This window comes from Myotis yumanensis, unplaced genomic scaffold, assembly GCF_028538775.1.
Source record: "Myotis yumanensis isolate MYYU_CA2020_CCGP unplaced genomic scaffold, mMyoYum1.0.hap1 SCAF_2, whole genome shotgun sequence".
Classification (NCBI taxonomy): domain Eukaryota; kingdom Metazoa; phylum Chordata; class Mammalia; order Chiroptera; family Vespertilionidae; genus Myotis; species Myotis yumanensis.
In genome coordinates, this window is record NW_027223753.1 from 39239783 (window position 1) to 39311871 (window position 72089).

Here is a 72089-nt window from a genome sequence, read left to right on the forward strand (position 1 = left end):
GGGTGACTCAGAAACAGAGTCCTGAGATATAAGGAGGGATTTGCCAATAAAGAGGCAGCAGTAACCAGGAAGGGCATCTCAGACCAATAGAAGGCCAAGTTCAAAGATTCAGAAACTCCAAAGCATTTCAAATGGATCTCACTTAGGTTCCTTCATTTGGAGCCCCGATATTTTTGCATCACAGGTGTTATAATCCCTCTTTCAGAGTAAAGGGAATGAAGGCCCAATAAGTAACTCCTCCAGGGGCACATATCTCACTGCATAGGTAGGTAATTATACTAGGTTCCTTGATCAAGAGCCCAGGTTTCTTTCGCCAGACTCACCACCTCCAATGGAGGGGGTGATAACACTCCTTTATTCCAACTTGAGCAGAGAGGTTCTTAATGAATGAAGAACCAACAGAGAAAACATCATATAAAGCTCCACTACCAAGCCAGCATGTAAGCTAATGGTAAAGAAATAGCGAGGATATGAGATCAGAGTTGGCAGGCAGCCTCTGAAATGGGGGAAGCATTTCAGTTCAAACATGTCAACAATTTAATTCATGTTGAATGGTCTTGCTATTGTAAGACCCACAGTAGCCTGCTATGAATGTTAATAGATAATTTCCTTTTTGCTAGTTGAAGCTAGTGCCCCCAAAAAGGATTGAGGCAAATTGGTAAAAACTTCAGCATTGTTTTTCTTTCTTCCTTTCTTTTATACTTTTAACAAAGATGAACTGAGTTTCCCCCCCTTGCACCAGTCACTGCACTAAGCATTGAGGATACAGAGGTGAATCAGGCACTTTCCTTATACTTAAGAGCTCACGATGTGATGTGAAAATAGAAACCAACATGCAGCCCTACAAGAAACATGTGTAAGGAAAGGAGAGTACATAATCTAGTGGCACACAAGGGAGCAAGCTACCGACTCTGCCTGAGTGGACTGGACCAGGCTTCTGAAAGATGAGGTTTTTGAAATGAACTTGAAAAACGACTAGAGGTGACTAGTGATGCAATATAAGCATCAAAAAAAGTAAATGCAATACAGATTATAATGTATTGAATAAAAAAAAGAATACGTACATGAGTCCATATGGATCTAATCAATGGTGGGAAGAGAAAACTCTTATCACAGAAAAAAAGTAGAAAAGCTATTGGATTTAGAAAAGTCACCATTTGGCAACCATAATCTTAATAATGCATTCAAGAAAGAATGATCAATGGGTGCTGAAACTAGTAGGTAAAAGTTTTAGGAGCCCTAGCCAGTTTGGCTCACTGGATAGAGCGTCGGCCTGGGGACTGAAGGGTCCCAGGTTCGATTCCAGTCAAGGGCATGTACCTTGGTTGCAGGCACATCCCCAGTAGGGGGTGTGCGTGATGCAGCTGATCGATGCTTCTCTCTCATCGATGTTTCTAGCTCTCTATCCCTCTCCCTTCCTCTCTGTAAAAAATCAATAAACTATATTTTTTTTTAAAAAGTTTGAGGAGTAACAGGATATTTGCATAGTTTCAAAGTATCTCCCCTAACATAACTTAATTACAAAGAGGAAAATACAAACTTTACAGTAGAAAAATATTAGCAAACACCACTTTAAACCAAGAGAAGAAAGTTAACATCATCAGTAATGGGACAATTTGACACCATGTACCTCTGGACATGAAGCACTGAGAAGAGCACATCATTCTGGGATGTTTTGCCAGAAATACATAATCTAAATAGAATCATGAGGAAACATTGATAAAACCAAATTGGGGAACATTCCACAAAGCAACTGACCTGGAAACTTTAAAAATGTCAATGCCATAAAAGACATAGAGGGTCTGAACAAAATTGCTCCAGATTAAATAATATGGAAGAGACACAACAATTGAATGTAATGTATAAGCCATGATGTTCTTTTGTTATAACGGACATTATTGGGACAGTTGGTGAAATTAAAATAAGTCTGTAGATTAGATAATAGTACTACATCCATGCTGATTTCCTCATTTTGCTAATTGCACTGTGTCTGTGGAAGAATGTCCTTGCTTTTAGAGGAAAAAAACAAACACATGAAGCATTTAGGGATAAAGGAGCATATGCCTGCAACTTATTCCCAAATGTTTCAGAAAATATTGGACAAAGAGAAAAACAAAACAAGACAAAACAAATGTAGTAAGATATTAACATTTGAAGGATGTGCAAAAAAAGGTATAAAGAATATTATGGCCTTGGCTGGTTTGGCTCAGTACATAGAGCATCAGCCTGTGGACTGAAGGGTCCTGGGTTTGATTCCAGTCAAACCGGGTTGCAGGCTTAATCCCAGCGAGGGGCATGCAGGAGGCAGCCAATCAATTGTTCTTTCTCATCATTGATGTTTCTATCTTTCTCTCTGAAATCAATGAAAATATATATATATTTTAAAAAGAATGTTATGGACTGAATTTTATCCCCCCTAAAATTCATATGTTTTTGGAAACCCTACCTTCCAATGGATGGCATTAGGAAGTGGGTTCTTTGAGTGGTAACTATGATTATTAAATGAGGTCTCCAGGGTGGAACCTTCATGAATGGGATTAGTGCCCTTATGGGAGTCATGACATCTCTTGCTTGTTCTCTCTTTCAGGTAGGTGAGGAGAAGTCAGCAGTTTGAAACTCAGAAGAGGGCCCTCACTAGAATGCAGTCATGCTGGTACTGTGACGTCCAACTTCCCAGCATCCAGAAATGCACAAAACATTTTTTATTGTTTATAAGCCCCCAATCTATGGTACTTTGCTATTGCAGTCTCAACTAAAACAAGCATTCTTTACACTATTTTTTGCAACTTTTCTGTAAATCTGAAATCATGTCAAAATACAAAGTTAAAGAAAAAAAAAAAACAACACCTTAATATAATATGATTATAGTTAGGTAAAGTTTGTGAATGTGAATTGTCAAAAACAGCAAGAAAACTTGGGGAAAAGGGAGCAGACAATGTGGGTAATGGGGTTGTAACTTATATCCCCTTATTTGTATTGCTATATAATTCTGTTTGTATAATAAATAGAAAGCATCATGGTAGATTGAACAATGACCAGAATTTCACTAGGTAGAGAAAGCAGAGAAAGATCTTACTAGTAGATAAAAATAAGCAGCACATGTAATAATATTTTTTAAAATCTGGCATTACACAGCATTTACTATGTGCCAGACACTGTGCTAAGTACTTCATTCATATTAGCTCATCGACCATCACAACTGCCCTATGTGGTACGTATTTATATAACCATCTCCATTTCATAGATAAGAAAATTGGGGCACAGAAAAATTAAGGAACTTAAGTCAAATGGTTGATAAGTGACAGAGAGAGGATTTGAACCAAGGCAGTGTGGATGCAGAAGCCCGTGCCCATAATCATTATCCCATCATTAACTTTGGTTGCTTTATGAGAGGGAATGGTCAGATTCTCCTCAGTCACTTCCTGTCCCACTTTTACAATAAAAGGAACCAATCATAAAAAATGTGCAGAGAGATCCAGAGGCTGGACAATATACTCCTGGGGAACAGAGACTACCCAGGCATTTGTGTACCACAGTGTCTAACAAAGTAGCAGTGTCCATGGCTGGAACCATGGGGTAGATTGACCATGAAGTAGAAGGAAAACAACCTTTTCTGAGAACTCACTCTGTTCCATGTGTCCTCTGAGCACTCTGCATGCTTTAACTCACTGAACTCTCTCAACAGCTTCAGGAGGCAAAACGTTATTATTACAAGTAAAAAGTATCTACCATGCAGCAGAGCTGGGCCTTGAACCCTGCAACCTCATCTCAGACACTCCACTAGAAAGCTAGCACGGCAGAAATATGTTGTGGGGAGATGTGAGAACTTATCTTCAGCTAATATTGTGTGACCTGAGACAAACCACTTTCCTCCTATGGCCTATTTCCCCAGGGAACGTGAGGTGTTGAACTGTATGGTCTTTGGGTCTTTCTAGCCCTCTGTGTGTATGCCCCTGACACAGGTAGAGGCCCACTATCACATTAATGTGAAAACTTCAGGATAAAGCAGGTCTGTCTTGAATATCTTACAAGAGAAAATAGTTACTGAATAACCATAAGAATCTCCACAGAAGACAAAGCTGTATAGACCCTGAAGTTTGTTGTAATCGAGACCATACAACCACAGACACTTAGAACTATAGTGATCATGTAATCAAAGTGGTCTCCAAACAGGACTGGTTGTGAATGAAAGGGAGCATTACTCTAATTATCTGAAAGCAGGCAGCAGTACTAGGACCATTCATGGAAAATAAATACGTGGTCATCATACTTAAAGCTGAAAGGTGCCCAACAAACTCAAGGTGTCAACCACACATGTGCCACACACTGCTTAAAGCTCAACAGACATAACATTTTATTTGATCTTCACAAAAACTCTGTGGGGTAGTATTCTTTATTCCAGTTTTATAAGTAAGGAAACTGAGATTCAGGGAGTTCAGAGAACCTATTATCTGCTTCCAAAGAGCATGGCAGGGCCTCAAGGATACATGAATGAAAACAAGAGCTCATGAAGCAGTAACAAGTACCTAAGTCACATACAAGCTTCAGAAGCCTGACAGAAATTATATTCTCAATTATAATAAAACTAGCCCACTGAGACTATTTGCTGTTGAAATGATTACATGGCTTTGGTTTTGGCAGAGATGCTATCAATTTAATGTAATCACACCACTTTGTTCATTCTTGTTAGAGACTCTGAATGGAAGAAGTATGTCTGTGGTTATTAAAAACTAGAGGCCCGGTGCATGGATTTGGCCTATGGGGATCAGGCTGAAACTGGCTCTCCGACATCCCCCAAGGGGTCCCAGATTGTGAGAGGGCAGTTCTCAGGTGACACACCCCGGAACCAGGCTCCCTCCTGTCTGGTTCTGAGTGCATCAACTGAGAACCACAGCTGTCAAGTCACTGCAGCTAGGCAGCTCCTGCATTGGGCATCTGCCCCTGGTGGTCAGTGCGTGTCATAGCTATCAGTCGGATGGCCACTTAGACTTTTATATAGAGAGATGGGAAAGCTAATTGGTTATGATCTAATTTATTGAATCAGTTGGGAAAGGCTAGATGATGCTGTGATAACAAACAACTCCATAATCTCAGTGCTTTAAAATAGCAAAGGTGCATGATTTCAGCTTAGGCTATGTGTCCACTGAGTTAGCCACAGACTCTGCTTTCTTGTCCTCACTTCAGGATTCAGGCTGACCAAGCAGCCTCCATCCAGAACATTGCCTTCTTCCCATAGAGGGAAGTGAGAACTCTTGATCTTGCATTGGAGATGAAATATTTAGCCTTCCTCTCATAGCTTCTTGGCCAGAACAAGTCTGGTGGCCCAGCATAGCCATGGAGGGCTTGGCAATGTGCCTAGAAGGGAGAGCATTTGAAATATTTGATAAACAGCACTAATGATTACCAAGCTTATAAAGTTTTGTAATTTTAATCCCTTCAGCAAATAACTAGAAAACACCAGATTTGTGCCAGGCATTGTATTAGACACTGAAGACAACACATGATCTTTTAGTTTCAAAACACTCAGGGGTGCTTAAGATCAATGATTATACCAAAAGTTGTCTTTGGTAATAAAAAGTTAAAAAATCCAAGTTCTCAACCAGCTTCTTCTTTTGCAGAGGGGGCAACTGAAGCCCAGGGACATGCTCAGGGGGACCCAGCTGGAAGAAGACTGGTTTCCAAACCCCAGAATTTCATGAAAGCAAGTGGGAGAAGGGAGGCTTACAGAGAGCTGTGTTTAGAAAGCCCTCTTGAAAGTTGCATAAGTGGGCTGGGGTGTCCTGTTTATATGAAAAGACCAAGGAATGTAGACAAGATAGCCACTTTGAAGGGTATGACAGAGGCCACAAAGGCCATGAACTCTGAAAAGGGCCAGAAAGCTGTGGTCAGCTGCTCTGACTTGGCACTAGGCCACACGCTAGGCTCTCTTTACAGTCACATTTTAATACTTACCATATAAGATGGATGATCCTCCCATCTATAGAAGTGAGGACTTTGCATGAAATATTCTCAAGTGTATGTGGTTAAAAAAAAAGTCTGTTGCTTGAAGTGTCTGGAAATAAGACTAACGTGCATCAACTTATGTGATGCTTTCTTTGCTTCCACTAAATTCTGTGGAATAGAGCAATCGACTGGCCATCTGTCATGAGCAGCATGGAATTGGGAAAGGAGCTTTGGACTTCATTAGGCCTGCTTTTGAACCTTAGCTCTCTCACTGACTTGCTGTGCAATTCACATCACTTTTCTCTGTTTCAGATCCCTCATCTATCAAGCAGGCATCATAATATTCGGCATCATGAGCTTCCAAGACAAATTATATTGGAGGAATCAAGCAACACACCTGACACTTGCCAAGTATTAGTTCTGGCACTTAGTGAGCACAAAAGGAATGTTGGTTTCCATTACCTCTCACTGTGATCATATTTTTCTGGATTCAGTTTGTTTGTATGTCCATCATTGTGTTAGGCTAGGCTGTGGTAACAAATAGACAAAATTTCAGTGACTCAACAAAATCAAATGTATTTCTTGCTCACCTGACAGTCCTGGGTAGATGTTGGCAAGGCCACTCTCCTTCATACTGGTGGAGGCTTGACATATTTATCTTGTAGCTTCCAAGGTTTTCCTAGGCATCGATATCTCAGTGGTCTAGAAGAGAAAATGAGCAAAGACAAGAAGAAGATGTGTGTGGTTGATGTGGGCCAGGCCTGGAGATGGAGCCCTAGCCCATGATCACACTCTCTGGGAGAGAGATTAGTCACGTGGTTACACTCAACGTGGGGAACACTGGGAAATCTCCCCTAGCTGTATGCTAAAGGGGAGCATGGATTTTTGTGGACAGCCATCAATCTTGATTATTAATCAAGAGCAAACTGTGTTCCTCTTACAGTTTTTATCCCCGTTCAAGTACATAGGGAAAGGTGAGAGAGAATTACCCTGGGAGAATCTAGGAAGGCTTCTAGAAAGCCCAAGGGAGATTTGACCTAAGCCTTGAAGTTAAAAGACAGTACTACACAATGATCCCAATTATTCTTTTAACCAACATTCATTTAACTTTTATTAGGTATCAAATGCTGGGGATACCAAGATGGAATGACAAATAAACAATGTGAGCTGGAAGGATCAGAAAATAACTATAGGTCAGCTAAAAGGGCATGATGAAATGCAATATTTTATTAAATCATGGTTAACAACTAATAAAAACAGATTATCTAATAAATTTTCCATCAACAAATATTATGGGCAAAAAGTGTTGCCCAAGTTGTTTTTCCACACCTCTGCATTTATTACAACTGCCTAAAGGATCGTATATATGATTTTAAATCTAAGTTAGTTTTTTTTTTACTCCTGAAAGGAGTAAGTCTTAGTAGCAGCAGTTCTTAAAGTTTTGTTTTCAGCCAGCTAAAAATGTTTTATATAGTACTCTAAACTGTTGTCCTCCACATTCTATTGTCCTAGTTGTACTGTTTTCTGACTTGTATTTATGACTTGAGACAGTAACATTTTGAATAAAAAAAACACACACAAAAAAAAACCTACAGTTGAAAGGAAGCAAAGAAGGAAGAAAGGAAGCAGGGGAAAGAAGGCACTAGCTATCTGAGCTGGGCTGAGAGCATAAGCAAAGAAAAGGAACTACTTTACCTAAAACAACTCTATGAAATAAGATTATTATCACCTATTTTACAGATTAAAAAATTAATGATTATTATAATGATAGCAGACTCTTACTTAGAATAGTTAGTCATAGTTAATGCTAAGTGCTACATGTGTGTATGTTTACGTACTGGTAAATATAAAAATATCCTGTATAATAAAAGGCTAATATGCAAATTGTCCCCTCGATTGGGAGGTGGACCTGGAGTTTGACCAGGGGGTGGGGCCAGCCAACTGCCCACGGCCCCATCAGCCCCCAGCCAGCCCCACCCCTAATCACCCCACGCCCACCCCAATTGGGGTTGGGGCCGGTTGGCCAACCTCCAATAGGCCCCGCCCTATCAGACTGATCAGGGTAGGCCCACTGGATCCCACCTGTGCACAAATTCATGCACCGGGCCTCTAGTATATAATAAAGTGATAAAAGTAAATATATATGAATGTTTATGTGCATGTATACACTTTTTTAAGTATACATATGTGTATATGTGTATATATGTATATATTTGTACTTATCTATTTAATGTGTTTATGTATATGTATATATATTTACTTACTAGTGGCCTGGTGCACAAATTCATGCACATTGAAAGGAAATTAATTAGAAGAAATATTTTAATATTGCCATTCACCCTTTCTCTATAATAGAAGTGTCAACCAAATTCAGGATGGACAATGATAGATGGAAACACACGCATGTGATTGGTGCCAGGGAGAGCTTTAAGTGTATTGTGCATGCGCCAGTCAACTTAGTCTTTTATATATATAGAATCAACTTGCTTAATTAGACATGCTTTCCGATGTAGCTAAACTTTTTCCAGCCCTGTGAAGCACCCCAATTTCTCTTTCAGGTAATTGTCAGCAATACAGCGATAAATATCAACATGAAGCAGATTAGTATTATAGATCACGCAGGGAGAACAAAAGGTAAAATATTTAACCTGCAGCAGTGTTTGACTATATTCTGTGCAGTGAGAAAACCTGAAGTCATTTTCAAGGCCCACCATTTCTTGCTTCTTTTCAGTCAGGTCAAGTTTCTAAACTTTCTAAATCTCCGTTTTCAGCTAATGAAAAGAAAATAGGATTCTACCAAGTATCCTATCTCCCTACTCCAGGACTTCTGTGAAGATCATATAAGATAAGGCACTGGAAAATGCTTCACATACATTTGGTTAAAGTGTGAAATGTTTCCACCTGGCTATAAAGCAAGTCATGTTCCTGGGCTGAAGAAACCTCAAGGAATGCTAGTCATCACTAGGGAAAGTAATCCAAGCGTTGCTATGTGACGTCATTACCCAGATGGACACTTAGCATATTAGCCTTTTATATAGAGAGATTATAATTTATTTAATCCTTATAACAAGCAATGGAAGAGGTGCTATATTATTTGCATTCTAAATATGAGGAAACTGAAACAGAGTAAAGTCAGTAACATGTTCAAGGTCAAAGTTAATAAGCAGTAGAGTTGGGATTTGGAGCAAGACACTATGGTTCCATCATTCATGCTCTAGCCATCATGCTTACTGTCTCAAAGAAGTCAAAATATTTGAATGCATGCCCAAGGTCACACTATGAGACAGTGGCAGAAACAGGATTGAATCCAAGTGTGTCTGACTCAAACACCTCTTTCTCTTGTGGTCCAAACTGTCTCTCGGTAGGATTACTGTATACAGTGATGAGGGGAAAGGGCATTTTCACAGATGGATTTCATGAGCAAGCCCCAAGAGAATACAGAAAAAGCCCCTAAAACACGCACCCTTGCTTTTCTGACCTCCAGTACCCAAATGCCAGTGGCTAACTTCATGGCTCAGTTGAAATTCTTCTTTGGTTACACAGGCCACAACTCCTGGTCCAGGACACATACATACCACCACCATGTTTATTCACATGAAGAGAGCCTTCCCTCAAGTTGATGCCTGAGTTGTCACAGCAACACAAAGGACAAGGAAAGCCTTGGGAGGCATCCAGAGACCAAGAAAAGCAGGTGGCCATTTTAGGATCCTGGTACTACCATGGGTCCTAAAATCCAGAAACAGTCTCATAGTTCACCTGCAGATGAAGTAACTGAGCTTGAGGAAAGTGCCAGGCACTGTGCTAAATGCCTGATATCATTAATTTCTAACAAGAGCCAAATTTTTAGATGAGGAAACTGAGGCTCAGAGATAGGATGTGACTTGCTCAAGGTGGAACTATGATTCAAACTTAGAACTAATTTCAGGGCTCATGTTCTTAGCTGCAAAGCCATACTCCCTAAGGACTGTGACTTGCCCAACAACCACACAGATATCTGAGTGACCGAGCCAGATCCAGGGTCCTGTCCTCTTGGTTCTCTAAGGACCTCAGATTTCCCTGACTCTCAAATAGGGAAACTATCACCCACATAGAGATAAGCTATGCATTTCACCAGAGTCTCTTAACATTCTGCCCTCCATTGCCCAGGAATAGGTCTTGTTCAAACTTCCCTTCCACAGCTCAGCAAATAAGCAAACAAAAATAAAAAGCTTAGCTTTCCACAAAATAAAAAGCTTAGCTTTCCACAACTGTAAACATCTGGCAGTCTTCCTGGGTCTCAGCTTCCTCTGGCAGGTCTAAGTGCACAACATGAGTGTATTTGGGTTTCAACAGAGGATCTCTTGCTAGAGATTAGTCACCCCCCCCCCCCCACCCTCTGCAAAAGCAAACCAGCCTAAAAACTTAGCCATGGAAATATGTGCTCTTGTTTGTTGACCAAAAACTAAACAAATTGCTTGAGGTTTGGGGTTCAAAAATCTTTCAAAAATGCAATTTCCACATATTCATTTGGGATATGTGTGAGTATGTGTGTATGTTTGCTTAAATCTTGTCTGGAATAAGATGAAGTATAAATATAAATATGTACAAATAACTTAACATAAATAAATTTGAGGAGAAAACAGTCCTTTTCTTCAGTTTTACAAAATGAAATGGGCCAAAATGGATCTCAAAATGGAACCAGCCTTTGATAAAACTATCGAGTGGATCAAGCATCTGAGTAACTCTGGGAGTCACTTAAGCTCCCTGGGCTATAACTCTTCATCTGAAAAGTGGAGATAGTATTAGGATAGTGTAAAATTGGCTGTGGTAAGGACGGATTTAGAAAATAGTGTGAAAGCCTTAAAAACTATAGAGTCCTCCACAAAGGGAAGAGGTTGTGTTCACTGGTATTTTCTCTGGTAGACACAGGTCCCATTTTGGTGCCTTTTCCATGACTCACCACTACACCTGGTCTAATGCTGAACCTTGGCTGCCCAAGTACTCCAGAGAGACCTCCTCTCTCTGAGCCACCCCTCTCCCACAAACACCAGAGATTTTTCAAACTATAGGTGACAGGTGAATTTGGTTGTGGATGGAAGACAAAACTGAGGTTACCAGATTCAAGAAAACATAAGTTAATTAGACATTGAGAGTGCTAACCAGGTTGACTCCTCTCCCTGAGTGAGGAGGCAGGAGAGGACATCCTTTCTAAGTAGCAGAGCAAAAAATTCATCTTTCTGGATGGCCTGGTAAGAGGACAACTGTAGCAGGCAGGTCAGGTATCACAGGGAAGAGGGAGTAGTAGTATTAATAAGACTGAGAGAGGATTGATCAGGGCTGGATTTTCTAATATCAGCATCAAGGAGGAATACCTAATTCCATGAATGAATGAATCAATGATTTTAGATAAAACAATATAAGAAAAGTTTAGCTCTGGTAATCTTTTTTTTTTTTATTGCTTAAAGCATTACAAAGGGTATTACATATGTGTCCTTTTTTTTCCCCCCCGCCCTTGACAATACCCCGGCTTCCCCTACCCCCCAGTGTCTTATGTCCATTGGTTATGCTCATATGCATGCATACAAGCCCTTCAGCTGATCTCTTAACCCCCTCCCTCCTGCCCCCCAACCCTCCCCGACCTTCCCGCTGCAGTTTGACAATCTGTGTGAGGCAGCTCTGCCTCTGTATCTATTATTGTTCAAAAGTTTATAATGGTCTCTATTATCCATGAATGAGTGAGATCATGTGGTATTTTTCCTTCATTGACTGGCTTATTTCACTTAGCATAATGCTCTCCAGCTCCATCCATGCCGTTGCAAATGGTAAGAGTACCTTCTTTCTTACAGCAGCATAGTATTCCATCGTGTAGATGTACCACAGTTTTCTAATCCATTCATCTACTGATGGGCATTTAGGCTGTTTCCAGATCTTAGCTATGGTGAATTGTGCTGCTATGAACATATAGGTGCATATATCCTTTCTGACTGGTGTTTCTGGAGCTCTGGTAATCTTATCCAGGATGTTCTAATCCAAAAATGAAGGAGTGATTTTACATTTCAGTTAACCTATCACTTTTGTGTTGTATGGCTTAGTTTTATTTTATTTTGAATTACATATGAGGAAGAGATGCCATATTATTTCAGTGCTTTGAATATCCAATGATCCAGGAGGAACTTGAGTCCTGAGTGTCAACAAAAGCTCCTAAGAGAAGACCAGATCTTATCTCTACAGTTAAACCATCTGACATGCCAACATCAGAGAGGCATTGAGTGTAAGAAATGGCATGCTTCAATGGGAACATGGGGCAAATAAAAGTGGCAACTCTGTAGAAGAAACCGATGTTCGAATCACAAGTCTAGGCAGGGCTGGCAGACGAAGCACAGTTCTGGGGAAGGCTGAGAATCAAGAGGAACAGGAGCTTGATCTCAAAAGTCCAAGTTCAAGAAGGTAGCAGCTCCAGAAAGAACAGAATAAGCCATAAAATTTGACCAAAACACAGAAAGGTAGCTCAAGGAGATATTCTGGACACTGGACTGGCAAGAAACAGGACAGGCAGTGTCAAGTTTGGCAGGTATTACAGGTGGCATCTCCCCCATGCCACATTATGCCCTGAGTGGATGGAGAAACACTGGCTATCCACATCTTAGATTCCTACAATCAGGGAACCCAGGGCACTGTTCCAACATATAGGCATCTTTATGTCATTGAACTTGAGGGAAAGAGAAAATGGCAGTTAAACAGAGGTCCTGGAATAGGAAAGACCAGGTGACTACAATACCAATTTCAAAACCATTTGCAGAATATGAGAGAGTAGGAAACAAGGCCAAATGATCTAGAACTATAGAGGTGTTGGAATGAGTAGGATAACAAAGCCAAGGGTACAGGCAAAGTAAGAGGTTTTACAATACTTTTTCATGGACATGTGCTAAGTAGTGTGAATCAGACTAGTTTAAATAGCCAGATCAGTATGAATATCAAGCAAAAATGTGGCCTAAACAAGCCCAAACCACTCAAGCTGACCTGCCACCTGACATCACTGCTGAATTCTCCAAGAAGTAGCCAAAAAGCTTCTGCACAGAAACCATCAACAAAACAACAAGAAAGCCCACTGCATGGGAGAATATATCTGCCAATGTTATCTTTGATAAGAGTTTAATCTCCAAAATGTATAGGGAACTCATACAACTTAACAAAAAGAAGATAAACACTCCAATCAAAAAATGGGCAAGGGACCTAAATAGACACTTTTCAAAAGAGGACATACAGAAGGCCAGGAGACATATGAAAACATGTTCAAAGTCAGTAATCATTCAAGAGATGAAAATCAAAACAACAATGCGGTACCATCTCACACCTGTCAGAATGGTTATCATCAACAAATCAAAAAACGACAAGTGCTGGAGAGGATGCAGAGAAAAAGAAACCCTCTTGCACTGCTGGTGGGAATGCAGACTGGTGCAGCCACTATGGAAGACAGTATGGAGTTTCCTCAAAAAGTTAAAAATGGAACTCTCATTTGACCCAGTGATCCCACTTCTAGGAATATATCCCAAGAAAACTGAAACACCAATCAGAAAGGATATATGCAACCCTATGTTCATAGCAGCACAATTTACAATAGCTCAGATTTGGCAACAGCCTAAATTCCCATCAACAGATGGGTGGATTAGAAAACTGTGGTACATCTATATAATGGAATACTACATTGTGATAAAAAAGAAGGAATTCTTACCATTTGCAACAGCATGGATGGAACTGGAGAGCACTATGCTAAGTGAAATAAGCCAGTCAGAGAAAGATAAATATCACATGATCTCACTCATTTATGGAATATAATGAACATCATAAACTGATGAACAGAAATAGATACAGAGACAAAGAAGCATCGAACAGACTGTCAAACTACAGCAGGAAGGCAGGGGAGATCAACTGAAGGACTTGTATGCATGCATATAAGGATAACCAATGGACACAGACACTGAGGTTGGGGAAGGGCATGTGCCAGGGACAGGGGAGTCTGAGGGGGAGGTCAATGGGGGAAAAAGGAGACATATGTACTACTATTTACAATACTTTAAACAATAAGAAAATAAAATTAAAATAAAAAAGAAGTAGCCAAGTGAGAGTCTGAGATCAGGGATGGGGAGCAGAAGATGGATGAGAAAATAATATGTTATTATTTTTAACAGATTGAGCTCAAATTCTTCCTAGGGAGAATCTTTGTTTATTAAAATTCCTTAAAATAGCTTAAAAAGAAAATACCATTCTGATCAATGTGTAGGCAAGAGATAAGGCATAAAAAGAGTGAAATAATGTACACTACATCCAAAATCAATAGGAGTTTGGGGGTACAGAAAAGAGAGATTAGTGAGAAGGAGGGGGAATAAAGACCAGTGAGTTGAAACAGCATGAGACTAGGCCACTGCATAAAAAGAACAGTGGAAACTTCCCAGTGCCAAGATTGCCAAAAGACAATTTAAACCATTAGGCCTTGTATCAGTCAAAATTGCTACATAACAAATGACCCCAGTACTTGAAACAACAATAAACAGTTATATCTTGCTCACACATCTGCAAATTAGCTGAAAGTCTAGGCTGAGTGTAGCTCATGTATTTGTTACAGGTCTATGACACATGGTTTCATTCTTCTGGAACCAGCAGAATAACTAGTGCACATTTTTCTCTTTGCAGTAGCAGAATTATAAGAAACAGATCCCTCTTCTCAAGCATATTCCAAGCCTTTTCTTGCTATGTTGGCTGAAGCAAGTCAGGTGACCAAGCCAACTATCAATTGAGGTGGGGAGATAAACTCCTCTGATGGAGGAGGAGGAGGCAGTAGGAAGTAGATATTTGCTAACCCATGATTTAATCTACCAAAAACCTCATGCTAAATTTGAAATTACTTGCCCTGCTGCAATGTACTAGTAAGTTCCTTCTCGGACCCCTCCATCAATCTTCAATAAATGTACTACAGATACAAATAGTTTGAGCTGATTTTTGTAAACAATCATGGCACAGGAGCAACATGATGCGGAGCAGAAAGTAGATGGACATAGTGAGGTGATCCATTAAAGAGAAAGCAGAGTCAAAGGTAACCAAGAGCAAATAATCCTCAAAGTCATTGGGAAAGGCAGGGAAGTAAGGATTGGAACCGAGCACTTTAGATCTCAGGGAGGGCTCAACTGTCAACTGTGTTACCTAAGACTTTACTAATGGCTATTGGTGAATGAGGCCAGACTGCCATTTCCTTGTCTGCCAGGAAGCTCTGTCTGGACAAGTCAAGCCAAAGAAGCCTCAGGGCTCATTCTGAACAGCTGGGAAGGAGGCACTAACTAGGTCAAGATCAGAAAAAGAGAGGGTTCTTATTTGAGTACAAGGTAAGGGTCTTTTTTTATGAATAAGATTATCAGAGAGGCTAACTTGAAGATTAGTCACCATATACACTTAACTAGGGCACTTCACCCATGAAATGGAGAGCATTGAGCATTGCACTTCAGGGCAAGAGAGGTAGAAAGGCAAGAATTACTGGGTTACAAACTTGCTCAAAATCAGGAACTAGATATACTACTTTATTATCTGATTTAATCCTCACAAGCCCTCTTCCCCCCAAAGGTAGGATTAATTATTTTTACTTTGTGGACAAGGAAATAGGATCAGAATGGCTGACCTTTTGCTAATGTAAAAGGCAAGATTATACATGTAGGGTGGTAATAAAGCCACTCAGCTTTCATGAGAAGAGGAACAGGGGAGCAAAGGACTCAGCAGATCTCCACATACAATCCTGATGGGTGACTTTAGGAGGATTCTTGTCAGACTAGTGGAGCTTGAAAGGAAAAATCCTAAATGAGCTTTTATGACTATAACTCAGGTAATGTCTTAAGACCTCAAAGCCTTTACAATTGCAAATCAGATCAATTCTGATCCATTTGGCCAGAATGAAGGAAAAATACCTAAAATATAGGGTGCATTAATTTCACCCTATATTTATCTTTACAGATTCCTCATGGTATCACCACAGCCAGAAAAGGAGAAAGGAGCTGGGGCAGGGGAGAGCACTGACATTTAATACATGCTATTTTGTGCCACTGTGTATAAGTCAACAGATTTAAAAATGCCAATAAAGATTATAGAAGTACCGCTATATTATGACACTACCACAGGCTGGTAAATTTTGGAAGAAAGGTAAAGTCAGAAGAAAATTCTATTGTTGGCTTTAACACACTTGTCTGTGTTTAGGGCCCCCAAATTACCATCTTCCGTAAGTTAAATGAACATTGTTGACACCAACAATCCAAATTAAAACAAAATAAAATGAACAACAATAACCCAAATGGTCTTAATGTGACTGCTTGATTACTTGGCCTTTGTTTGTCTTTAGTATGACATCATTAATGCAGTCGGTGATGGCATGTAGAGATATCAAGAAAACAACCTTCTCAATACTACTACGAGCATCTTTCTGTGCATATGGATAAATCCTAGGCTTCATACCCTTTCTCATAAGTTTACTTCAAAATTGCCTGGAGAAAGCCAGTAAGAGAAGGTGGGGTGTGCAATTTTCTTTTGTGTTCACTACACAGTAACCGTTTACTTTTTGGAATCTTTCGGATATGCATCCAAATTTCTGTGGAAAATCTTTCTAGTCTTGGTGTTTAGAGCAGCTTGAAATAGATTCAGTACCCAGTGACACTGAGACTTTGTCAGATGCCCCAAACTGTGTGCAGTTCAAACAGACAAACAAACAAAAACAACTAATTGAATCATTAAGAGAAGGATAAATCTCTCTCAAAAGGCAAAACATACCATTTTTCTTGACTATGCTTTTCCTTGTTGTCTGCTCTTGAGGACTCATTAGATGTGAACTTCATTAAAATAACAGGAAAGGCTCAGAGGGAGATCACATTCAGGTTTGTTGGAGATGAAATGCATTCATTTCTACCACAAGGCCTCCATCGTTTTCCCCTGGATCCGTTTTGGTTGCTCAAACACCAATAGAGTTGGTAGCAGCTACTTGTATGTACCAGAGCCTAATGGAAACTGTTTTTATGGCAGTATTCTGGCCTTACTCTGATCTGTTACTTGCCAAGAGCTATTCCCACAGACTTATCAAGCTTACTTTAGGAAAAATGCCTGCCTAGTAAAAGAATATTATTGGGGATATTATCAAGGCAAAGTTGTAAGAATGTCTCATGCCACTTTATTATGCACTCACTAATACTCATATTAAATGAGTAAAGAAAAAGATTCTAGATATCCAGTGTTTTCATCCCTTAGACAAATACTTTGACCCTTTAGTAATCTTAAATATCTTAATGGATAAATACTGTGTCCAATTTTAAATATGTGTTTAGCTTCCTTTTTTAGAGGCTTCTTGGAGTTTGCGCCCTCAGGAATATAAAACCTTCCCTCCTCTCCTCTAATAATGTCTGAGTTCTCCCACTTCGTGCATGGCACTAGACCCCCACTCCCACTCAGAGCACACGGAGATCTCAGGCTGCCCTGGATATAACCGAAAGCCCGTGCTTTCTCTCTCAGAAGGAACTGGGGTGAGAATCTCTGGGCTATTCCCCTTCCTTCCTTTCTGCATGTAGTTTTTGAACCAGGGAAGTCATGTGACATTGTGTGTCTGTATCAGAATTTCTACCACACAAGCCCTCTGACAAGCAGAAAGTAGATGCTCCTGATGCTCTTCCTTCATCCCTCCCATGAACTCTGCATTCACTCATCACTGGTTTGACAAACCTAACACAGAATCACCAAATGAGCTACAATATGGGAAAGCAAAACGTACATAGGAAAGTCTTCACCAAACCATGTTCAGTTGAATCACCCCGAAATCATCTGGACAGCAGACCACAGTATGAGAAGTTTGATTTGCTTTCATTTATTTGTTTGTGTCTTTGTTTCTCTATCAAGGAGCCTGCATGATCTTTTTGGAGTCTGAGTTCTTGGTGCCCTAAATTGCCCTTACTTTAACTCTCAATTTCATTTTCAAAAGGAAACAGTCCTGCAACTCCACAGGGCTTTGACACTTTGCAATGCATTTGAGGGCGGAGGACTCCAAGGGCTGAGACCATGTTTTCGAAGCAGGATGGAGGATGGTGATGGGATTGGGTAATGGGAGCTATTTATTTACCACCAGCTGCCTCCAGCTGCGACACCCTGCTAGGTTATGGAATAAAGCACAGTAAATAAACACCGGGAGGAGACATGCTGAAGCATAGCATACATGGAAATCCATCTCCTCGCAAATCCTGGAAAAATATGTACTCAGTGATGAGCATGTCCAAAATAAACCATCCCACGCCAACAATTTGGAATGATTTCCATGTTGCTGCCCCAGGAGCAATTCAGAGGAGTAAAGCAGAGTTGCTAGGGTCATTGCTCGGAGCAGGTGCACTGCCCTTCACCTCCCCTTACAAGGCTGACTCCTGTCCATCCTCCAAGACTTAGCACAGGCATCATCTCCTTGGGGACATCTTCCCTGACATCTGCCACCAAGTTGCTTCCTCAGAGCTCCCACAGTCCCTGGACTTACCTTGTCACAGCACTCCTCACATTTTATTGAAGTTACTCACATAGTTGCTTTCTCCCCCACTAAGCATAGGAGTCAATGGAATCATGGACCACGTTCTTGCCATCTTCATATCCCCAGCACTTAGTACAATTGCTGCTGGAAGCTACTCAGTAAATGTTTGCTTAGCTAAGTACATTCTTCTTGGAAGCTTCATTATTTTTGGTCCTTAGTTTTTGTTGTTGTTTTTTTTTTTAAAGGAATAAAAAGTGCTAGAAGGGACCTTAAGTATTACCTGGAGTCCATAAACCAAAGATACCAAATATAAGGACCTGTATCCTGCCCCTTCCTGCTCCTGAGCATGGTGATTTCTCAGTTTCTCTCTTCTCTATCCTTCCTTTCATCTCCCCTCTCCTGAGATCCCACAAAGAATATAAAAGCAATGAGGTGGTCCACAATTAGGCAACACTAATCTCATCCCACCTCTTTATTTTTCATATGAAGAAACTGAGTCTCAGGACATCCTTCCCCTATTTCCACCTTTATTTCTCATCCTCTCAGTTCATTTTTACCTGTCTTTATGAGAGTTTACTTTTAATCCTCACTCCACCCCATCCACAGTGAGGAATGTGGATCTAGATACTGACATTCTATGACACTGTATTGGCCCACCTTCTTAATGAATAAAGCTTTCAGAAAGGTTAAAATGTTAAGTGACTATGACTGATACCTCCTGGATTGTATCTCTAGGTCTAAAGGGACTGCCTCACCTACCCCAGCGTGAGGTGACCCAAGTCAATTTATAGAAAATTCATACTTTCCAATAATAATAAAAGATCAGCAATAGAATCACCTTTATTGAACACCTACTAAGCACTCTGCATTCTGCTGGTTGATTTGCATCCATGATCCCATGTTATTTCCACAAAAACTCGGCAAGGCAGATAATATCCTCATTTGACAAATAAGAAAGCTAAATCTCAAAGAGGTTAAGTAGCATGCCCCAAATCATATAGCCAGTAGGTAGATAAGCCAAGATTCAAAACTAGCTCTCTTGTTCCAAAGCACACATGTGTTCTGTCACTCAACAGGGAAAACATTTAAGTAAAGGGAAAGTCCTGTTTAAATGCAGCTTCTAATTTATGTACCCCTTTCTGGTGGGCTTCCATACAGCCCTTCAGCTCTTGCCCAGCATCATCTTAAAAGCACCACTAAACACCTGTCACGAGGCTCTTAACTGGCCTTGAAGGATTGCCCTGTGGGTTTTGCAATTGTTATTAAAACTGTGGAAACTCAGTAACTTCCTGGAAATTGCAGATTTAGCCATAATGAAGTGACCATTTTAGCCAAACCAAATTAACTTCCCAAACAGTGTTCCCACTAACTCCAAACAATACTCCTGCTAACCCGAAACTCTACAGACTTTAAAGCAAAGAATAAAGACCCTGCAGGACTACTTTATTTCTTCTCAAACATTTTCTTTTCCTGACATCCAAATTTATGGTCAACTTTTATTCTTTAATTTTACTTTTTCAAATCAATAACTTACAATCAAAGTGGTTGTTGATTCTGAAACCAGAAGTAAAAGTTCAACAGTGATTCAGCAAATAAGGGTATTCCAAGAACTTAGTGCAAGGAATACATCCATTCCCTCTTGTATCTTCAACAGTCCTTTTGGGTACAATTTTACCCCCACACGATAGATGAGAGATTAAGTACATTGCCTAATGTCACACAACTGAGAAGATGTTGAGAAGAATTCCAAGCCAGGATTTGGGTTTTCTTTTGTTTGTTTGTGTTAAAAAAAAATCTCCCAACCTGAAGAAGCAGAGCTACACAATAATGAGTCATTTAGAAAATGATAAGATGTCCATTATGAGCAGTGAAACAAGAAACAGCAGAGGATGTGTGATTTAGTTCACTTTAAATAAGAAATTTGTGGTGAGTAACAGGATTGGGATCTAGACAGGAATTCAGGGCCAGATCATTGAAAACCATATAAAGGCACTTGGGCACTAGGCAGAGCAGAAAGTTTAAATAGACATAAGTAATTAATTCATCATTCTTTCAACAAATATTTTATGTAGTACCAACTATGTGTTAAGTCCTGGGGACAAAACTGTAAACACAACAGGTGTTTCCTGTCTTCATTGGACCTACAGTTCAATAGAGATTATGGGTCATTTCCATATAGAGTGGAAAGTGTTCTGATAGGGAATGAATAGGGTGCAGGAGAAGTATTGGGAGAACCAGTGAAGAAAAGGCTTCCTAGGGGAAATGATGCCTACACCAAGGCATGATGAAGGGGAAGTGTGGGGAAAAGGTAGTCAAGGAGATTGTTAGAGTCAGTGGAAAAAGTATGAGCATGGCTAGAGGTGAAAGATGGTGAAAAGATGGCAGAGTGGCTGATGAGCATGGATAAATTTGAAGCTGGGGATGTAGATAAGGCTGGAAGGGCAAGATCAAGAAGCCAGAGAGTGTTATAAGTAATTTTTGCCTTAGAAAACCACCCTGATTGTGGTGGCAACTATAGACATAGATTCAAGACTCTCTGTCTTTAATATACATACCATGAGAATGTGGTTGGAAAAGTTGATGGGACCTCAGGAAGCAAATTTTGTCTTAGTTATCAATCGAGATGGTTTTAGCTATAAGCAATAGAAATTCACACTGATTTAAATAATAATGAAATAATAAAAAATAATAATACAATCAGAGGCTCAATGGTATCATCAAGCCAACTTTGTTTTTGTTTCTTTCCATTTCCATTCAGCCATCTTGAACATGAACTCATCCTAAACTTGATCACCCTTGAGACTGTAAAGTGAATGCCAGTAGCAATTGAGGCTATGTGTCTCTGTTATCATCCACCAGGAGAGAGAGGAAAAGCCCTTTTTTCTCAAGCATGGAACCTAAATCCCTTCTGGTTATACTCACAAGTCACTTCTGTATCACTGGTCATGGGGGAAATGCTATGTGTTTATTGGCTTAAGTGAATTGAGATCTACCTTTGAAACAGGGATGGTGTCAACTTTCCCCATATCTCACAGTGGAGGATATTGACACTTGAAAGAAAATATGGTTGTGTTAGGAAGGAAGAAGTTGAGGAATGGGGGCAGAGCTTACTACACTCCACTGTTACAAATGGGGTACCTTTGCTTTTGAATAAATGACTACCACAGCCCTGATCAAGCCTGCTGGAACAGACCAGCCTCAAGTCAACCCCTCATCAATTATTCATTCAACACCAACAACACCAAAATGATAACTTCTTATCTCCTGACTTGGTAAATTTAATTATATAGAAGTAATCGTGTGCCTAAACAACACACACATTGAACCTAAGCAATTCTGGATAAAATAGAAATTTATTAAACTTGTCTTCATATTCACATAAATTTTAAAAAATGATACTATCTAGGCCAAGACCTTTTTTTTACTTTTTCCTTCACAGAATAATGTTGAGGATCAATTTCTCCAGCTTAACATCACCAGCCTTGGCAGCAGCTCATATTTGGAATATAAATGATGTCATCTGGTTGGCCTTTTCCCATCACAAACAGTAAATCTCTGAATCTGGAGAGCTCTTTTATTTGGTTACACATATTGTACAGCATCAAGGGGTTAGAACACATGTGCTGGAGATTATTAAAATCATCTGGAGGAGAATAGCTTATTATTGGAAAGTCCAGAACTTACGACCCTTTCATGCCTGGTATCTCCATCAACTCTTCTTTTGCTCTTACCTTTTCAAAGCAACAATTGTGGCCTGTTGGCTCATGAGCATTTGCAGACTAAAGTTTTGCTGGTGCACTATGTTTAATCTCCAGAAAAAGATATCCCCAACATAGTATAGAGCAAGGAGGACAGGATTAGAATTCAGGAAGGCAGCCTCAGCTCCAACAACATGCCAATATAGATGGCTTTGGACAAGTCATTTAAACTCTTAGCTTAAGTTCCTCATCTGTAAAGTGGAGATAGATGATTACTTACCTCAGAGGATTGTTTCAGAAAAAACAATAAACAGTTACTGCCTATTTGTTTATTGCTTTATAATTTTCTAAGATATTTTCAATTACATTAGCATTAGATTTGTACAGAGAAGACACTCAGTTGATGTTTGTTGAATAATATGACACTAGGTGGTGGTAATTTGGTTTGATGGACTCTGAGTCATCAAGTTATCCCACATCTTGAACTTCGTTTTCTTCATTTATATTGTGCATTCAATTTTATCTTCCTTTTAGAATTGCTGTGAGAAATAAACAAAATAACACAGGTGAAGCATTAGCGCTGTGCCTTGCACATCAGTGTGCTCAAGAAATAGAGGTTCCTTTTCCCTTTTCTCCAATCCTTTCTTTTATAAGAGTCTCATGTTTCTCATCCTACAGAATCAGTAATAATACTGACATTCTAGCTATTAAAGGACACAGCTGTGGAGCAGACAGAACAGCAGCCCAGGCTGCAGTCCTAGCTTTCCAACTTTGCAGTTGTGTGAACTTTGGCAATTTTCTCTGTTCCCCTGTCTGAAAGTGAAGGAGCTGATCTAGATCTGAAGTTCTCAAACTTTTGAACTTCATAGATGAAACAAGGAAGCACAACAACCACAAACCAGAAGCCTCACATAGAATGGCCAACTGTTTGACTTGACAAATAGATATTTTTTAGATAACTGCCACTTACCATTACAATCATTTCAAACAAAAAAAAAAGAACACCCCCCCCCCCGAAAAAAAAGGAGCAAAATTTCAGAATACGAGGCATCTCTTTAAATAAAATACACTAACTTGAAAAGACTGACTACGGAAAAAGTGATGAATTGTCTTATTGTCCTCATATTTCCCCTCATTTTCCCACAGACTGGTGAAAATCAGTCATGACCAAACATTGGTCTTTAGAGTAGCATATGGGAACCACCAGGCTAAAGACCTGGGAGGTTTCTTCTGGCATGAATGTCCAGTGATTCTATCGTGATTCCACTATGGTGGGAAACTATACTGCTAAAACAGGGTCAGTTGGGTAAGATTAATAAGATCTTACAGCAAGCCGATTCAGAGAGGAAATCAATCCAATAACTAATTTCCCTGAACTGAATGATTCTCAGTGGAAATGGGGAGTTTAATTTAGTCAAAACAGTCTAAGACAGCTGTTCTCAACCTGTGGGTCGCGACCCCTTTGGGGGTCAAACGACCCTTTCACAGGGGTCGCCTAAGACCATCGGAAACACATATATAATTAAATATTGTTTTTGTGATTAATCACTATGCTTTAATTATGTTCAATTTGTAACAATGAAAATACATCCTGCGTATCAGATATTTACATTATGATTCATAACAGTAGCAAAATTACAGTTACGAAGTAGCAACAAATATAATTTTATGGTTGGGGGTCACCACAACATGAGGAACTGTATTAAAGGGTCACGGCATTAGGAAGGTTGAGAACCACTGGTCTAAGATATCATGCATTGATCAACACATAGGAATGCCCACAGGTTCTCAAGACACTTCTTTGTCCCTAACATTAATCCTTCTGACTCAGGCTCTGTTTTCTGCTGACTGTAAAATGATGATCATCACAGTGCACCTACCCATATCAAAATATGAAAGACATGTGAGCAGATCCAGTAGATCCAAAGTATTCCTAACTCAGGTACCACATGTCCACCCTGAGGTCAACTTTTCTAACACCTTCCACTCTCTAATCTCAGACCAAAAAAGACCTTTGAGTTTTACCGTGTTGTTGTCAAAGCCCCTGCATGAATACTACATATTTTATCACAGAGGTTCTACTAGTAAATACAGACTCTGATTTATTGTTATCACTCTTTTCTAAAAAACTAGTTTATCTGATTTTTGATCAAATTAGATATGGACAAGCAGAATAGAGGTAAGAGAAGCTATTAAGACAAATCAGTGGAGGCTATGCTTGACTTCTCAGAAGGAGATAAAATAAAAAAACAAACAGAAGTAACACTCCTGCTACTTAGAACAATATTGGGGTTCATAACTTTGATTCTAAGTCATCAAGAAAAGTTTAAACCATACTCTATAACCTTTTAAAGGAAGTGAATGGTTACAGATTTTAGCCAAATTGGCTAAAATGATGCTCAGAGGGTCATGCCTCTGTTCTCAAGAAGTTCACCCAAGGTAGGTGGATGTTATTTCTCCTATGATCCATGACATTCTCCTAGTTGAGGTAGTAAGAGCAATTGGAACAGCAACTTTAATGACTGACCATTGTATTATACTTTGCCTCTTCTGAAGTACTTCTCACATCCATTTTCTCATTAATATTCAGATCAATGCTGTGAGGGGGAAATAAAAATTATTATTACCAATTTATTTCTCCAAATGAGGAAACCAAAACTCAGAGTGAAATAGCTTGCCCAAGACAGCAGAGTAAGGGGCAGGGTACACAAACCCAAGGCTTCTGATGCTACACCCAGTGCTTTTCCCACCCTCTGCTCCTTGCTCATCCTTATAAATAGCTATAAGACTAAGAGGCTCAAAGGCACTTCCTTCTGGTTCTCAGGCCCATTATAAATGCCACTTGCCCTGGGGAGGAAAATAAAGTCCACGCTCTTTACTGGCCTATGTGCTAAGTCATTGGCGCCCAGAAATAACCTCCTGAAGACTAGGGCCTTGTATTTACCACAAAGCAGTGGGTAAATAGCTAGTTGGTGTTTTAGTGTTTTGTGGTCACTTAATCTGTTGTGCTCCTTCTCAAGACTCCGAAGGTTTCCTTTTTCAGTTAATTTTTATTTACGTTTCTGAGGTCTGTGTTGTTTGGGGTTTGGTTCATTGGATGTTTTTCTTGGAATGTGTTGCCATTGGCTTCAGGATGTCCTGCTCTGCTATTTCATGGAATTTTCCCTGAGTGTGGATTGCTATGTATTCCTTCAGGGCAGTGAGCCAAGGCAGTGCTGGTATGTAATCTGTTTCTCTGGCCAGAGGACTTCTTGTCACCCATCCACATGGTGCTTGATTGTATTTCTCCACTGATAATTCCTCTCCTGTCTGTTAATGTGCAGCGACCTTGGAGGTTAGCCATCTTGTGTGTTGTGCGTTGTTGGCTCTGGATAAGACGAGCTCAGTGGCTTCTGATAGAGATTGTGTCAACTGATTCTACCAGTTTGTCCTATCAGCCCAGGGTTGGGGAAAGAGATACATGCCAAATGTTATGGGAAGAGTGGAGAAGGCTCATAGGGTTAATGCTACAGACAAAGCAAGTGTGTGACTGAAAACATCCAGCCCTCCACACAGCCCTGTGCCCCAGTAGGAGACAGATCCAGGGATGCCAGGTGCATTGCAAGCACCACAGGCTCCCATGACCCTCAGCAAGCCTTTCTTCCTTTGTCTTTGACAAGCCCATAAATGATGTGCCAGAGAAAAATAAGAATTTGTTCCATATTAGAAAGTTTTGTCCTTTGGATATTGTTTTTTGTGAGTAGGAAAAAAAAAGAAAGGTCAAGTAGCATTTGGTCATGTAAATGGTATGTTTTTCTCAAGGCGTTCAGCCTAATGAAGATGCAGAGCACACGCTGAGGCAAAATTTGTCCTGAGTAAATCATTTCTTTGGATGTTTTACTTATTGTACTTCATCTTATTGTTTTGCTTATGTGTTCTATACCCTTACTCTTTTCACAAAGAATTTAGGATAGCTTACAAAAATATGTCAGTACAAAATGAAATTGCCCTAAATCATTGGAAGAAGCAGGGTGAATGGACAATATCAAAGATGTGCATACAATTAGTGGGTAGCACTTTATAACAAATGCCCTTGTAAAATTGTTAAAAGTGATTTACAAAATTGCCTCGAAAAGCCTACTGTTTATCATTAAAGTGTGCTGGCTCTCTAATCTGTAGTTTAAATGGGTGCATTAAAGAGTCTGCACCCAACTTAATTTTAATTTGGAGGTGGAGAAAGCCAACTTCAACCTCAAGCTGACATTACGTGCTCTGGCACACCTCTAAAGGCTAACAGTTTTCTTCTTTGCAAGGAGATAAAAGGAGAACTAATATTTACTAGGTACCTAATATATACGAGGCATTATATCAATGACTTAACATTTAATAATCCATTGAGATCTCACAACCAGTCTATGAGACAGGAATTACCTCCATTGGACAGATTACATAACCGAAGCTGAGTAATTTACCCCAATTTCGCCAACTAGCAGAGACAAAACCAAAATCAATACAGGAATGTTTGTCCTCAAAGTCAATGTTCTCATTTTATTAAACTGTCTGCCTGAGACACGAGTAAGAATTTGTTGAATGTGTTTGCCCCAGTTGGTATGTATGAAAATTATCAAATAAAGGTGGTTCATTTCAAGATTGTGCTCAAGCTAAAGGCTGACCAGAAAATGACCAGAAGTTAAAAGAAGATCACAGTGTCTAGTAGTTAAGGTCAGCAGAAAGGAATAGCTATGGTTATCTGTGGATACTGGGCACTGGCATACACATGTCTTCCAATGAGCCCAGACAGAACAGGTCCTAAACTCCTCCAAATTAGAGGCCATAAAAGGAAGAGTAGGAAGCTATAGTCCTGATACAGAGGGAACAGTCCCATTGCTCAGAGAAAGAATGGCCACTGGTTGTTGGTTGAATTGGAAAAGTACTTCCAAGAGTTCCAAAGAGACAAGAAAAATACTGTCATTTGAAATAATAGTTGCCACTTACAAGGTACCTATTAGGTGACAGTTACACTCCGTGTTTTATTGCTAATCTTCATAATGAATCTCTCTGCACACTATTGATTCTGACCCCTCCTTTTTCAAATGAAGAAACAGACTCAGAAATTGTATAGATGGCTATGGCAAGACCACTAATAAGGTGCAGAGATAAGGCCGAAAATGTAAGCCTGTCTAATATGAACAACTACACATTTTCTACCATGCTTTGCTGCTGCTCTTGTACCAGTCAGGTCAACCTGAAAGGCTCAGGCCAATGGAGTAACACCGATGCGAAAGACCAAATTTGGAAGGAACAGCAGCATCTACTGCTGGAATTTTCTAGGCAGCAGAGAGCTGTCTACAACAGCAGTAAACTGATGGCCTCTGGGCAGGACATGACCTTCAGCCCACTGCCAGGGAAAGGAAAGGGAGAGAACTGGGACCTGCAAGACTCTCATGAAGGGAGGGGCAGGTGTTTCCTACTCCCTTAATGTAGTGGCTCTTTCTTAGGCTGATGAGACTTGGGGATGCAAATAATGTCACCAAGTTATCTATAATGTAAAGGAAAAAAACTACAATTAAAGTAAGTCTCTCTTTCTACTAGTCTGCTAGGACTGACAAACAAAATACCACAGATTGGGTGGCTTAAACAATAGTTATATTCATACAGTTCTGGAGGCTGGTGGTCTGAGATCAAGGTGCCAGCTAGTTCAGTTTCTGGTGAGAGATCTCTTCATGACACGTAGACAGACCACTGCCTCCTTACTGTTCTCTAATGGCTTTTCTCTGTGATTGCATGGAGAGTGTGCTCTCTGGTGTCTCTTCTTATAAGGATACTAATCGTATTGGATCAGAATCCTGCCTTTATGATATCATTTAACCTTTATTACCTCCTTTTAGGTCCAATCTACAAATGCAGCTGATTGAAGGTTAGGATGTAGGCATAGGAACTTTGCGGGGACATAAGCATTCATTCCATAACACTCTTCCACTCCAGGCCATTTGTCAGCCTATTCCTCTCTCCAAAGGCAATCACTGTGATCCTTTTTTGAGCTTTTTGCCAAAAACCTTTCATGTATTTCATGTGTCTATACAAATGAAGGGATACTAGATACTGTGTTCTACATCTTCCTTTCTTTCTCCAGTAAGTACAAGGTAAGGACTGTCTCACATGTGTGCATATACCTTCCTCTTCCATTCTTTCTCAAATGCATAGTAGTCCATTAAATTACCATAATTCAATGCAATCAATCCCATAGTTATGCATATCAAGTTTATGTTTAGTCATTGGATTTTACAAACAATGTTTTAGGGAACATCCTTATTCAAATAAGTTTGTCTACATATCTAGAAAAAAAATTGGGGGTTAAAGTGTACATACCTTTCAAAATAGACAGCTATTGCCAAATCACCCTCCAAAAGGTTGCTGCAAGTTACAATGTTAACATGAAAGTATAATTAATAGTGTGAATAAGAGCTCCAAACTTACTTTCTAAATATGAATTCAATAAGCCAATATTATTAAACACCTACGAGAAAGAAGAGAAGGTTTCAGAATGTCTTTCTCAGCCTCCTGTCTCCCCCCCTTTAATTCATTTCTTCCAAGATGCTGGAATGTAAATCTGATCTTGTCACTCTCTGCTCCTTAGCACCCACTTCACGAAATCCCAGCTGGCATAGAATCCAGCACAGCTGGCTGATTTCTGCCCACTTCTCCATGTCATCTCTGACCAACCATTCCCTCCCATAGGTTGTAGCTTTCAGTCAGAGCAAATCAATAACATTGGAAATTCTAATGGACTCCAAACCTCTCACACCTCTGAGCTTTCTCATGTGCCAACCTCTCTTTCCATGTCTGTCTTCCCTGGCAAAGTCTTATTTATTCTACAATCTCTCAAGTGTCACTTTGTCTACAGAGACTTTACCCTTTCTCCCACATGGCCTGAAGAACTATGTCTTCTGTAAAACTAATAAGTTATGTACATGCACATCAGAAACCTTATTACTATAATCTGTGTATACTTCTTTGGCTTCCTATTAAATTGTAGCCATTCTCTGAGGGAAAAAAAATTCATCTTATTTTTAATGAACTCATTTAATCTTCAGAATGACACTTTGAAGAAGATGCCTTTACTATTATTATTTTATAGATGAGAAAAATGAGACATTGAGGTATAAAGTAACTTGCTCAATTATAGAGAAAGTAAGTGTCAGAACTGCAACTTGAACTCAGCAGAGTGGTTCCAGAATCCTTACTACATAAAAATTATCATAAGATGTTTCTGAACCCCCAAGCCTCCTCTTCTTACTCTTCTTCAGAGGAGGTTCTTCTTGTTTTCTTCTTTATTAGTCTTTCTATCTCTTCTCTCATTCAACTTGGTTTCTTCTTCCCACAAACTATATTGATGCCCTCCTAATTATGGACATCAGTTTAGCCCTCTCCTGGCTCCAGACTCAAAATGTTCTTCTTACAACCATCTAGGTACTCAGCATACAAAGCTCCTATCCCAACTACCAGGGCCCACCCATCATAGGGAGGAGTGGAGAATTATAGATAATAATTATAATATGAATGAAGCATCTGCTTCAGGCTAAGTTCACCAGAAACTAGACTCTTAATTGAGACTTAGCATTCAGGACTTTATTCAGGAGTACTTTAGGGAGGACAATTGTGGAAGGGAAGATGAAAGACATAGGGTTGAGCAGAGTGAGAAGTTGAGCTGTGATATGCTCCCAACAAGGCCTCAGCTGATCCCAGAAGGAGTTTGGTGTTGAGATGGCCTTTCAGAGCAATACTAGGTTGCAGTGAGATAGCCCAGCCATTGATCAGTCATTGGAAGCAAGCTCCTCCTTGAGAGGATGTGTGACATTGGGCTAAGCAGTTTCCTTCTTTTTCTAAGGAGGATTGGCATGGAGGGCCATCTTCAGCAGCACTCCCTGCAGCTGGGGAAGTAGGTCCATTCCTGAAGAGGGGTCTCTATGGCTCATTAGAGCATCCACTCAACATTTCATCCTTTAAATGCCTACAATCATAATATTGTAAGCACCGTGGCTTCATTTTTCAGACGGGACAATTAAGGCTTAGCAAGGTAAAGTAACTTGGAAAAGACCACGGACATATACAGTGGCAACTGAGCTGGTATTGGAACCAAAGCCTGGCTGAGTGTAAAACTCATGTCCCTTCTCTACATTAAGCTAACTCCCTCAGGCACATTATAAATTGTATGACAGCATGTATGTGGTAATCTTTTGAAGACCAGAAATACACACTCATAGAACTGAATTCCTTCCAGAACTGCACTCTCCCATCATCCTCCAAACAAGCAACTCCCTCTGAGCCCACACACCCACTTGCTCTCATTTTCCACATGTTTACTTGAATGTAGTCATCAATTACATACTAGGCAGATGTCATCTGGAAAGGAAGCCATGGTCATTGTCAAAGAAAAGTGAGAACTGCTTTCAAATTATGCTTGATGTTAGTCCACAGTTGATGCTAGTTCATCTTTTAAAACAAAATATATTAGAACTGTTTTCTAAAATGTGGTCTATGAATTCGGGAATACCCAAGATTCTCTCAGGGGGTCTGTGAGGTAAAAACTATTTTCAGTAATAATAGAAAGAAGTAATTGCTTTTTCACTGTGTTGACATTTGTGCTGACACTGTGTTGACTGATGGTGCAAAAGCCATGGGGAGTAAACTGTTGATGCTTTAGCATGAGTCAAGGCAGTGCCACCAAACTGGATTAGTAGTTATATTTCTTTAACAATATACATGCACAGTTAAAAAAAAACAAACAAAAGTAAAAGCCAATTTTACTTTTAAATGTTTTTGATGAAGCTGTAAAGATTATATTTATTACTTATAAGAGTGACTGAAAGACAAATTATGGTTATTCAGACTTGGGAATATATCATACATTTTCTCAATAATGAATCAAAAGAGCCTGTCACTTCAAAAAGAACAACTCATGGCATTTGTTGCCAATGATTAAATTTAGGTTTTCAAGCAAAAATTTAAATTTTGGAAAACTTATATCTGCCATTATGAGCTTGACAACATCCTAAAAGAGATTTTCTGATAAAATTGGTGGTGATAAATAAGGAATGTGATTTTTTAATATTATATAATAAAATGAGCCAACATTTTGAAGATGTGCATAATTCAGTGTACTGATATTTTCCATATGACCAATGAGTAATGTTACAAAATTAAGCATGGGCTTCAAAAACCACTCAAGAGGAAAGATAGAGCAGAAGATTTCAGTGTTTTAGAATGTGAAAAGCTCATTGATGTGTTTTCAGATTTCACATTGCAAGTAAAGAATTACCACTTTAGGAAATTACCACTTGTGCCCGGCCGGCGTAGCTCAGTGGTTGAGCATTGACCTATGGACCAGTAGGTTACGGTTCGATTCCCAGTCAGGGCACATGCTCTGGTTGCGGGCTTCATCCCCAATCATAGGCATGCAGGAGGCAGCCAATCAATGATTTTCTCTCATCATTGATGTTTCTGTCTCTCTCACCCTCACCCTTCCTCTCTAAAATCAATAAAAATATTTTTTAAAAAAAGAAATTACCACTTGTCAAGTTTTGGTGTAATATCAAAGAACAATATCCACAATTGTCTGAAAAGTTTCTTTAAATTAATCCTGTACCCAACTACCTATCTGGATTTTCTTCATAGACATCAACAAAACAAATATCGCACAGATTCTGACTGCAGAGCAGATATGAGAATCCAGTTATCTTCTATTAAATGAGATATTAAAAGGATTTGAAAATATAAAACAATGCCTCACTTTTCCACTAATTATTTTTATTTTAGAAAATATAGTTATTTCTCAAAAAAAGTCATTTCTGTAAACATGCAATGTTACTATTGTTATTTTAAAATAAATTAATATATATTATTATAATTCCTGTTTTAATTTCTATTATTAATTGATATATACCACATAAACAAAAATGCTTTGAGTTCCTGGATGATTTTCAACAGCATAATGGGTTCTTGAGACAAAAAGTTTTGAGGACCACAAGTCCCATACTGAGAGTGCAGGGGTAGAATTTTTCCAAATGAATTCTTTAGCTTAAAACACTGAGTGAATACATAGAATAAATATTTTTAAATGAATAGATGAGGAAAGGGATGATGTATTTAAATAAGTATCTGTGGAGAGTCAAAGACAGTGTTGAGTATGATTAAGTGTGGGAGGATATAAATCTAGAATATGAAAATAGGACAACTGAGATATTCCATAAGGTAGAGAAGCAGAACATAATTTGTCCAGTATCTACCAGATGACAGATGCCTTTTACGTTTGCCTACACATGTTTACAATAGCTTAAAGAGCCAGGTATCATCATTCCCTCTCACCCAGGAGCATTGAGACTCAGGGAATTTACATGACAAAGAGGACATGTAGCTAGGATTTAATCCCAGAAATGTCTGATTCCATGCTGTCCCCAACTATCTCCCCACACTATCCTACTTCCCACATGGTTCACAACCTCTTCTTACCCCCCTTATTTTATAGAGGAAGTAAGACTCAGAGAGGGTAAATAACATAAAGACAATAAAAAAATAAGTTAGTGGAAGAGTCAGATCTCTTTACTATATAAAAATCTTCATCAGACATATTTGAACCCCCTCTTATGACTCCCTGTCTGGTGCTCCATTGCCCCATGTAGTGTCAGGTCAAGTCCCCCTAGAGTGGAAAAGAATTATGTGGTCCCCCAGCTCTGAGAACTGAGTTTTTCAAGACAAAATTCAAGCAGACATCTGTTTTGGGAAAGAAAGTTTGCATATCCATTGAGTGAGTTGGCTGACTCTTTTAAAACAGCTGAAAGAAAAAGAATAGAAGAAAAAAGACAGAAATAAAATGTTTAGTCATAATGAAGCATTCTTGCTCTCTTTTTGACTTTAACTTTATTAAACACATGTTTATAAAGCAACTCATGTGAACTGGGCATTATGTTAGATGGGACACCCTGGTGGATGCTGGGACTTCAGGGATGAATCACAGATAGTTCCAATGCTGGAGGGTCTCACAGTCCTGTGGGCAACACCAATGAAAACAGAGTTTAAATGCAGTGTGAGTGATCAAGGTTTTGAAAGTACAAGGTGGTGTGGGAACCCGGAAGGGAAACTTGACCTAGAGTGGGCCTGGTAATGTGGCACCTGCCACATTAAAAGATTTATTAGAATCAACCAGCAGAGGACTGAGGGGAAGCAGGAGGACTATAATGTGTGTCATACACACAGATTGTGACTGCTTGGAGAAATAAAAATACTTTAGTATGAGCAGTAGGGAAATGGCCCCATTCAAGTTAGATAATAGCCATTCTCACTTTTCACTCCATACTCTGTCATACTGAAATACTTTCAGTTCAGGTTTAAGTATTTAAAATATTCCATGGCTCCATAATTATGACCATCTTGGGCCTTTAAAGGTCTAGGGATCTTAGGCTGGGAATTAGTGGGCCAGGTACTGTGTGATTTTTCTGAGTTTGCAAAGGAGCACATCACCCTCCCACACCTCACTGCTGAAGGTCTTTTCAACTAATGCTTAGCCCATAGTAGATACCTATAAATACTTAATGAAGTTTAATAATGCTCCTTACTCCTGCTTTTTCCTTTCTTCTTTTCTCTTTCTTTTAGCTTCTGTTGAAGAATTAGTCACCTCACTCTACTCATACCCAAACGTCCTTCCCCCAAACAAATTTCTCTTTTAATTTGTCTTGGGATGCACAGGTCTCAGGCCTGGGGAGCACATAACCCACCTGTAAATGTGCCTCCACTTCAGGGGATCTTGGTTCATGTTTTTCACATCCCTGTCTGACTATACCAACTATTTCTTGAGGGCGGAGAACTTTACTCTTTCATCTCTGAGTTTTCACATTAGAACAAAGAAAGTTTACTTAATGAGGAAAGAAAAAGAAAAGAAGTAATACTTGGTCCTGAGGGAGCCCTCTTGCTGTAACTACTACCCAGATGCTCCAGTAAAACTGCAGGAGCATCTTTTTTTTCCTACGTGGGCAAGTTTGTCATGACTCCTGTGTTTATATTTCCCAACCCACCCTGATTTAGAGGGGAAAAATAAAGAGGACTCCATAGGAAATTGTAAAACCCAAGCACAAGAAGTTGGGTGTGGGGAAGATGCAAGCAAGTGTTGGATCCCTCTCGCCACACCCTTCCACAATTTCCCTTCTTCTCCACTCCAGCCTGAATACATCCTGCACTTCAGCAGCTGATGGGAACTGGGTACAGAACCAGAAACTGAAAAAAATATTAAAGGACAGGATAAATCTTGAGCCAGGTTTCTCCAAAATCCAAAATGAAGGTGACTGTGAGGGGACTTCCAGCTGCCACTAAACTGATAAAGTTACAGCCATTTCCTCCACTGTCTGGTCAATCTTCTCTGAAATCTTGCTCCATCTATCATCCCTTTGAGATATCACCTTTCCCTTCCTGTTGTAGCATTTACCCTGATCAAACCTCTTTCATCTTAAAGAAATCATATTCTTTTTAAAAGACTAGGACCAACAACAAAAATGAAAAATCAAAACCTGCTCCTGACTCTTCCTTTCATTTCATTTCTTTTCTTTCTCATCTAATTTTTCTTAAAAGAGTTGTCTACACTTTTCAGCTCCATTTCCTATTCACTTTTAAATCCACTAAAATCTAGCTCTCTCTCCTAATTACTGGCCTTTATCTTACTTGACATCTTGGCAGCATTTGACCATCTTGGCCATTCTTTTCTTCCCACTACCCTACTTTGACTTCACTTTTACAGCACTATTCCTTATTTATTTACTTAATTCTCTCTGGTCCCTCTTTCTCAGAGCTCCTCATGCCTTCCCTTATTTCCCCTTAAATATTTGTGTTTCTTCTATTTCATTTATTTCATCTTAGGTCACTTATTCCTTTTCCACTCCTCATTTAAGAAATAGTTTTGAGTATTTTCTACCAAGCATTGTTCTATAAGTTCCCTGTCCTATGAAGCTTCAAGTATAGAGGAACACAAAGATTTCCTACTCTATACACTGTTATTAAAATAGTTCCTCGTCCATTATTTTTCTGCCACTAACATGCTCCTTACTTTATAATCTATGGTTTCAACTCAAAACTTCATGCTTCAGACTCACACCTCAAAGTCCTTAAAAAAAATACTAACCCAAACTACATAAGACATTATTTCCATGACATTTAGTAATTGAATCACGTTTGTTTATTTAAAGAAATTAAATTTATTTTCCTCACAAAGCCTATTTCTTCTCTTGTATTCCCTGTATCTGTAAATAGCAGCATTACCCAACCAGCCATTTAAGCCCTAACCTTATGAGATATTTCAGAGTCTGCCCTTTTTCATTCACCATTCATCCTATCAGTTTCCAATTCATAAAATGCTCTCACTAATGCATTAGGTCACCATCATCACTTCTCCCTTTAGATTAAGCTCCTATTAGTCCTATATCAATTCATCCCTCTACAGAATGTGCTTTCTAACACACAATATTGGTAATGTTTCTGCTTAAAACCCTTTATAGGGTTTCCACTTCTGGGAAAAGGCGAAACTACTTATCAGCTTGCAAGGCTTCCCATGATCTAGGCCTTCAATCATCACACTCTTCCTCATTCCTTCCAGCATGACCATATATTTCAATGTCATGACCAAACTGAAATATTTAGTTACTAAAAAGGGAGGTTTCTCATGATCTTCCTCTCTCTCCTAATTACTTACTGGCTTATGCCTCAGTGATATTGCAAAAGTTTATCCTTCTTCCTGAAATACCATACTTTTCCTTACCTTCTTGTAGACTACCTTGTCATTCTTCAATATTCACATTCTTAACTAAAGTCCTCTCTGACTTCACCAAGAATGATCAATTTATTTTTTATAACACTTTGCACATGTCCCATTTGCACACGTCCCTATCACATTTTTAGAAGTTGATTCGATATTTTAGTTCCCAGAAGATAGAAATTGTACTTTTTCATTTTTGTAGCCCAAGTCTGCAAGTAGCACCTAGCATATAGTTGGTACTAAGGAAATATGTGTTGAAATAATAAGCCATGAAAACCCAGCTGTTCTTAACCTGAATTAATTTGAATTTGCTATTATTTTAATTCCACAGTGTCATTTTAATTATTTTCACCTGGAGAACAATATTTCTGGAGTGTATATCATCTCTAGATACAAAGCATTTTGACTAAAATCTAATCTATCACTAGTGAGTGTCCAACCTGATAACAGCAGAGGCCATTCCTGGGCTCCTGATATGACACTATTTCTAGTGGGTTTGCTGGTCACCCAGTAGCAAGTTGATTAGCGTGAGTTCATCTCATCATGGAGGGAGTAATATTTGATCTAACAAGGATAAACACAATTATAAATAAAGATTTTTCTTCCCTGTCTGCACAGTTAACATAGCTCTATCCCTTGTGGCCTAACAGAATGCCTATCCATTGCTTTAATGTTCTATATTAGTTTGCTTCCAATTAGTGAAAGCATTTTATAATTAAGGAAGTATGACAGTGGGTTCCCACCCATAGAATTCACTAGTCTTACCATCTGCCCCATTACTCATATACTGTTGGCTTGACAGAATGATGGAATGGTCTTATAAAAGCTCACTTTTGGCACTAAGTGGAAGAAAACATCCTATGGATAAATTGTTGCATGCCAAACCTTTACCTTGGGCTCAATAGGTTTGAAGTTACTGGGAGAAATACTTTCACCAGAGAATAAGTTATATTACTATTGAATTAGATACTAAGACTTCTACTTCCCCATATTTTGGGAACTTCTCATATTGCTGAATCATTGAAACTATTCAATGGCACACTAGGGCAACCCAAAACAGGATCTTCAAGGACTTAGATCTCCTAAGGATAAAGATATGAGTTACTTCAATAGGTAAAGAATGTCATTGAGCTGACTGGCAGGGAGTAATGGAAATACAAATGAGTAGTAGAAGGAGGCACCTATAATTGTCCACATAGGCCTCAGAATCAGTTATATGGGAGCTGAGGTTATATCTGCATGTTTTATTTAATTCTGTTTTTCTTATTGACCCACCATTTCTAAACACAACATTTCAATAAGAACCTGGTGATGGCTAAGGGTTCTTTTATGTCTCATGTGGGAATATAACCAAATTGAGATCCCCAAATGATGGTCTAGTCTAGTATCTGATGAAATTTTTGTGTCATCTATGTCCATCTATCTGGACAAATACAAGAGGCTTGCTGATGGGCAAAGTTGATAGTGCCAAATATCTTCTCGTTGGATCCTCCTATCTACTCTTCACGATTCTCCAACCTGCTCTGTGCTCCTGGACACTGACCTTTATAAACCACATCAACAGACTGCCATGATCACTGGCTTTAATAGGAAACAGGAGATCAGAGGACAGAAGGAAAGTGAGATTGCGTATTTACTTTCTTCAGGGAAGATCACCTCAGGTTGGCTGTGCCTATTATTTGAAGGTCACAGGTCCTGGCAAGTGTCCTCTCCAAAGATGATCCTCTCAGGGTTCTGGTACCTACCTCTTCTCCTTGAGCTTCCTACCATAAGCCTGTATGTAATCACTTCTATTTTACTAGCCACAGAGTACTTCACCATCCCTTGTTTCACGATTATACCATTGTGAATAGTCCTCTTTTAAAACTATCCTCAAGGCACCAAGTTTGAGAGTGTCATCTGGTTCTAGCTGTTGTCCTTTGCCTTATGAAAGGGTGGTTTTGATTGCCTGGGGGTCCTAAAATGACTGCTGTTACAGATTTACACTCCCACGGAGGTCCCAGATTTCTGGATGAAATGGCTCTCGGGAGACTATTAAAAAGTGGGGCTTCTTTTGTTGCAGCTGTTAATAGGGCTTTCTCCCACCACCTCCCCCTAAAAGCAAGAGATATGCCAGGACATACTAATTGAAGATTTGAATTTATTTAAATTTGCTCTCACAGTGCATTTCATAGCTGCGGGCTTTGGACCTGGGTGGCTGTCATATAGCTGAGGACTGACAGTGACTGTTCTTTGCTGCTCAAAAGGGCATATATGAACAGTTGGCCACAGGATCAGGCTACACTATAGCAAAAAGAGGAAGATGTGCGCTTCTCTCAAACTGCTAAGTGCATTTCCACTAAATTATTTTTCTCCATATATTGGCAGAGAATTGAATCATTTGTGAACTAGACCATGAAGGAGAAATGGGTCTCAACTTGAAAGGAACACGTCAAGGATCAAATTCATCAACTTCAACCTCTCCACAGACTTTTTATGACCTTCTCCATCCTGTTAACAACGTTCCAGTGCACTCTATAGTTTAAATTCATTTTCAGGGACATTCATTACAGCTTCCTCTACTCACTGCAAGTTCTGACTGAGCCTGGCATATTGGAACCAGCCAGACAGACTGGGTTCAAATTGCAGCTGCAATACTTTAGAGAGCTGTGACTTTCAACATATGTCCCATCACTTCATTTGAATTTCTCCATCTGTGAAATAGAAATGATGATATATAATAACCCTTGATTAGAGACAATCTGAGAGCAATTAATATGTTGAGTAAAGATGATTTGTAGAATATGTAAAACACAATGTGGTTTTTTATCATCTCTTTAAAATATTCTAAGTGTAGGTAACCTTACCATTTTTCTGGATAAAAAGGAAATGTGCAAATTTCACAATTTTTCTCTTACTTTTTTCTCTTAGTCTCAGGTACTAGACAGCCCACAGTTCTCTAAGAAACAGAAGAGCATGATTCCTTAGAGACATCAGACAAGGGAAAGAAAAAAATTAGGTCTTGGAGGAAAAAAATAAAAACTATCATATTTGAAACTTATATAAGCTAAAAAAAACTATGTACCAAATATTAGAAATAATAAGATAATTTTAAAATGTGGCTGCTTATAACCTCAATATATAAAAATTAATTTCACTCCTATAAACCTCAAGAATATACAAAGAACTCCTATAAAACAATAAGGAAAGGCTAAATATAATTTAAAGGGAGACTTAAATTAATGAAGTGATATACCATATTCATAAAAAGAGAGACTACTGTAAATATGTTAATTATCTCCAAATTGATCTATAGATATGTTATAATTACAATTAAGTTCCCATTAGGGTGTTCTAAGGAAACTGAATCCCTGATTTTAAAATATACATGGAAGCACAAAGACCAGATAATAGCCAATATATTTTGAAAAAGAAGATATACTTTATCAAATATTAAGACTTATTATAAAGCTTGTTACTTAAGATAGCATGGTATTAGTGCAGGTACAGACAAATCGACCATAGGATTCAAATAGAAATTCCTGAAATAGACTTTCACATATATGAAAAACTCATCTGCAGAGGATATTGGACTATTTGAAAAAAAGAGGATTTATTCACTAAATGATGCTAGGACAATTGGATACCAAAATGAAAAATCCTCTAATGAATGTTGATTTGTTTTGTTGTTTTAGCCCATATTTAATAGAGTTAGGGTCCGGCCACAAGTTCCATATCACCTTCCCTGGAGGATGGTTCCAATGTCAGTTCTGTTTTCAAAGACTTGGCTGTGTTTTATCAGGTCTGTCCCAGGCATTTCAAGGGTGAAATGCATATTTCAGGGGTGAGTTAGAGACGTGTCAGTTTATACACAGACTTAGGTGTCCCTTTTCCAGAACTCTTCCCTCCAAGGTTTCCCTCGCACTCTGGCGCTCATGGGAACCATAGGACTGCTTTTCTGAGTAGGTCTAACTAGAAAACCAGGGTTCCTCTCAGAATTTTATCCTGTGTGCTGTTGATAAATTCCACAGAAATGTACCTATCTACCCTGGTGACAAACTGCTTTGAAAACTGAGAGAGGAAAAAATACATTTACCCTGTACCTTTTGGACCAGAGTGGTCCTTTTCCCAGTTGATTTGGCCAGAAAGTCAGGTTATCGCTAGAAGACTTAGATGTCCACACCATGACCACCACCTCTGCCATGCAGCTTCCTAAGTAGGGCTGGCCTCAGGGTAGGACTGGAGAAACAAAAACAGGGATTTCCCTCTATACTTGTCAGCTCATGAGTACAGGTAGGGTGTGGGAGATATTCCCCATCCTCTGGTTATAAAACAGGGGAATATTTTTCAGAATTTTCTTATATGCACCCTCTCTGTAGTCTTGGACTCTCTCTACCCTTAGGTCAAAACTGAGAGGAACAAGAAGTGTAAAAAAAACAAACCCTAAAACTCACCCCCCATTATTGGCCATTATTCAAGAATGGACTTCCTTCCCAATCTGCCTGCTGTTGTTAACTTTCAGTCTTTAAGTTGTTATTATTATTATTTTGTTGGAAGTTTTTAGTCATAATCAGTGGGAGAGAGAAGCTAGAGTAAACTTACTCCATCTTGGCTGGTGCCAAAGTCCATACATTATTTTTATGTAACAAATATTATATACTACAATTAAAGAAAACAAAAAGTTCTACCCCCCAGGGGATCTCGTCCTCTAGAGGACTCTAAACACACATTTTTAGGGAATTTGACTCTGACAAGGAGAAAAAAAATAAAGTCAGAGGTAAAGGGACAAAGGATAAGATTGAATGAGACTTGGTGTTGTTGTTTTTGTTGTTTTTGTTATTGCTTCTCCTACCCAACACTTGAAACATTTTAATTATTTTATACTAGAGGCCTGATGCACGAAATTTGTGCAAGAGTAGGCCTTCCTTCCCCCAGCTGCTGGCACAGGCTTCCCTCTGGCACCCCGGGACCTGGGCTTCCCTCGAAGCCCCAGCTTTATCCAGAAGGATGTCCGGAAGGATGTCTGGTCTAATTAGCATATTATGCTTTTATTATTATAGATTCATTTTCAAAGTACTCCCTGCCCTACTCGCTGGGTAATAAGCCATATGAAACAGGTCTGTGTCTGTGTGGCTCAGGCTTGTGCTATCCCGCACAGTAAGTGGTTATTGATAGATTGCATAGTATTTGGCATTTTGTTTCTAGACCAGGTGCTGTCCAGCTCTGCCCTTACTCTCTTGCCCTTTACTTCCGTGCACACCAACCCGACCCTCAACTGCTACCTCCTGAATTTCTCTACCTGAGGTCTTTCTCAAGTTTCTGAAACCTGTTTTGTCCACCCACATGGTAGGTAGTTAGTACTAGAAAAATTAGCATCTGCTAGAAAAAGACCTCAACCAATGATTGACAGAGTTAGTTAATAAATAGCCCACCCTAACCCTAGCTGGCTTGGATCAGTGGATAGAGCATCGGCTTATGGACTGAAGGGTCCTGGGTTCAATTCTGGTCAGGGTACATGCTCTGGTTGTGGGCTTGCTCCCCAGTAGGGAGTGTGCAGGAGGCAACTGATCAATGATTCTTTCTCATCATTGATGTTTCTATCTCTCCCTCTTCCTTCCTCTCTGAAATCAATAAAAATATATTTTAAAATAATAATAATTTAAAAAATAACCCAGCCTCTTCCCCCTCAGGTGGGTTAACTCTGCTCTCTGTCCTCCTACACTGGCTCTCAGAATTTTCTCAGCTAGGTTTAGCTCCAGTTGCCCACAGTGGTAAATAGTTTGATAATAAACAATTTATTGACTACCTTCCCTTCTCTGACTCACTTTACCATCCTCTTTTGGTGTTTCACTATCCTCTTAAATAAACTACTTTCACTTAAATCCTTGTTTTACGGTTTGCTACTGGGGCAACCCAAACTAAAATAGTTGCACTTCCTACACACACAGGCATGGGTCTTTTGCTAAGAGTTTCCCCCATAGCTTGAGGAGTGGGAAGAGCACTGGGCTTCAACTCAGCAGGTCCTAGTTCATCCACTTACCAGCTAGCTGACCTTGAACAAGTCCCTTGATTACTCCAGACTCAGATTTCCTCATTTGGAATGTGGAGTTAATAAAATCTGCCTCATAATGTTCTCCTGGGTATTAAATTAAATAGGTTCTTTTACATATATTATTCTCTCATGGAGACCAGCACCTAGTGAATACTTAGTGAGTTAATGTGTGCTGGTACAGTGTCGGTACAAAGAATTACTTCTTGTATTGTGAGCCATCATGCCTGCTTTATTTTTCTCCTGATGGAGAGTGGGGGTTGCATTAACATCTCCACTCAACATCAGGAATTGCTAATGATGGGGAAATGTTGGAGAACATGTACTGTTTCATCTTGAGGAACATGCTTCTAATTAACAAGAGCCTGTTTTGTTTCAACATAAATGGGCAATGGCTCAGCAGATGGTCCTGCTATTCCTGAGTCCCAGTGTGCTCCAGAGGAAATGTACAACAAACACTTCAGAAAGAGTGCATTGTCTTTTAATTTATATGGATTTCTCTTTTATAGGAGAATTGTTACGTGAAATTGTCATGGCTTTGTAGACTTTTAGGCCATAAAGAGACCATAGTGATCAAGAATATTCAGAACCCTTTGTTTTACAGTTGGGGATTCAGAGGCTTCAATGATCTCCCCTCCCCAGTAATATTTCTGGAAAAATAACAACTATCTTCAAATATGTAAAAGATTAATAAGTGAGAGAGCAGGATATCTTATTAAAGTGACCTCAAAAATGAAAAGCTGGTAGGACCATTTTGAATTCAACTTAACAGGAAAGATTCTATGAATTAGAGCTGTCCAATAACCAAAGAGATGGCTGAAGTGATAAGCTTGTCACCACTGGAGTTTTGTAAGATGATCCTAAATTTATATGGGGTTTTCTACAAAAGATTTCTGTTCATAGGAGGAAAACTTAATTGGCATTCAAGTCTTTTCCAATTTTATGATTTGACAGTTAGGGGTTTCCTACAGCAAATATTTTGCACTGGACAGAGCATATAGTACTAGTATATGCTTAGTAAAAAAATGATGACTACCAAACTACTCTGGATCCCGTAAGGTTGCCTTAGAAATAATTAATTCTATCTCACTTCTATAAGTCCCTTCTTTCTTCATATAGACACTCCATTCAGGGGTGAATAGACATCTGTTTCCAAGTAAGGTGAAAGCTCAGGTATTTGAAACAAGTGGGGGATTCAGGGGGCCAGGCCCAGCTATAGAAATGAAGATGGCTATAGCAATCATGGAAGTGTGTCACTTGGAACTCCCTTCAAAAAAGAACCTTCAGTTCAGCTGTGAGGAGCTGTGATTTTACAGCCTCCAGCCATTATCACCTTTAGGATCCATCTCAGCCTTTAAGCCACGGCCCCATGATTTCCAGGGAGCCCTCACTAATGCCTGAGCATGGCAGAAGGTCTAGGATGTGCCCATTTCGGCCCGAGTTGGGACTCCTCTTTGCTCCGCAGCTTGCTGTTGGATCAGTGACATTGTCAGACCTGCATGGTGATCTGAGGCTCTCCTGACCCAGCCTGGCGTCTTCCCTCCTTTCTTTTCCTAGATGTCACCTCCATTTCACAGTCTGAGGCTTTCCCTGACCAGTCCTGCTTCTCTTCCTACTTCTGTCTTAGATACTACCCTCAATAAAGTTCGTATGCTCCTAACTCCATCTCAACCTCTGCTTCTAGAAAAGCCAGTTGACTCAATGTCTGACCTGCAACTCTGCAGCCCATGGTAAAAGGGAACAAAAGTTCACATCCCAAAGAAGGAGAATCTGAATCATCAACATGGATGATCATCCAAGGAGAGTGAGAAAGCAAGAAAGAGACTTAAAGAATAGGATGAGCAGTGAGGACCAGAGGGCAGCAGCAAGGCTTTGAGAAGCAGAGCCTGGGGAGATCCCTTGAGGAAAGTGTGTGAGAGGCAGAGAGTGTTTCCATAGGGACTCCCAACCACACTGTCAGTGCTCTTCATACAGAAGGCACCTGATTCTATCTTGTCCTTATGGGGCTGGGGAATGGAAGAAAAGCTGCCCATACTTGATCCATTGACACTGACTTATTCCATAGCACAATATGGCAACAAGGACAATGGGCTTTGCATATGTGGAAGTGCCAGCGTTTAGGGGGCAGATAGTAAAGACAGCTACTATTTTGTTGCATGCTTATTCTGCATCAGGCACTGTTCATTGTTTTAAGGTTATTGATTGCCAAGCACTTTCTGGGGTTCAGGAATCTGGGAACAGCTTGCTCGATAGGTTTGGCTCAGGGTTGTTGTTTTTTATGAGGTTGCAGACAAGCTGAGAGGGTTGCAGTCATTTTAAAACTTATCTGGAGCTGGAGGATCCACATCCAAAATCATTCCTGTGGTTTTGGCAGGCCTCAGTTTCTCACCATGCAGGCCTCTCTATAGGGCTGCTTGGCATAGCAGCTGGCTTACCCTGAAGTTAGTGATCCAAGACAGAGGGATCACCTAAGGTGAAAACCATAGTCTTGCATAACCTAACCTCAGAAGTGAAATGTCTTCACTTATGCCATAGCCTATTGTCACACAGAGCAACCCTCAAACAGTATGGAACAGCAGTACACAGGGATCTCTAGGATCATCTTGGAGGCTGGCTACCACAACTTCTAAAGGACAATATACAGTAGATATTTTACCAATGAGTACACTGAGGCACAAAGAAGCTACAGGACACATGGCAGGGTCAAGATTTGGACTGTGAGTCTATGTCCCTAATCATTATACTACACTGTCCCTTCAAGTGGAGGAATAGAAGGCAGAGAAAAAAGAAGAGAGGTGTGTTTAAAGGTCATCGTTGTGGATGGTTAAGTAAAGAATGACATAGGTGGCGTTCATTTGTATAGGGCTTAGCAGAGCAACTTCTCTTATCAAGGGTAAACTTTATATCAAATGTATAATTAAAAGATTATTTTCCAGACAACAAAAGAAAATTTAGAAAGACTACTTTGCCCATAGTTGCACAATTAATACACAGAGGAGTTAAACTCAGTTCTTCATTTCTAAGCACAGGGTTTGAATGTGCACCTCAGCTGCTCTTTTCATTACACCAAAGAACAAACTGGTGTTTCCAATTCTCTGGAATAGTAAGTAAGGTAAATACAGTGGCTAAGAGCACAGCCTGTTAATGGGTTACATGAGAAGTAGAGAAGGCCTGCTCTAAAGAAAGAGAGTTGTTGTTTGTCAGTGTTTCTTAAAGTATTATATACACATAGAGAAGTGCACATGTTTAAAGGTATAGCTTGTTGAATTTTTTTAATGTTTTATTGATTTTATGGAAAGAGAAAGGGAGAGGAAGAGGAAGATAGAAACATCGATGAAAGAGAGTCATAGAATTAGCTGCCACCTGCACACTCCCCACCAAGAATCGAGCCCACAACCCAGGCATGAACCTTGGTGAGGAATCGAACAGGCGACCTCTTGGTGCAGGAGAGGATGCTCAACCAACTGAGCCACACAGGCAGGGCTAGCTTGTTGAATTTTATAAATGAAAACAACTAAATGAAAAAGCAGACATTATCATTCACCCCAAAATCCCCTTTGTTCTGCCTTTCTGTCAGGACCCCCCAGGCAGTCACCACTATGTTGACTTATAGAAGCATAGATTCGTTTTGCCTGCTTTTGTAGTTTACATAAATGTAATCTTGTACTTTTTCATAATTTATTTATTCACTATACCAGGGGTTGGCAAACTATATCTAAATTTGGCCCACCTCCTATTTCTGTACAGCCTGCAAGCCAAGAATGATTTGTACATTTTTAAATGCTTTAAAAAATCAAAAGAATAATATTTCATGGCAAACAAAAATTATATGAAATTTAAATATGTGTTCATATATGACATTTTATTGGAACACACCATGCTCATTCTTTTTCATATTATATGTGGCTGCTTTCACGTCCCAATGGCAGTTAAGCAGTTGCAACAGAGACGTTATGTAGCATTCTATTGCTTTGCACTGTTGCCTGGCTCCAGAAATAGAAGTGATGCAATCATAACTTGAGTTTGCTTCTTGGCCTGCAGAGTCTAAATATTTATTATCTGGCCTGTTACAGAAAATTTTTGCTGAGCTTTGGACTATACTATTGATGAGTATTTGAGTAGTTTCCAATTGGATGTTATGAAGAGTGCTGTTTTGAACATTCTAGTTCATGTTTTTGGTGAACATATGTAAGCATTTATTTTGGGTACATACCTAGGAGTGGAATTGCTGAGTACTGGGTTATGTTCAGCTTAGTACGTACCACCAAAGTAGGTTGTAGTAATTTTAGACTCTACCCAGTGTATGAGAACTCGATTTGCTCCATATTCTTACCAATAATCATATTTCCTGTCTATTTTACTTAACCATCTGGTGAATATGTCATAGCAACAAGAGAATGTTTTTGAATTGATAATCACAGCAACCTTTTTTTTAGGCTATGACAAGCGCTGCTGTGCTAATAATTGTACCTACATTATCACTTTATAGACAAGTTAATTTTACTGATGTGGAAATAGTGTTGAGCAAAGCTAAAAAATTTTAAGGTCACCTAGCTATTAAGTGGGAAAACCACTCAGGTCTGATTGACTTCATAGCCTATACCCCTTATACTCTACCACATTCTCTCTCCATGAGGCAGTTTAATAAGACATTACACCCTTGGAGAGTATCAGCAATGTGAGTGTCTTTAGCATTCAAACATTTGTAGGAAAAAGGGATGCAACACAGCTATGAAGAATAGGCCTGGGGGAAGTATGGGCAGATACACTCTCATTTCTGCTGCCTCCGCTACAGTGGTTAACTGCACGCTTCCAGACCCCTGGCTGGTTATGTTGTTGTTACATGTTCTGACAGTTGAGGCCCATGGTGAAAAATGATAACAGATTTGTAATCTCAAGATCATCTCCAGATGCTGGTCAGAAGCACCTCTGGATTCATAAAATATTTGTCTTTAGTATTTCTTGAAGATGGATGATTGGGGGGGGGAAAGTTCCAGGAACATTTCAGTATAAATCATGGGGAATTTTTTCCTTTGGCAATCTGGAATGCATTTCTCTATTTCTTTAAGAAGAATAATGTGTGTATTAATAACTTGGTTGGAATGGGGTGCGGGCCAAGATGAGATGACCATGGAAATCATTATTGATGGTTTCTTGTAGTCAAACAATCTGTTCCCCCAAACCTGGAGTTTGTCATCTGTAGGTGAGTGACTGCTAAAAGGCCACATCTGAGTCACTTGCATAAGTCCCTTCCTCTCCATCTCAACTGCTATCTCTCTACCCAGTATTTTTGGTTATCTGAATTGCAAAATGCTCATATCAACTTTCTTTCCACACAAATAAGCATTCACATTGACACCGGGGTTGTCCCATTAATCTGATTATACCATTGCTTTGATAAAATACTTCTGAGGACTCATTGTTGCCTATAACAGTGTTCTCCAATTTTTTTATAGATATATAATTGACTCTCTGATTTTTTTTTTGATTCTGCACTACTACCTACCCATGAAAATTGTATTTATTTAAGAATATCTCTTTTCATACTTATATATGAGATGTTTACTTATGAATTTATATACTTCCTATATAAATTTTTAAGATATACATTTTTTAAAGAATGAGATAATATATACCAGGGGTCAGCAAACTTTTTCAGAAAAGGACCACATAGTAAATATTTTAGGTTTTATAGTCTAGAAGGTCTCTGTTGCAACTACTATTCAACTCGGACACCGTAGCAGAAAAACAGCCATATGTAAACAAATGGGTTTGACTGTGTTCCAATAAAACTTTATTCTCAAAAGCAGTCAGCAATCCAAACTTGGCTTGTGGCCCATAGTTTGAGGATGCCTGATATACACATTTGGCTACTTCAGATGAGATCAAGGTAAAATTGGATACAGAAATTCAAATACTTCTGACTCGCTTCTTCTGTCTCCACTGTTCATCTATTTTGTTCTGCCTAGAACTACAGTAAATTGCTTTGCAGACTGCTGCTAGCAATAATAATGCTGTGGTGAATACCTGCCAGGAACCTGGCCCAAGTTTGACATGTTACTATCCAGGCACTCTCACAGAGAGCCCTATTCATCTTTTGTTCCCGAAGGAATTCTCTGAAAGGCATTCACTGGCCCGACTTTTTGTGTCCCTCGTCTCCTGTTTTAGCAATGTTGTAATATTGCATGGCAACGTCTACCAAAATCACAGAAATAGAGAGGAGAGGGGAAGTTCCCTCAAAAGGCATAACAGACTAACAACCTTCTCAGGTACCTTCTACCATAAAGAGAAGCACAAAGAAGGAAGTGATTATCACAATAGGATCATTTTCAGAGAGGAAAACAGCTGTGAGAGATTAACTGCTAAACATCTATTGTGCACAACACACAGTTTTATTTTTAAGGCAGTTGTTTTCACATCTCTTTTAGCACCTTTGTCAGAATGAATGAGTTATGGTACCAAACAACTCTACAATCTCAGTGACTTAAGGAACCAAAGATTAATTTCTTGCTCACATTGCACATCTCTCATGAGTTGGCCCAAAGCTCTACTCCACCCTTTCCATCAGAAACACAGGTATACTGAGCATTCCCTAACTTTCTCCCATCTCAGGGAGAAAGGAAAGTGAGGAATCACGCAGTGGTCTTTAAAGGTTTCTTCCTTGAAGTAGCACACATAACATTTATTCACATTTAACTTGCCTAAGCACTTAGCTTCAAGGAGATTAAGTTATGCAATTAAGCTGTGTGTTTGAATTATATTGTTGATATGATTTCCATGCTGCCCTCCTGTAGGGAGGTTATACATATATCCCCACCCACTATTTTATTCATATCAGACTTGGACAATTAAATACACATAAGCAGAAGTGATGTGTTACATTTGAGCAGAAAATGTAGAGCTATCCAAATGGTTTGTTGTTGTTGTTTTCCCTTTGTCATAAGAAGATGTCCCAAATAAGAGCTATTTCTGCAGCCTGAGTTTTAGAATGAGGAAAATACATCGAGTGGAGCTATGTCCTACCTACAGACAATCCTCACAGGCCAAAGAAACAAACTTGTGCTGTTGTAAACCACTGATAGTTTGAAGTTAATATTTGTTATAGCAGCATAACCTAGAAAAATATGAGCAGTACAGAGAACCAGAAATATCAATAAATAGCCCTCATGACTAATACGACCAACCCTTCTACTGAAATTTTTTTCTTTACTCTCTTTTGTGCCCATATCATATACTACCCCCCTCTAGAAGGAGATACTCCGAAAGCCTGTCTTACCACTGCAGGAAACACAATATGCAGTATGTCTGGGTGTGTTTATTCACTACAGTTACCATAACAAATACCAAGAATTATACTTGTTGGTTTGAACAACAGAAATTTATTTTCACACAGTTCTGGAGGCTAAAAGTCCAACATCAAGGTGTCAACAGGGTTGATGTCTTCCAAGGCCTCTCTCTTCAGCTTATAGATGGTAATTTTCTCCTCATGTCTTCATGTGGCCTTTTCTCTTGCTTGTCTGTATCTTAATTTCTTCTTATGAGGCCAGTCGTCATACTGAATTAGGGCCCACTTATATTAGCTCATTTTACCTTTATTACCTCTTTAAGGACCCTACCTCCATATACAGTCACATTCTAAAGTACCAGGGGTTAGGATTTTAACATGCATTTTAAAGGGACACAGTTCATAACCCTGGATAATATGCAGCAATCTCTTCCTCAGAGCACTCAGTAATATGGTCTCTTTATTAGGTCCAGATGTGGGTTCTCTTGATCTGGATACCTCTGTACTAAAAAGACAAATTATCTATCCTCCACACACCCAATATATAACAGAATAGAAAAACCACAACAAAAAATCCCATTTGGAAAATAAAACTATGGACGACACATAGCAGATACTGCCCCATAGTAAATCTGAAATCCTACTGGGCAGAAACCTTGAAGGTCCCTACTCAGGAGTGGAGAATGTGTCTAAGTTATGCCTTGAACTTACACTCAGAAAGTAACTCCCTTGTACTTTGTTCTCCATTGTCCTTGGCTCTAACCTCAGGAGATTATTATTTTTCCATTTTTTTCTTTTTAGCCATGTCTGAAATAGGTTTTGGGCAATATGTTCTGAGGTTGGGGGTACCAAGCTGTCTTATCTGTCCACTGTCTGCCCATAGAATTTAGTGGTTTCAGAGATTCTTTTAAAGCTCAATCAAAACCTCTTTTAATAAAGTCAAAAAATTTTTGCTGTTATTGTTTTGTCTGTTTTGTTTTGTTGGCAGTACAACGAACCCCAAAGTTTGCCAGTTTTCTATTTCTTCGATGACAGTCAGTTTTATATGCAGATGAGCTAGTCATCACACGTTCAGATTATTTTGTATTCAAAAAGGACACGAATTGTAAGGGCCAGAGAGAGGAGTGTTATGACTTGTGGCCTCCCAAAATTCATATGTTGAATTCCTAAACTCCGTAGAAGAAGAGATTAGGACATGGAGGGCCAAACAAATGAAGACACTGAAAGAAGATGGCCATCAACCAGCCAAGGAGAGAGGCCTCAGAAGAAACAACCTTGCCAACATCTTGATCTTGGACTTTTAGTCTCCATAACTATGGGAAAAAAATCTGTTTTTTACTCACCCAGTTTGTGATACTTTACTATGGCAGTCTTCTGGGTTGGCAAAAACCTTTCTTGACGATCTACAGAATGCAGTTGCAGTACTCAGAAACATCAGTTTTGAAATAACAGTCATTGTATGGGAGGCAAATACCATGAATACTTCATTTTCCATTAGCTGGGCAAGGTCAACCAGGTTTTCAGCTTTTATTGTGGATCCTGTGGATTGCAGCAGGACGAGGCAGCACACCTGTCCCAGCAGGCAGGTCACTGAAATCGATATGTATGGATTTAGTTTTTGTTTTCTGTTTGTCCCCTCTGAGTTTTGTTCTATATCCCCTTTCTTGCCTTTTTAAAAATTATTTTTCTAATTCAATTTTAATTTATTGTTTTGCCACTTAGTCCTTTGCTTTATACTTTTTAGTGGGTTTTCTAGTGATTACACTATTCATCATCACCGTTTCACTCTACCTGGATTGACATTGTACTATTTCATGTATAATGTAGAAATCTTGCAATTTTTAAAGTCCATTTAACTCCTCACTATCCTTTATGTTTTAGCTGCCACATATACTATATTCATTATAAACCCCTCAGACAACAGTATAATTTTTGCTTTATATACTGACATGTATTATAAGGATTGTAAGAAGGAAAAAATAGCTTTTATATCTACCTCCATATTTACCAGTGCTATTTACTTATTCCTAAGGATCTGAGTTCATCTGGTTCTATTTCCCTTTACTCTGAAGAACTTTTATTATAATGTCAGTAGCGCAGGTAAGGTAGCAACATATTTCCTTAGTGTTTTTTTTTATCTGAAAAATGTCTTTGTTTAGCCTTCATGCTTTAAAAAAATATTTTCATTGGCTATAAAATTCTGACTTGACTTTCTTTTTTCCTTCCATCGCTTCAAGATATTTTTCCATGGTCTTCAGGACTCCTTTGATTATAATGGAAAGTCCACAATTATTCAAACCTTTGCTCCCCTTTCTATAGTGTATTATTTCTCCTCTGGCTATTTTCAAGACTTTTTCTTTATTTTTTAGTAATTTCACTATAATGTACTTAATTGTCATTATTATCAAATTTATGTGTAGTGTTTGGAATTCAGACCTTCTTGAATCAGTTTATTTCCTTCACACACTATGAGAAGTTTTCAGCCATTATTTCTATAGTTTTTGATCCCATTCCCTCTCTCTCTTTTCCTTTTGGAATTCCAAATACACAAATGTTATATCTTTTGAAATGCTGTACTTGTCCTGGTGGCTCTATTAATTCAAAGAAATAATTTTTTTCTTCTTCAGAATGCATAATTTCTAGTAATCTGTCTTCAGAGTCCATTCCCATTCTGCCAAAAAGTTATTCCAGTGAATTTTAAATTTCAGATATTGTATTCTTTTTCACTTGTAAAATTTCCATTTGGTTCTTTCTTTACATTTTATATTTCTTTGCTAAGAATTCCTATTCTTTAATTCATTAAGACATGCTAACTTTATCTCACTCAGTTATTATATCTTCTTTAAAATCTTTGTCTCATAATTTGAGTATCAGGTTATCTCATGGTTTGGTATCTGTTGGTCATCTTTTCCCTTCAAGATAGGTTTATTATTTTTCTGACTTTTAATATGTTGAGTAATGTTGAATTATATTTTGATCATTGTAAATCTTCTGTTTTGTAGATTCTCTATTTTGTTGTATTGCTCCAGAGTTGGTGTTTGATTTTGTTTTGTTTTAGCAGAACTTTAGCTCAGTTATACTGAAACTACATACTGCCATACCAGTGATAGGTGGAGGCTCATATCTCAGTCAGTCATATAAGCTGCTTTCAGTTGCCTCACCCATGCATGGTTCCAGGGTTATCTAGAAACTTGGGCTGAGCTTAAACACTGAAATAGGGATTCCCTGTCTTTTGACTTTCTCCTTTTAAGGGTTTACCCCTAACTCTCTGGTGGTTCTAGTTGCCTCAGGGGTCCTTCACCTGGTTCATTTGGCCAAAACAATGGCAGGGATTTCAATGAAAATTTTAGTCACATTTTTGCCACCTACATCACGATTGTGGGTGTCTTTAAAGGAAAGCCACTAAAAACAAGGAACTCAATCCATTTGATTCCCTCATCTCAAGTTTCAATTTCCCTTTAAAATCTATTGCCATTGTTCAGTCTCCAAAGCCTCCAGTTTGTGTTTTATGTATATTCACACATTTTAGAGTCCTGTTATTTGCAGCAGTTCACTACTCCATATTGAAGGTAAAATTTTAATTCCATTTTTTAAGTTTAAGAATTTTGATATTTTTTCTGTTTAAGTTGGTAACTTTAAACTTTTATAAAGTCATTAACTGAGACAAATGAGAATGTTTTTGTTAAACATACAAAGTCTGAAATTACATTTTATGATTCCCAAATTTCTATCTTACTTCATCCTCAACTTCCAATTTAATTTCCTATTTTGTTTTGGTTGCACAGAACTGAGAAATTCTGATTTATATGGCTACATAATTGCAAAAAAAATAAATTTAAGTTTATCTTAAGATATCAATCAATAAAATGGAAGCTTTATTTTGAGGTCTGCATAAAAAGGAGTTAAATTGTCAACATGATCCTCTAATCCAAGATTTTATAAACACTGTATGAGAAGTAGACATCTGCTGTCAAATATATTTGGAAAAATTTGGCAGGTGTATTTTGCTAGAGAAGAATAGCAGATTCAAGATTCTGAGGAGAAATCGTTCAAATTTAACTTAACCCCCAATGTTTCCCAAAATTAGTTACAGCAGAATTCTTATTTCAAACATACCCATTAAACAACTGTAGAATCAGTGTTCCAAATTTTGGGAAACAGACTTATATGTACTCCCAAAAGAAAGAAGAAAAGGAATTAGAGTTTATTAGGTACCTACTACGTGGTAGGCACCATATTGAATTCAAGTAATATTATTTAATCCTTACAAAAGCCAACTGTGGAGGATTCTATTTTCATATACAGATGAGGAAAGTGAAGCACAAAAGGTTTTTTATTCAGTTTTATTGAGGTATAACTGATATATCACATCGTATTAGTTTAAGGTATACAACATAATAATTTAATATCTGTATATTGTAAAATGATTACCCCAATAAGTTTAGTTAATATTCATCACCTCACAGGGTTACAATTCTTTTTCTTATGATGACAACTTTTAAGATCTACTCTTTTAGCAACTTTCAAGTGTACCATACAGTATTGTTAACTACATTCACCATGCTATACATTAAATCCCAGGACTTATGTATGTTATATCTGGAACTTGACAGCTTTTAACCACCTTCACCCATTTCCCCAACTTCCTGCCTCTGGCAATCACTTATTTGTGCTGTTTCTATGAATTCAGTTTTGGGGGGTTTTTTTTAGACTCTACATATAAGTGAGATCATGCAATATTTGTCTTTTTCTGTATGACTTTTTCACTTAGCATAATGCTCTCAAGGTTCATCCATGTTTTCACAAATAGCAAGATTTCCTTCTTTTTATGGCTTAATAAAATTTCCTTGTGCATTTTACCACATTTTCTTTATCCATTCACCTATCATAGGTTGTTTCCATGTCTTGGCTATTTATAGATATAAAAGCCTAAGTGACCTTTAGGGCAGAACGATTGAACGACCAGAACAACTGGTCACTATGATGCGCACTGACCACTCCAATCGCCGGATCAGGGCCTGCTGGCCAACCTCCTGGTCCTTCCCTCCAGCCAGCAGGGGCCGACTGCCCAATGGGGAATGAGGAACTGGGGATAAGTGGCAGCAAATGTGGGCAGCGCCAGGCCAAGGTGGGTGCAGGCAGGGGGCAGGGCGGGCTGCCAGGAGCCGGGGGAAGGAAGGCCCCGGCTAGCCAACCTCCCAGTCCCTGAAGGCTTTTGAAAAACCTCTTTCTGGGGAGGCTTTTCTTTTCCCCCCAGTGGTGCTCAATTCAAAGGTGCTAGCCACAGAGCTGCCTGCTACAGTGCTGCCCAATCTCTCCCCATACCCAGTTGGATTGAGTCTGGCGTGCAGCGGGGCGAACACCCCAAGCCACTGCCCACAGGCAGGAAGCTGGCGGAGGTGGGGTATCGACGCAGGGGCCTCGGAACTGGACCACCCGGCCCCCAGCGCGCTCTCCGCCTGGAGGCATCCAGCTGCAGACCTCCGACCCTATTCACTGGATCAGTGGTGGGGTGGAAAGTGACCTGGGAGGGTGAGGAAATGAAACAAGGCGCAAGTTCCTGTGACCTTCCCCTCCCAGGATAATGCTGCCCTCTATAACCTCCCACATGCCAAGAGATAAATGTGGATTCTCAAAGAGGCAGGCCCCGAGGAGCTTCAGCTGGGGGGACAAGAGGAGTTACTCACTTCTGATGCCCCCACCCTTTGCTTTAAGGCTGCATTTTCCTTCCCAATACATGTTTCTTGAAGTACATGATGGTTTGTGTTTAGACATGCAATAAACATGGGGAAAGCAAAGTTTTGTTCTTTAGAACAAAAGATTCTGGAGTCTTGGGGGGGGGTGTCTCTCTCTCTTGCTCTCTCTCTCTCTCTCTCTCTCTCTCTCTTTCTCTTTCACACACACATACACACTCACTCCTTCCTCCCCTCTTCCCTGGCCTGGTGAATCTTCACATAGAAAGTTAACCCTAGCTCCTCAGAATCCACCCTCGCTGGAGTGGCCTCTGTTTTATTTTTTTGTTTGTTTGTTTGTTTTCTCACAAGGTTTTTTTCTAACCTCTAAACCAGCAGTTGGACATCCCCCAAGGGGTCCCAGATTGCGAAAGGGCGCAAGCCGGGCTGAGGGCTCCCCCCATGCACAAATTTCGTGCACCGGGCCTCTAGTTGTAAATAATGCCACAATAAATATTGAAAGGCAAATATCGTTTTTATATCTGGTGTGATATATCCAAGTGTCTTTGCTTAGCCAAGGCTTATAGCTTCAATTCCAACAAAGCGTCAAAGTGGACTCAGTCAGGCCCGGCCAGTGTAACTCAGTCATTGAGTGTTGACCTATGAACCAGGAGGTCACAGTTCAATTCCCAGTTAAGGCACATACACAGGTTGCGGGCTCGATCTCCTGTGTGGAGCATGCAGGAGGCATCTGACCAATGATTCATTCTCACCATTAAAGTTTCTATCTCTCTCTCCCTCTCCTTTCCTCTCTGAAACCAATAAAAAAATATATATTTTAAGAGAAAAAAGTGGACTCAGTGGGAATCGAGCTAAACAGGGGTCAGGAGTCCAAGAATTCTCAGACTAGTAGCCAGGGAAGTCAACCAACACTGTTATGGAGAATAGGCAAAGTAGTGGCCAGGAAAATGGTGCTAGGAAATAGAAATAAAAGAGTTGAGAAAATAAAGAGGGAAATTCTCCAGTAACATGAGTATTTGGGTAGGTCAATAATAAGATCAATGGGAAGAGGAAAAGTGAGAAGAAAAGAAATCCAAAATTATGGTCTTTTTACAAGGGGATTAGCATTTGTATAGTAATGAGTATAACCATTTTAAAGAATCTGCTTAAGAAAATAGATGGCTTAATGAAAGAGAAATTTTCAAATGAGTGCTAGAAAAAAGAAATTCTAATGGATGTCATAAGAGAAAGTGAAGGTTACAAACTGTTCATGGAGGCTTCCTTCAATTGGCAGGCTATGAATCGTCTTGAGGTCAAAGAGGATTCAAATGGCCAAAAGGAAGAGGGGAAAATATTTATATAATAATTGTCAATAGTTTTACCCTTACCTGTCAGGGGGGGTACATTTATATCCTTCCCACTATAAAATTTCCAGGAAAATAATTTGTGAACTTCAAATTTTATCAAGGCCTTCATTTGTAAAAAATTGTAATTGATATACTTTTTTAAGTATAATGAGTGATTTTACTTTTATAATTCAAATAATTTTAGCAAACATTTTTTTTCCCATTGTTCATCTCCTTATTAGACTTTGCAGGGTGGTGAAGTAATTAGACACTTGGTATAGCCCCATGTACAAGTTCCTGGCTTTTGAATCACTTTCCACTCTAAAATTATCTTTGCAAGACAAGTGACAATTTATCCCACTATAATTTTTTAAAGTGGAAACTTGATTTTTCCAAAGTATTTTGACTTCTAGTGGAATGTTTTTCCAGCCTGGACTCCTATAAGACCACGATCTACTTTCAACCACCGACACTGTGCTAGGAATCTGCAAGTCTCAAGGACAAATATAATGCCCCATGTATATTTATTTTTTTAAAGTAAAGATCATCTCCACAATGAAAGTGATTAAATTAAAAAATATAGAGAAAATGCCATAGTCTTAATTTCCAGGGATAACCTTTGTTAAGAGTTTGCTGTATTTTCTTTCTAGTCTGTGTCTGTAGCATATATATTTTTACATAACTGTTATCAAATGTTACATACAAAATATAATGTGCAGACTTTAAATATTATGCCTACATTTTCCGATTATAATACTAGTATAGACTAATTTTAGACAAAGCATAAATGACTATGAAATCCATTTACTCCAAAATATTATATATATTTTATATTGTCAACAATTTTACTCTTATCTGTCAGATCACACATTTATATCTTTCCCACTATAACACTTCCAGGACAATAATTTGTGAACTTCAAATTTTATTAAGGCCTATTATGTAAAAAAATATATAATTAATATTGCTTTATTTAAGGTATAATGATTAATTTTACTTTTATAATTCAAATAATTTTAGCAAACATTTTTATATATGTATAAATATATATATATACCCTTCTTCTCCCAGGGGTTTCAACACAGTGTCTGGGACAGTGTATCTTGAATTAGTGTTACTTAATCAATTGCTTAATTAATAAGGGGCAGACTCTTCTGAAATAGAAAGTTTTTATCTGCCCCCATCCTTATTTGCAATCTTCCTTAGCCTTCACATTCGTGGGTTCTAAGTAAAAAGTGAAGCAGGAAAGCAGACCAAACAAACAACAAACCTATAGAGCTCTCATCATTGAAACAAAATATCCACCTCGTGGCTGCAGTCTGGGGTATTGGGGAAGCACAGGGTGAGCTGACAGAGGTAAGTTGAGATGGGAAGACTGAGGCAGAGTGGTTGAGAGGGTTGACCCTGGCGCCCACCCCAGTAGTCTAATCCCATCTAGTCGCTAGCCCTGTGACCTTGGACAGGTCATTTCAGCTCTCTGTATTGTGGCTTCCTCATCAATAGTATAGGAGTAATAATAATATCACCTATCTTGAGTTTAGGATTCAAAGGAGCTAATATATATCAAGTAGTTGACTTCCTACACACCTAAATTTAGCTACACATGCTTGTTTCCAGTGTAATTTCCTAATGGTATCATGCCATCTCACCCAGGGTGCCATTCATGTCTCCAACCCATGAATTTAAACTCTGGGTTAAAAATAAGCAATGATAGCATAGTAATAGTGAAAACAAAACCACAAAATTTGCGTTCATCCAATTCTATCATTCTAGGTGACCCATTTGAGTTTTTATTTGTGTTTATAATTTAAAACAGTGAAACAGGCTATATACTGAAAGGTCTAATATTTTTGTTTACACTACAGTGTTCATTATTAGATTTTACTGGCAAGATGATGTATATCAAAATTAATTTTTCATTTTTCATTGTCTACATGGTTTTTTCTTATCACTTTTGTTTCACATCTATAACTAAAAATAATTTTGACATTTTGGAGTGAAGGGGTAACAAATGCTCTGCTTCAGGTATCAAATGCACTAGGTCTGCACTCTTAGTAACTTCTGAAGTGCTTTTATGACCTGTTATGAATCATCAAACCCACAACACTTTCTGTTCCCCTTTGAATCTTGACTCTCCACAAAGTCAGGAGTGTGGCCCTGAGCAAGTGGCTTTCTCTTTCTAGTTGCAGTTTCTCACCTGGAAAATAGGGGAAGCAATACCTATATGAGAACTGTATCCAGGATTAAATGGACTAGCACAGCACTGTGGGTGCCCATAGTAGGTACTCTTACAAGCGCTTCAGCTGCCTTCTCCCATCTGTGCAAGAATGGACTATACCTGCCCATCCTTAAAGCCCCTCCCAGCTGGGACTGTCTAGGATCTTATGATCATAATATGCAGACATGCAGGGCTGGATCTTACGTCCTAAGTAGCCACTTCCTCCACCACCTTGGAAAACCCCTCTGTCCTGAAGGTTCAGGTGTGCTCAGCAGGTCCCTCACGCCTGTTCCTGGTTCCTGACATCCTTTAGGTGTATTCAAGGTTAAATACCATATCTGCTCAACCAAATATGTTACTGTTACATATTCATTTTGTGGCTCACATAAAACAGGAGAGAGTTGCATGGCAATTAAAACTATGGTATTTTCAAAGTATGGTCAGGTTTTGGGGGGGAGGGGTGCAGCTGTGCATAAAGTGAGGCATCTGTTGTATTGCCAAGTTGATAATTCTATAGTCCCACTTCTCATACTAGGTTCCCTACGTTAGAAGCCTCCAGAGCCTCCCGCACAACACCAGAGCTCCCTTTCTAGTCCTTAAATTTAAGAATCTTTGCCTTTCAAAATTGGAGCAAAAAAAAAAAGTTTCATGTAATCATTTTTTAAAAGCTGAATAAGTTTCCCTTTGTGTTCTTAGAGTTTTTATAAAAGATCGTTATTTCTCTTTTTCTGACACTAAAGTGACTGTGGTTCCATGAAGGGTCAATATATTTATTATAATTAGTATTCTAGTTACAATTTCTGCATGATTCCTTTCTCATTAGTGACAAAATACCTTTACTTGCATTTCATTTCATCTTCATGCGCACCAGCACACATAGAGCACACTGTTTTTAAGTTGCTGGTATTATTCCCAATCCATATGAGGCCACAGAGCCTCTGAGAGCTGGAGCAACGGGACCAAGTCACGCAGGCTCTCCGGGTGGTGCTCGATTTCCCACAATCCCCTGTGCTTCTCTCCTCAGTTTGTAGGTCACTCACCGCCACCACCACACCACACCCGACCCAGGCCCACAGGAAAGGTGAGGATGTAGCCAGTATCCTTTATCCCCAGAGTTAGTACACATAGCAATTTCTCAAAAAATATCTTCCAAAGAATGGAAGAAGGGTCTGCTTTTACCAATAACATTTCTTTTGGTCAACATGTCAGGCCTTTCTTCAGTACTGCTAGAGAATCCTCTTGGTAGAGATGAAGAAAAGGAACTGCAGGGAGCTGAGCAATCACTTCAAAGCCCCGGAGCTAGTAGGAGGCAATGAAAGGGCTTGAACACAGTTCTGGAACTCATTTCTGAGTTCTTTCCAAGAAGCCATATTGAATTTTACTTTTTGAGCATAGCGGTACCTTAGAGATTAACGAGTACCCTGACCACACTGCAGACAGGATTCCAGAAGTTTCCTTTATGCAGTTGAAGAAACACGGGGGTTCTGAGAGGGTTGAGAGAGCTGGGGGACCCTAGGGAAAGGACAAAGAGGCCGCAGAGAGCTTGGCCTCAGCAACCAGAGGAAAACGGCCAGGACAATGCACTCTACAGTGGTGTCTGAATGATGCTCCAAGGAGCCAGACTGACCAAGTTGACCTTAGTGACCACCATTCCAGAGGAAGGCCAGGCCAGCCACTAAACCACAGGGACCAGAGAGGGGTCCTTGCCTGGCCACAAGGACTCACCTAGCCACCTCTCTACCTAGAGTGCCATCGAGAGAGAAGGAGGACAGAAGGGTTTCTGGAAAACTAAACATTTATGAAAAAAGAGAACAAGATACTCCAAAGAGCTGAAACTGAAATAACTTTGACTGAGTTCTTCACTGCTGAGCAGAGGGCCAGCTTCATGAGCGGGATTAGAGTCATTGTAGAAAATAAAGCAGCTGCATTTTCTTCTCACAGCTGAGCCCTAATTGCACTTCAGTCCTCCTGCACACTTAGCACTTACTGGTTAATCTCTCCCCACTGAAAAGGTAAAGACAAAATAATTTCTGTAGAGGATCTATAGACTTGTCTATTACAAACCATTGCATATTCGTTCAGAAAGTATGTTCGACTGTTAGGTGTTGGAAATAGAACAGTGAACAAAACATAAAAAGTAGTGAATTCACTACATAAAGTGAAGCTGGGGGTGTGTGTGTAACTGGTCCAAAATAAAAATAAAAAAATTAATGAACTGTAGAGCCAAGATTTAAACTCGGGTTTATTGGATTCCAAAACTCATGCTCTTCTGTCTCACCATACTAGTTCAATATGAACTAGGAAAACAGATTTCATGCTTATAGTTTGACTGCACTTTTTTAAAAAAGTCCAGATTTTATACATGTGCTATTTAAGAATCTCTAACCTCCTTTAACATACCTTAAAGAATTCGGGGCCCTGTATCTGTGCATTCGTGTCAACTAGCTAACAGGGAAGCTTGCATTGTTACAAGAGACCCAAGCCATAAGGAATTAAATGCTACAACCGTGGTTCTAAAGTATGATCCCTGGACCAACAGCATCAGCTTCATCTGGAACTTTCCAGAAATGCAAATTCTTGGATCACGACTCAGACCCACTGAATCAGAAACTCTGGGTGTGGGTCCAGCACTCTGTTTTAACAAGCTGTCAGTGTGAAAGGTGCACACCACAGTTTGAGAACCACTGTCTTATGAGCAAGGGGTTGCTAGTTCTCTCGAACCTCAGAATTCTCCTCACACAGAGACCCAGGAAATTACTACAAGTGGCCCTTACGTGGGTACTTATAAAGAGGCCTATTTGCTATTGTGGAGTTCAACCAAGTAATACCATAGAGTAGAAAATGAGGTCTGGAGAGAGAAGGTAGCCTATACAAGGTCACAGAGCAAAATAGTGGCAGCAATAAAGTAGAATCCAGTTTGGTCCTTCCAAACACCACAATGGTTTAGCTGAAGCAATATTTCCTGAGGAACAGAACTTAAAAAGGTGGGATGGGGTGGGGCTTGGGGGGTAGTTAATAAGTTTTATTAGGCCAAGATGTGGGATCTGGTTGAGGAACCAACACACAATCAGGGGTTGAAAAGGAATCTGATACCCAGTTGGGGACTGGAATAGGCCAGCATGAAGGAAAGGCAAAGCAGAAATCCTAGCTGCAAATGGAAGGGCACCGCTCCCCCTTACTCTGTTTGGGTGGCTTCCAGCTCCCCCAGATCCCACCTCTTTTGCCATTTGGATGAATGACCCTGCTCAGCGCCTGCTTCCTGGACTCTCCTCCGCCCACAGCTGCTGGATCTGAACCCCATCCATCTCCTCCTGGGCTGAGAGCTGCGAGGAGCTCGGGGAGGCGCCGGTCCACAGTAGGAATGAGAAGCAGGTCTTCCGGGAGCACTGCTGTAGATAAGTAGGATCAGGGAACATGATCACCTAATCCTTGCGAAATTACCAGGTGTGAGTGAGCAGGTAAAGAATGTTTTGTTTAGGGGGGGAAAATCGCCATGACTCTGAGTCCACCAATTTTTCCTAAGGAGAATTTGTGGCTGTGTTGTTCTTTGTCAAATCAACCCCATCTAGAATAATAATTTAGTGCATGTATGACCCTGAAGTGTCCAAACTGTGAAAATAACTGCATCTTTTTCCCCCCACCTTTGATCAGATGCTAGTGATTTTATCCCAGTTAGAATTCCCACCACTTAACTAATCTGGTAAGATATTTAGTATCTTCAAGCCTCAATTGTTTCATGTGTAAGATAATAATTGAAAATAATTCCTACTCTATCCATCTTGTAGGATGAGGTCAAGTGACATAAAGGTTGTGAAACTATTTTTACAATCTGTAAATTTATCACACAGATGTGAACTACATAGTAATATTATCACTTCAAATTTCCTTGACCAACTTTGATAGCCCCAATTTATAATGCATTTTATGGCCTACATCCTGGAATTTATCATTAAAAAGAAATGTCCCACCCTGATATATTAAACTGTAATATACAAATCTCTGACTTGTACTTCCTATCAGTTCAGTTTTTCCTTCCTCATGCTTACCACACATATTTTTTGACCTCACCATGACCCTTTGACCTTTTTTTCTCACTATCAGCCTCCTCCTGCTTCTACTTCCTTCCATATGCACTAGAACTACGTGGTCTGGCCCTGCAATCATTTTGTTGTACTAGTAAGTGCCCTTATCCTCCCAATTTCTTGTCCTTACACCGTACTCCCACTCAAATCTCAGGCTTGTATCAGTGTAACCATTTGCCTTCTCTTCTCCCCTTCTTGTTGCTGAGCACTGTGGAAATGACACAATTCGATGTATCCGTGCCACTCCAAGTTCATTGGTCCTTACTGCCAGGGCACATATTTCACATTTTATTCTGCTCAAGCAAACTTCCTAATTGCTACACCCCTTCTCTTAGCAGATAAACTGATTGAGTTTTCAAAGAGAAAATTGAGGCCTTTAGATAAGCACTTGAAGACTCTCCTTCCAAACCACAAACTTAAACATGTACATCTAAAACCAACCCTACCTCCTGGGAGCCTGTGCCAGACCAATAGACATCCTTCTGTTCAAGGCAAACTCCTCCATCTCTTCTCCCAGTTGATCCTCCCCTAACTAACTCATCTAGAGAGCTCCTCTTTTATAGATAGTTAATCTCTAAAAGGTTAAAGGAAATCCATTAACCTCTAAAAGGTTAAAGAAAATCCAGCTTTATGTCTTTTTTTTGGGGGGATGACTTAATTTGCAATATTTTCTCTCTTTTTAATTTATCTTTATTGTTGAAAGTATTACAGATATCCTTTTTTTTCCCCACTGACCCTTTCTATCCAGCACCTGCCTCTCCCAGGCCTTCCCCACACTATTGTCTGTGTCCATGGGCTATGCATATATACTAAAAGTTCCCCCAGTTAATCTCTCCCCACCCACCACCCCAAACCCCGCCTTCCCTCTGAAATTCATCAGTTTTTTTCTATGCTTCTATGTCTCTGGATCTATTGTGTTCATCAGTTTCTTTTGTTCATTAGATTCTACATATGAGTGAGATCATGTGAAACTTGTCTTTCTCTGACTGGCTTATTTCACTTAGCATAATACTCTCCAGGTCCCTCCATGCTGTTACAAAAGGTAAAAGTTCCTTCTTCTTGTAGCACCCGCTTTTCTCCTCACAGTCAAGTTCTCCCAAAGAATAATCCGTAATCACTGCATTCACTTCCCAATTCCCATTCAGTCTTGAATCCATGACAATCTAGTGCCTTCCACTGCTCTACTGACTCTATCTCAGATGAAGTTACCAATCACTTCCTAATTGCCAACTGCCTAATTGCCAGTGATTCTCAGTCATCAACTTGACTGCTCACATTGCAACATCTCACTGATACTCTGTCTTCTTTTTTCTCTGACCCCATCTTTCATCAGCTTCTGAAATGCGACTTCCTATTGAGTCCCCTGACATATTCTGACATTCCCTTCTTGGGGGAAAAAATTATATATATATAATTTATATATATATATATATATATATATATATATATATATATATATACACACACACACACACACACACACACACACACACACACATATCTGCCTCTCCTTAAATTGTTAGGTTTCCCACGGCTAATCTGACTTTTTTGTGTGTTTTTTTAACTTTTAATACTTACTCCAGGAGTTTCATGCTGATGATTCTTTTACTGATGATGATTTCCATTTAAGAAACTCCAGCCTCGCCCTAACCGGTTTGGCTCAGTGGATAGAGCGTGGGCTTGCGTACTGAAAGGTCCCAGGTTCGATTCTGGTCAAAGGCATGTACCTTGGTTGCGGGCACATCCCCAGTAGGGGGTATGCAGGGGGCAGCTGATCGATGTTTCTCTCTCATCAATGTTTCTAACTCTCTATTTCTCTCCCTTCTCTGTAAAAAACCAATAAAATATATTAAAAAAAAAAAAAAAAAGAAACTCCAGCCTGAAGTGTGCAGTAAACTTGATGCTGGACCTTTCCACCTAATTAATATATTGAAGTAGGAATATAATACCTTCACCCCAAATCTGGCTTTTCTCCTGTGCTCCTTAAATAGTATCACTAGATGCCTAAAATTCTGGAGGTAATTTTGACCCCTCTCTGTGTCTCAGTGTAACATAAAATTAATCCTCAAGCTCTGCCCACACATTATTTTCTCCACCTTTTCTGCCTCTGCCTGAGTTCAGGCTTTCCCTGTCTCTCCCACAGATTGCTGCCATTGTTTCCTAGCTGGTTTCCCTGCCTCCAAAATAAAAGTCTATCAGTACTGTCCTACGTTTTTGAGCATGCACTGTGTCAGGGGTCATGCTGAACTGTTTACAGTCACTGTCTTATTTGAGCCTCACAACAACCCTATGGAGGAAATATTGATAGTCATTTTCAGGAGAAAAAATATTACAAAACTACTAAATAGGTGAATGATCAATTAAGGTAAAATTGTGTGCTTCATGTCTACATACTAATATGGTTGTCCATGGCCCCAGGGATAAATCCGACTTCTTAGCATGCCACATCCCCAAAAACCCACCTTATATCCTGGTTTCTCACGGTCCCTACACAACACCTTTACCCCTTACCTTCTATGCCATCCCCATCTCCACACCTGATGAATTCCCTGTTCTTTCTTCTGCACCCTCACTAAACTGTAGAAACTTCTAGCACAGCACTGACCCAATTTCATCATATTTATTAATTTCCTTTCCAAAGATTGTGTATGAGCTTCTGGAGATTATCTTTATGTCTCCAAAACCTAGCATCCTCTTTTCCATATAGCCCATGGACCAAAACTGACTTGCCAACTGTTTTTGCAAATGAAGTTTTATTGGAACAATGCCATTCCTTATCATTTACATATATCTATGGCTGCTTTCATACCACAATGTCAGAGTTGAATAGTTGCAACCAAGACTGTATGGCCCAAGATCCTAACACAGCCGTGGGCAAACTATGGCCCGCGGGCCGGATCCGCCCCGTTTGAAATGAATAAAACTAAAAAAAAAAAAAGACCGTACCCTTTTATGTAATGATGTTTACTTTGAATTTATATTAGCTCACACAAACACTCCATCCATGCTTTTGTTCGGGCCTCCGGTCCAGTTTAAGAACCCATTGTGGCCCTCGAGTCAAAAAGTTTGCCCACCCCTGCCCTAACATATTTACTTTCTGGCCCTTCACATTAAATGTTTATCAGCCTCTGACATGGTATGTGCACAATTAATGTCGGGGAAATAAAATAATGCCTTTAAGGTTGGCTAAATGGATCTACGAATATTTGAATCATTATTAAGTATTCCTTTTGGCAATGGGAAGTAAGAAATAAAAAATGTTGAATTTAAGCAAGCATTTCCTAGCAATTAGCCATGATATTGTTTTAACCACAGTCCCTAAGATGAATAGAGAAAGTGATTATCAACCCCCCCCCCCCCCTTTTTTTTCTTTTTAGAATGAAGTAGAAGCCTGTGGAAGTAAAGCCATGAGCCTCTGGTCAAATGTCTATCATAGGCTGGAGCCATGATTTGAAGTCTATCATTTTGAGAAGCTGGGAGACATGGGAGCCCATTAAGCCCCTAGAGATCAGTCTCCTGGCACACAGGGTGCGTTAGAAAAGGATGGGGGTAAATCCAGAGGGACAAGGGAAAATATCTGACATTCATAATGACGACTCTGCCTACCCTCTCAGAGTTGTTGTGACTGTCCTTTATAAAATCTTAGACAACATAAAGCATTGAGTGTCCCAGAGATGACAAAGGACTTTTCTTATCTTGCTCATTTTACCATTCCATCAGTACAAATCAAAATTGTTCAATGAAGAAATATGTCATTAAACTCAGAAAGGTTAAGTTTCACACAACTGATTGGCATACAAACTCTGACCTTTCCAGCACTAAAATTATTGCTTTTATTTTTTACCCTTCCAGGCTACCTCTCTTTACATGTGTACACATCAGTTGTAGCTTGAAGGGAGACCTTACTTACAAAGATTTTTAGGACTTGTTCTCCATCCCGTTGTAATCTGCTATCCTGGCAGCTCAATGTTATAAGCAGGCAAGTTTTACCGGGCACTTTTGAGGACCTTTGTGAAAGGGCCGGCGGGGCACGTGGCCCCGCAGGCATCCGGCAGGGAGGATGACGGGCAGCCATGGCCGAGGCAGCGCCTGACCAGATAGGTGCAGGCCCGCGGACGCCCAGAAGGACCCGGGCCGCCCTCCTCGGCCTCCAAGTCACTTTCGGGCCGAGCAGCGGGAGACCCAAGGGCCAGGCGGGGTGGTGGGCGGCCCGCCTCCCGGTGACGCCCACGGCGGCAGGCCTTGCATGGGAGCCGAGTGGCTGGCTTCCCATCCATTAAGGGACCTCCATTTTGTATGGAACCATGTGCTCAGCGAAGGCTCCTTCCCCCTCGGAAGGAGCCTCTGCTAGCCACACCCACCATTTCTCTGGACTAACCAATGGTAATCAAGGGAAGTGCACGCCATCGCTATGACCACATCCTGTGTAATGGGTCACCAGCTCGCACCTGGCCAATCGGCGGGGGGCACAGCCCCCTCTCCCACCCCTACTCCAACCCTCTATAAAACCCCTGGTTCGAGCAGACTGCTCTCTCTTTGCCACCTGCTGCTGCGTCAGTAAGGAAGGTAGAGGAGCTAAGCCCGGGCTTAAAATAAAAGACTCTTTGCTTTTGCATCGGACTGGCTGGCTCCCTGGTGGCTTCTTGGGAATCTTGAAATCTGGGCATAACATTTGGGGGCTCGCCCGGGGTTCCCAAGACCATCGAGGGACTCCCCATCCGTGAGTCTGACTGACCGCGGTAGGTGTCTGTGTCGTGTGTCTGTGTTGTTGTGTGATCTGTGTGAGCTCGTTTCTGGAATCTAAGTGCCTGAGGGGTCTGGCGGACGCGCCGTGTACGACCACAGGCCGGGGAGAGTTAGAAGACGTTCTGCTCCCCATGAGGGATGTGTATCCCCCTCATGAGAGATGTGTATTCCTCTCGCGGATTTGAGACGAGGCGGGTAGCTTCCGCCGGTTTGGCATAAGGCCATTGTCTAGCTTTCGGGTTTGGCCTCCATGGAATTGGAAGCCTGTTTTGGTTCTGCGTCCATGGAGTTGGAAGACTGTATTTCTGGGCCCGTTTGTTGTTTGTGTTTGTGTTTTCTTGGTTTTATTTTGTGGACTTACTGGACAGACGTTATGGGACAGACTCAAATTACTCCTTTAAGCATTATGGTCGACCATTTTAAAGAGGTAAGGGAAAGAGCCAGCGACCTCAGTGCGGAGGTTCGGAAAGACCGGTGGCAGACTTTTTGTTCCAGGGAGTGGCCGACCTTTGACGTCGGGTGGCCGCCGGAGGGGACTTTCGACCTCCCCACCATCCGCCGGGTCAGGGATGTCGTCTCCCGACTTAGGGGGGGACATCCTGGTCAACTCTCTTACATTGTTACTTGGCAGGACCTCGTGGAAGACCCACCATCTTGGCTCAGGCCCTTCCTACCTCCACGTTCTCCTGGGCCGAAGCCCATTCTTGCCTTGCAGAGAACGGAAAAGGAGGAGAAAAAGAAGAATCTTACCCAGCCTTCAGCCCCCCCGTATCCTGTCCTGCAAGGGGGGACTGAAGAAGAACTAATCTTTCCTCCCCCATATAGCCCATGGGGCGATCCTTCCACGCCGGGAGTGGCTGGGGGCGGAATTCTGGAAGGGGCTGGGGGCGGAGTTCTGGGAGTGGCTGGGGGCGGAGTTCTGGAAGGGGCTGGGGGTGGAGTTCTGGGAGGGGCTGGGGGCGGAGTTCTGGGAGGGGCTGGGGGCGGAGTTCTGGGAGTGGCCGAGATTCCGGTAGGAGGCCCGCCTCTCACCCGGCAGAGAGCTCAGCGGGAACTGTCTGCTGCAGCACCCGACTCCACCATCAAGACCCTGCCCTTACGGGCCGCTGGACCCCCGGATGCGGACGGCAACCAGCCCCATCATTACTGGCCTTTCTCAACATGCGATCTCTATAACTGGAGGGCACAAAACCCTAAGTTTTCTGAAAAGCCGGGGGGGCTTATTGACTTGCTGGATTCTGTTCTTTTCACCCATCAGCCCACATGGGACGACTGTCAGCAGCTTTTACAGGTTCTGTTCACGACGGAAGAGAGAGAAAGGATCCTCAATGAGGCTCGGAAAGTGGTTCCAGGCGTGGACGGAAACCCAACTGCCAACCAGGTCCAAATAGATGTCTCTTTTCCCTTAACTAGGCTTGAATGGGATTTCAACACGGCAGAGGGTAAGGCGAGGCTTTCGGTCTACCGTCAGACCCTAATGAAGGGTCTCAGAATGGCTGCTAGAAAGCCAACTAATTTGGCCAAGGTGGGGAATGTTCAGCAGGAAAGGGATGAGTCTCCAGCTGCCTTTTTAGAACGGATCATGGAGGCTTACCGCACCTACACCCCCATGAATCCAGAAGCTCCTGAAAACAAGGCAGCTGTGATCATAAGCTTTGTAAATCAATCGGCCGCAGATATTAAAAGGAAACTACAAAAAGTAGATAGGTTGGGAGAGAAGAGTTTACAGGATTTACTGGCAGTGGCAGAGAAGGTGTACAATAACCGAGAGTCTCCAGAAGACAGGCAGGCTCGCGTCGTGGCTGCCACTAGCAGTAGGCAAACTCGGGACCTGGCTAGAGTACTGCTGGCTACGACCATGGACTCCCCCAAGGAGCGAGACTGTCGCCTCCGACAGCTTGCAAGCAATAAAGGAAGAGGTAAGCAGACCACCCGAGAAGGGAGGCGGGGGCTTCGGAAGGATCAGTGTAGATTTTGCATGGGAATAGGGCACTGGGCTCGAGAGTGTCCGGAGAAGGCCGGTGAGAAGGGAGACAGGACCGACCGAGTTAGGGTCTTAGAGCTGGGTGAACTGAGTGATTAGGGGAGTCAGGGTTCGGACCCCCTCCCCGAGCCCAGGATAACTCTCAGAGTGGAGGGGACTCCTGTTAACTTCCTTGTTGACACCGGGGCACAACATTCGGTCCTCCGCACCCCGCAAGGAAAACTGGCAAACAGAAAGTCCTGGGTGCAAGGGGCAACTGGTATAAGCCAGTATTCATGGACTACCCGAAGAACCGTAGATTTAGGAACGGGCCGGGTATCCCACTCTTTCATGGTGATACCGGAATGCCCCTACCCACTATTGGGACGGGACCTACTGACCAAAATTGGAGCTCAGATAACTTTCAGACAAGGGGGGCCTCAGGTCACCGATGGGGAGGGCCGCCCCATTCAGGTCCTGACCATGAGGCTAGAGGATGAGTATCGCCTCTACCAGAAGGCTTCCCCAGTAGAGGGCAGTATGGACAAATGGCTACAAGAATTCCCAACAGCTTGGGCAGAGACAGGGGGGGTGGGGCTGGCTGCCCACAGGGCCCCAGTCCTGGTAGAACTAAAACCAGGAGAAGGTCCAGTAAGAATCAAGCAGTACCCCATGCCTCAGGAGGCACGGAAGGGAATTCAGCCTCATATCAGGAGACTGAAGAGCTTGGGGGTGTTAGTCCCCTGCCAGTCCGCGTGGAACACTCCCCTACTGCCGGTTAAAAAGCCACAGACAAACGACTACAGGCCAGTACAGGACCTCCGAGAAGTAAATAAAAGAGTTATGGATATACACCCAACAGTCCCAAACCCGTACACTCTCTTGAGCTCCTTGGCGCCCTCTAAAGTCTGGTACACGGTATTAGATCTGAAAGATGCCTTCTTCAGTCTACCGCTAGCACCTCAAAGTCAGCCCCTGTTCGCCTTCGAGTGGCATGACCCAGAGGAGGGCTTCAGTGGACAGCTGACCTGGACGCGCCTACCCCAGGGGTTCAAAAACTCGCCCACCATCTTCGACGAGGCACTGCATGAGGACCTGGGTGAGTACAGAAGGGAACACCCCAACCTGACCCTCCTCCAGTACGTAGATGACATCCTGATTGCTGCCGACACAGCCAAGGACTGTGAGCGGGGAACCCAAGATCTATTGGCCACCCTGGGGGCCTTAGGGTACCGGGCATCCGCGAGGAAAGCTCAGTTATGCCAAGAAAGGGTGAGTTATCTGGGATACATCTTAGAGGGCGGGCAGCGGCGGTTATCGGATGCCAGAAAAGAGACTGTTTTGAAAATCCCTACTCCCACCTCTCGAAGAGAAGTGAGGGAATTCCTAGGATCGGCCGGCTACTGCCGCCTCTGGATACCGGGTTTTGCCGAAATCGCCAGGCCCCTATATGAAGCTACGAAAGAGGGAAGGGCGTTTAACTGGACTGAGACAGATGAAGCTGCCTTTAGGCAGTTGAAGAAAGCCCTTCTAGGTGCTCCAGCCCTGGGCCTGCCAGATATTACGAAGCCCTTTCATCTCTTTGTAGATGAACACAAAGGGATAGCGAAAGGGGTCTTGACTCAAGCTTTAGGCCCCTGGAACCGCCCAGTGGCTTACTTGTCCAAGAAGTTAGATCCTGTAGCTGCCGGCTGGCCACCGTGCTTGAGAATTATCGCGGCAACCGCGCTCTTAGTCAAAGACGCTGACAAATTGACCCTGGGGCAGGAAATCAGGATTACAACCCCACATGCCATTGAGGGAGTCCTGAAGCAGCCTCCCGATAGATGGATGAGTAATGCACGTATAACCCATTACCAGAGCCTCCTACTCAACCCTCCAAGAGTGCGGTTCCACCCCAGTGCAGCCCTCAATCCTGCTACTTTGCTGCCCGACCCTGACTTAGATGCCCCACTACATGACTGTGCGGGAATCCTAGAGCAAGTGCATGGACTCCGGAAGGACTTGACCGACCAGCCCCTCCCTGATGCAGAGGCCACCTGGTTCACGGATGGAAGCAGCTTCGTGCGAGACGGGTGCAGGTACGCGGGTGCAGCGGTGGTCACTGAAATGGACACTGTGTGGGCAGAGGCCCTGCCCCCCGGGACGTCAGCCCAGCGAGCAGAACTCATCGCCCTTATTAAGGCACTGACGCTGGGGGCTGGGAAGCGGCTTAACGTTTATACAGACAGCCGTTATGCATTTGCTACAGCTCATGTCCACGGGGCAATCTATCAGGAGAGAGGGCTGCTGACAGCAGAGGGACGGACAATAAAAAATAAGCAGGAGATTCTCGATTTGCTTGCGGCCTTATGGCTTCCTGCCAAGTTAGCCATAATCCACTGCCAGGGGCACCAGAAAGCCGATGACCCGGTAGCAAGAGGTAACCAAAAGGCTGACCAGGCTGCGAAGGCAGTAGCCCTTACCTCGGTCCCTACCATGGCCTTACAACTCCCAGACCCGGGGGACCCAGTCTTACCAGACCAGCCCGAGTACTCCCAGGAAGAATTGCAACGTATCAGAAAGCTCCCCAGAGCCCAGGAAATAAAGGGATGGTGGTATACACCAGAAGGGGAACTTATACTGCCAGACCGGCTCGGGGACGCGGTATTAGAACATATGCACCGGTCCACTCACCTGGGAACCCGGAAAATGAAGGACTTAGTCCGACGTGCTGGGATCAAGATTCACCAGCAGAATACCAAGATAAATCAGGTTGTGTCTGCCTGCAAGACCTGTCAACTCACAAACACGAGAGTCGGATCAAACGAAAAAGGGACCAGGCTC